At 45.4% G+C, this 72,089-nt stretch overlaps 1 protein-coding gene across 10 annotated transcripts; it reads right to left on the bottom strand.

Moving 5' to 3' along the window:
* Positions 1-14,740: 14,740 nt before the first annotated feature.
* On the bottom strand, positions 14,741-24,868 carry GPR160 (G protein-coupled receptor 160). Of its 10 annotated transcripts, XM_077290566.1 has the most exons (3): positions 24,618-24,867; positions 22,359-22,440; positions 14,741-15,886 (listed from the first exon to the last, which is right to left on the bottom strand). In XM_077290566.1, exon 3 carries the CDS (start codon positions 15,867-15,869, stop codon positions 14,802-14,804), a length of 1,068 nt encoding a protein of 355 aa, XP_077146681.1. In that variant the 5' UTR covers positions 15,870-15,886; positions 22,359-22,440; positions 24,618-24,867; the 3' UTR covers positions 14,741-14,801. The 10 variants fall into 10 exon arrangements, with proteins under 10 accessions (XP_077146681.1, XP_077146688.1, XP_077146689.1 ...); XM_077290573.1 differs by lacking the exon at positions 22,359-22,440 and having other exon boundaries at positions 24,618-24,868; XM_077290574.1 differs by lacking the exon at positions 22,359-22,440 and having other exon boundaries at positions 24,654-24,868.
* Positions 24,869-72,089: the final 47,221 nt, after the last annotated feature.

The raw sequence follows: 72,089 nt of genomic DNA, 5'->3' as shown, positions 1-72,089 counted from the left end.
CTGTATAATGATCCCACATGATGCTCAACACTGTATAATGGCCACACATGATGCTCCATACTGTATAACGGCCACACATGATGCTCCATACTGTATAACAGCCACACATGATGCTCAATAGTGTATAATGGCTACACACAGTTCTCCATACTGTATAATTGTTGAGGATCTAAATTGATCCTTCACGGTTAACTCAGTGATTTCCAAATTAATCTACAGGGCGTTGCCGGCAACTGAAAATGACCAGACGGAGACGTGTGTCTCCGTTTGTGGGGGATCAACCAGATCTCTGGGCCCCCGTTTATTGTGTATGACTTTTCATAGTCATAGAAATTATACTTCAACCAATCAGCATAAGAACACGCTCACTGTTCTTAACCTATAAGAATACAGGAAAAACTTAACCCATGAGGATACAGAAAAACCGGAAACTACATATATGGTCGTGTCTTTTTGGCATTAAAAAAAAAGACATACTAACAGGTGCCTCAGTCTAATGTAGCGATACACCCCCGAATCTATTATCTGGCTCGAGTTAGAACTCTCAAGTCTTTATACCAATTATGAACCATAGCCTAGTTGAATACCAGGCTTGTGAACAACAAGATAAAGTTACTTCATGGCAGCTATAACCTTTTACCTAATTAAATAACAGAATTTATCTTTAAGCAACAAGAAAATGGAGTCGAAAAGCACAAAATGGAGAATCTTTCTTAATTTCTTCCTTCACATTCCCCCCTAGATAAATTTTCTTAATTAATGTCCAGCATCAGAGGTACTATCCCAAGCTCTAAGCTCGAGGGGTACTGGTCTTCACATGACTGGTGCCATGTTACCAGCCATGGCTGTTGCGGCGTACCCGTCCCCCTTGTATACTAGAATTTTCTACGAATAACAATTATTGATAACAGTGGTGGGATCTTTTGAAGATAGCCATGCGCTTGGCTTCAACATCTTCATCAGGTAACTTTGTGAAATCGGTGTAGAGAAGAGCAGGGGTGGCAATGTTTTTGGTTTCATCATTAGTTATCATAGTGCAGAATTTCCTAATACATACAGAAATACACCAAAGAACAAGTTTTAGTATTACATACATAACAAGGATAAAGGCAACAATATATAACAAACTTTGCAAGATTCCAGCTGTCCAGCCCCCAAGTCCCTTAAACCAATTGGCTGGATTAGGAGGAGGTGTCTTCCCACCAACTGTCCCTATTACGGTCATTGTCTTTATTATATTAATCTCTGAGTGACTATGATAAGTTGGTTTTGGACAACAGTAGTATTAAGTATATCCAATATATCCCAAATTTGATCATCTAGATAGTCTGTGGCCCTACCAATTTATCCCACATTTGTGTAATCATAGGGTAAATGAAAATAGAACTGACAATTTTATTGGCTATACCCATCTGTACTACTAATCTTTCATGATATTGGACAAACTTATTATTCAAGGATATTGGGGAATTTAGGCTGTCCCATGCGGTTACCAATATTATTATATGGAAATCCGATAAACCAAAACATTATTTGCCATTAGTCTGTTTGACCAGCTTGCAGTGCGATATGTGGATCCACGTCGACCTTCCTTCCAGCTTTACTGACATAGGAATAATGAGGAGGACTTGGTAGGGACCATCATACAAGGGTTCTAGTCCGTGTTTTCTGACATGGCTTTTCACGGCCACAAAACCACCAGACTTTAAGTTGTGACAAGGTTCGGTTTCTTCTGAATCTGGAAGGGAAGAAAAAAAACTAAAACATAGGTGTTAGCAAGATTTTTACTAAGCTGAATAACATATTGAACAGCACGGTCAGTTTCTTCTGATAACTACCGAGACTGGAAATTTGCAACTGAGGGCCTAGCACCAAACAATATCTCATATGGGGACAGGCCATGTTTTGCCTTAGGGGTAGTGCAAATGTGGTACAGTACAATGGGTAGGAGCCCTGGCCAGGGAGCCGTAGTCTCCTGCATCATTTTGGTCAATTGTCAATGAAGTGTGCCGTTTAGCCTCTCAACTTTCCCACTAGATTGTGGATGGTACGGAGTCTGGAGGGCTACAGTGGATCCAAGCATTGTCAAAACCTCCTGATACACATGAGAAGAAAAGGCCGGGCCTTGGTCACTTTCGACGACTTCTGGAACACCATATCTGCATATGACTTCCATCACCAGTTTCTTTGCTGTGGTCTTTGCAGTCATGTTGGTAACCGGGAATGCTTCTGGCCAACTGGAGAACATGTCGACAACCACCAGACAATATTCATACCTTCCAGACTTAGGCAATGTGATGTGGTCCACCTGGAGCCTTTGGAAAGGATAGTCAGGCTTAGCAAGGTGCTTCGGGGGTACACGTTGAAGTTGACTGGGATTGCAGGTCTGACAGATATTACATGCACAGTTGAGTGCTGTCAGGACAGTAGAAATACTTGGAGCCCAGTAGAATTTTTGTACCAGGGCAAGGGCCTGGTTTTTATTCCTCGATGTGTGGGCCCATGTGCCCACGTGGCAATAGCAGGGTACATCCGCTTAGGGAGAGACACAAGTTGGTCCTTTTTCCAGAAACCATTGTCCATACATGCTCCATCAGCCTTCCACTGCTTCACCTCTTCCTTTGGAGACATTCTCTGCATTGTCATTAAGCGGTCTCGCGGGGTCCAGCAGAAAACCTCAGTCTGTCGTGGATCATCAGGTTCCTATAGAGTCAGTGTTTCTTGTAACTGTTTGCGCTGAGAGCGTGTGGTCACCATAGTTGGTATGGTCTGTTCAACGGGTAGGAGAGCAGCAGCTTTTGCTTGCATATCCGCAAAGGCGTTACCAACAGTCTGTGGACTGTTCCTAGGACCGTGCGCCTTGACCTTGATAATGGCCACCTGGGTAGGTAATTTGATTGAGTCCATGAGGGTTTTAACAGCTTCAGCATTCTTCACTGGAGTCCCGGCGGTAGTCCCATGGCAGCTGTAACCTTTTACCTAATTAAATAACAGAATTTATCTTTAAGCAACAAAATGGAGTCGAAAAGCACAAAATGGAGAATCTTTCTTAATTTCTTCCTTCACATAATGATCCCACATGATGCTCAATACTGTATAATGATCCCACATGATGCTCAATACTGTATAATGGCCACACATGATGCTCCATACTGTATAATGACCCCCATCCTGTATGCATGGCTCATATTCCCCCTCCTGTATGCATGGCTCATATTCCCCCTCCTGTATGCATGGCTCATATTCCCCCTCCTGTATGCATGGCTCATATTCCCCCTCCTGTATGCATGGCTCATATTCCCCCTCCTGTATGCATGGCTCATATTCCCCCTCCTGCATGCATGGCTCATATTCCCCCTCCTGCATGCATGGCTCATATTCCCCCCCTGTATGCATGGCTCATATTCCCCTGTGTGCATGGCTCATATTCCCCCCCCCCCCTGTATGCATGGCTCATCTCTCAACCAACACACCGCCCCGCTCCCGCTCCCATCTTGCATGGCGCCACTTACCGTCCTCCTTCATCCCCCCCGTCCCTTGTCCCCCTTCCCTCATACTCACCTTTCTTTCCCACACCGCGCCGACATCCCTCTGGCTCTGTCCCGACTCCCGGCGGCAACCTCTTCCTGCTTGAGCGGTCATGTGATACCCCGCTCATTAATACCGCTCACTAATTTATCCGAAAAGCCCTTTCCTTTTAGTAGTGACCTCTCAAGTTCCACGCTGTCAAGTGGAGACTCTCCGACTGAGGGTGGAGCAGCGGTCACTGTGATAGGAGGTCCGGAAGATCCTGAAGAACCCAGGGATCGCTGACCGATAGCATCCTCAGCCAGGAAAACCAGGTTCTTTTGGGCCAGAAGGGGGCTATTAGAATGAGTCTCGCCCTGTCCGGTCTGATTTTCCGCAGAACTGCCGGAATAAGTATAGGAGGAGGAAAAGCATATGCGAGACCCTGAGTCCAGGGAATCGTGAATGCATCCAGCGCCTGAGGGCACCCCTGGGGTCTAGAGAACAAAACTCTCTTCCTTTTCTGTTTTTTACATCGGCAAAAAGGTCTATTACAGGGACCCCCCAAAGCTTTGTGATCTGATCGAAGATGCTTTGATTTAGTGTCTATTCCCCCTGTTTTAAATGGGTAGGGCTTAAGAAGTCTGCTTTCTGATTTTCTACTCCTCTTATATGTAGCGCAGAAAGGGATAGGAAGCTGTTCTCTGCTAAACTGAAGATTTCAGAAGTGGCCTTCATAAGGGCGTGAGTGTCAGGACTCTGAACATTTTTTACCTTTTGTGCATTACTGCCCTTTTCCAAGATGGCGTCTTTGGTCTCATGTGCACTGTGTCTTCCTGCTATAAAACTCCACCCCAGCCTTCAGTCTGTGCTAGAGTATTCTGCCTTGCATCCAGCTCCTGACCTCTGGTGACTCCCTGGCTATATACCTGCTCCTGTGCACCTGTGGGGGTTCCTGCTGCATAAACCAGTTCCAGTAATCCTCCTTCATCTGCTGCTCGTGTTTACTTCCATCTGCATTTGCTGGACATGTAAGCTGTTTCTGCTCTGCAAAAACCTGAGACTATTAACCAGGCCTCCCTGGTTGAGCTAAGATATGATTTGAACTGCCCTATAAGCTTATCTATCTGTGTTTGGACTAAGACCAGGATTTATTCGTGTCAAGTATCCTCAAGAATAACTGTGCTTCATAGACTTTCTGCTTGATTGCATTTTCCTCTGAAGTTTCCTATAGACTGCTAAGCTGCGTTTAATATTTACACCAAGTGTTGTGGACTTGAGTTTCTCTCTGCACCTGTTTGAATCACCGTGTGATAATATAGACTTTACCACTTATAAAACTGTGTCCTGTAGTTGTCTTGTTCCATGCAAAGAGTCTCCCGAGTTATCCCCTATAATTATTACAGTGAGATCTGGTCCCCCCCTGGTGACTCAGGTAGGCTACCACTACCTGATTGTCCGAAAACACCCGGACATGATGCCCCTGTAAGTTATGAAGGAAGGATAATAGAGCGCGGCCCACTGCCCAGAGTTCTTTTTGGTTTGAGGAAGCTTTGTATTCCTGACCCCTCCAGATTCCCTGAGTGACACTGTTGCCCAGGTGAGCTCCCCACTCCGTGGGACTCGCATCTGTGGTAACTATTCGAGATACCTCTATTACCCAAGGGTCCCTTTTTGACAGGTTGTTGGGATCCAACCACCAAACTAGGGAATGAATAGTGGTTGAATTTAGAGTGATGTGGTCTTGTAGACGTCCCCTTAGTGTATTCTGATTCCTCAGAATGTCCCACTGGAGGTTTCTCGTGTGGAGTTGTGCCCACTGGACTGCTGGGAGGCAGGCAGAGAGGGACCCCAGTAATGACATCGCCCTTCTTAGGGTCATACGAGGGTTTGAGGGAGCTTTTGAGACAAGATTTAATATTTTTTGTTTTTTCTGGTCTGGAAGACGACATTCCTGTGTTTTTGAGTCCAAGGTTAGGCCCAAAAAAACTCTTGAACTCTGGTTGGTTCTAGTTTTGATTTCTGAAGATTTATAAGCCACCCTAACTCTGTTAGAGTTTGTATCACTCTGTCGCACTGTTGACGGCAGTGTTGGGCTGAATTGCTTACAATCAGAAAGTCGTCCAAGTATGGAATTATCAAAATGTCTTTTTCTCTCAGGTGGGCCATCATTTCCGCAATCAATTCGGTAAATATGCGGGGTGCCACTGATATGCCAAAGGGAAGAGCTTTGTATTGATATTCCCTCACTTCCCCTCCCATGACTACTGCTAGTCTGAGGTATTTCTGGGAGGTTTTGTGGATGGGGACGTGATAATACGCGTCGCTGAGATCCAACATTATCATGAAACAGTCCGGAAACAGTTTTTTTTATTGTTGATTTTATTGACTCCATTTTGAACCTTTGGTTCTTTACATAACTGTTCAGCTTCCTCAAGTTTATTATCGTGCGGAAGGATCCGTCCGGTTTTGGAACTAGGAATAACGGGGAATAAAAACCTGTTCCTTTTTCCCGTGGGAACTTCCTGGATGACGGCTTTGTTTATGAGCTTCATAATCTCCTGTTCTAACGCCTGTTGTTGTTGTGGTGAGCATTTTAGCAGGATACCCACATAATTTTGGGGAGGAAGGGAAGTAAAGTCTATTTGAAGTCCCGATTTTGTCAAATTCAATATTCAGACACTGGTTGAGATTTTTTCCCAGGCCAGGAGGAATTGAGATAATCTCCCTCCCACTCTGGGGGAGGTGTCACTTAGTGGTCTTTTTATCTCTTGAGGAATTGCCGAAAAGGAAGCCCCTATCTCTCCTTTTCCCATCATCCCATCTGTTCTGCTCTCTTGGTGGCCGTCTGCGGAAAAATTTCCTATTCCGAAAGGGCCATCTAGCAAATGGTGTGGCCAGGATGGGGAACCCTTTTTTCTTGTCTCCTGCTTTTTGTAAAATATCATCCAGGGTCTCCCCAAACAAAAAAAATTTTCCTTCACATGGGATTGAGCAAAGTTTCTGTTTGGTTTGTAGGTCGCCTGGTCAGTTTTTTAACCATAAAGTCCTACGGGCTGCATTTGATAGGGCTGCTGATTTAGAAGTGAGTTTAACGGAGTCAGCTGATGAGTCTGCCAGAAAGGCTGCCGCCCCTCTAATCATGGGAATAGATTCTATTACTTTATTTCTCGATATGCCATCCCTTAGTTGTTTATCCAAATTGTCAATCCAAATCATTAGGGATCTAGAGGTGCATGCGGCTGCTATTGCTGGCCTTAAGCATCCACCTGCCGACTCCCATGCCCCTTTAAGGAAGGTATCTGCTCTTTTGTCGAGGGGATCCTTCAGAGTTCCCATGTCCTCAAAGGGCAAAGCAAATTTTTTTGAGGCCTTGGCTACTGCTACGTCAAGTTTAGGGGCCTTATCCCATGAAGTAGAAGCCTCTTCCTCTAAGGCATATTTCCTGTTAAGGGATGGTACCGACGAGTTTTTTCTCTCTGGCTTTTCCCACTCCCTTTTAATTAAGGCTTGGATGTTTTTTATTAATAGGAAATACTCTGCGCTTTTTTTTTACCTAATCCTCCAAACATTATGTCCTGTACTGTCTTGTCAGCCCGGGGATCAAGGACGCCCATGGTCGATCTTACTGCTTTCACAAGTGCATCGACTTCATCTACAGGAAAGCAGTGGCGACCTCCGCTCTCGTTATCCGAGGAAGAGGAGGAGGAATCCCATCTGAGTCTCCACTGTCAAAACTAGAGGAATCGGAGTGGGAATCGGGTATGGGTGTTTTCTCCTTAATCCTTTCTCCTTTAAGGGATTTAAACACTGTCTCTACCTCTGATTTTATTACGGATCGTAATTCAGAGGCGAAGTTTGGGGTTTCCTCACAGAGGACTCACCCTATACAGGAATCACACAACTTCTTATCTCAGGACTGTGGTAAGGGTTTCTCACACAGTGGGCAGGTTCTGTGTTTAGTTTTCCCCGTTCTTTTTCTTGCCTAAAATAAACGGAGAAGAGGGGACCCCATTACACTAGTGAACTATCACGAAGATCACTCACCCATCTTGCACAGCCACAGGCACCGGTTCTGGAGGAGGTGTAAGATCCTGTATCAGATCCGTAGGTGGTGGTGTCGGCTGGTTTACAACACTGGAGCCTTTGCTACGCTGTGTGGAATGGCTGCTGGACCGGGTATTGCGATTGTCGGCAGAGGACCTCTTCCTTTGCACATCCGGCTTGCGCTGTGGTGGCGCTGCTGCTGCGGCTGTAATTACTGTGGCTGCTGTAGCTGCTGATCGCTGTCCTCCATGGTGTTGGATGGCATGCAGCCATGAATTGCGCATCACTCCTTGTTTTTAAAACATGGCGCCAATACCAGCCCCCTCCTCCAAGGCTGCGTCACCAGGAAAGCGCTGCTTTTTTTTTTCTTTTTCCCTTTTTCTTCTGCTCATGCGCACGCTGCCCGGGACTCGAAAAATGAATAGGCACTATATCCGGGGCAGCGGCCATCTTGGTGTACCCTAAGCACACCACGCGCCTGTGCCGCCCCGAACCCGGAAGTGCCCATTCTGGCGCGGTCTTCCTGGCGTCCGGGTCCCTGAAGCCCCTACCTCCTATCCGGAGTGGCGGCATCGGACACCACACCTGGCCGTGACAGGGGCCTCCCCGCTGCCATACCCGACTGACCGGCTCTGGTTCTTCATTCAGGTACCGATCCTAGAAGGTTCCCCGTCAGGGACAGGAAACCAAACTGATGAAGGAGAGAGGTACTGCCCTTTTATCCTATAGGTTTCCTGTCCCTGAAGGGCGGATCCCCTCTCTCTGGTAGTGCTGTCATGGGAGACTGAGAAATATATATTACATACAGTGGGAGAAATAAGTATTTGATCCCCTGCTGATTTTGTAAATTTGCCCACTGGCAAAGACATGAGCAGTCCATAATTTTAATGGTAGGTTAATTTTAACATTGAGAGATAGAATATCAAAAATAAAATCCAGAAAAGCACATCGTATAAATTATATAAAAATATTTGCATTTTGCAGTGAGAAATAAGTACCGTATATACTCGAGTATAAGCCGAGATTTTCAGCCCAAATCTTTGGGCTGAAATTGCCCCCTCGGCTTATACTCGAGTCATGATCGGTGGTGGGGTCGGCGGGTGAGCACTGTCATATACTCACCTGCTTCCGGGGCTCCTGACGCTCCCCCTGCCCGTCCCACGGTCTTCGGTGCCGCAGCCTCTTCCCCTGAGCGGTCACGTGGGACCGCTCATTAGAGAAATGAATAGGCTGCTCCACCTCCCATAGGGGCGGAGCCGCCTATTCATTTCTCTAATGAAGCGGTGCCGGTGACCGCTGACAGAGAAAGAGGCTGCGGCACCGAAGACAGGCAGGGGGAAGGAGCGGGACGCCGGGAGCAGGTAAGTATCGCATATTCACCTGTCCTGGTTCCACACGCCGGGCGCTGTCTCCATCTTCCCGGCGTCTCTCTGCACTGACTGCAGGCAGAGGGCGCGATGACGCATATAGTGTGCGCGCCGCCCTCTGCCTGATCAGTCAGTGCGGAGAGACGCCGGGAAGATGGCGCCGAGGAGCTGCAAGCAAGACAGGTGAGTATGTGTTTTTTTTTTTTTATTGCAGCAGCACAGATTTCTGTGGAGCATCTATGGGGCAATGGTGCAAAGCACTATATGGCAGAGCTATGGGGCAATGGTGCAGAGCACTATATGGCACAGCTATGGGGCAACGGTGCAGAGCACTATATGGCACAGCTATGGGGCAACGGTGCAGAGCACTATATGGCAGAGCTATGGGGCAATGGTGCAGAGCACTATATGGCAGAGCTATGGGGCAATGGTGCAGAGCACTATATGGCAGAGCTATGGGGCAATGGTGCAGAGCACTATATGGCAGAGCTATGGGGCAATGGTGCAGAGCACTATATGGCAGAGCTATGGGGCAACGGTGCAGAGCACTATATGGCACAGCTATGGGGCAACGGTGCAGAGCACTATATGGCACAGCTATGGGGCAACGGTGCAGAGCACTATATGGCACAGCTATGGGGCAATGGTGCAGAGCACTATATGGCACAGCTATGGGGCAACGGTGCAGAGCACTATATGGCACAGCTATGGGGCAACGGTGCAGAGCACTATATGGCACAGCTATGGGGCAATGGTGCAGAGCACTATATGGCACAGCTATGGGGCAATGGTGCAGAGCACTATATGGCAGAGCTATGGGGCAATGGTGCAGAGCACTATATGGCAGAGCTATGGGGCAATGGTGCAGAGCACTATATGGCACAGGTATGGGGCAACAGTGCAGAGCACTATATGGCAGAGCTATGGGGCAATGGTGCAGAGCACTATATGGCACAGCTATGGGGCAATGGTGCAGAGCATTATATGGCACAGCTATGGGGCAATGGTGCAGAGCACTATATGGCACAGCTATGGGGCAACGGTGCAGAGCACTATATGGCAGAGCTATGGAGAAATGGTGCAGAGCACTATATGGCACAGCTATGGGGCAACGGTGCAGAGCATTATATATATGGCACAGCTATCTATGGGGCAATGGTGCAGAGCATTGTATATATGGCACAGCTTTATGTGGAGCATCTATGGGGCCATAATGAACGGTATGGAGCATCTATTTCTAATTTTGAAATTCACCGGTACCTGCTGCATTTTCCACCCTAGGCTTATACTCGAGTCAATAAGTTTTCCTAGTTTTTTGTGGCAAAATTAGGGGGGTCGGCTTATACTCGGGTCGGCTTATACTCGAGTATATACGGTATTTGATCCTTCTAGCAAACAAGACATATTTGGTGGCAAAACCCTTGTTGTTGGCAAGCACAGCAGTCAGACATTTTTTGTAGTTGATTATGAGGTTTGCACACGTCAGGAAGAATTTTGGTCCACTCGTCTTTGCAGATCATCTCTAAATCATTAAGATTTTGAGGCTATCACTTGGAAACTCGGAGCTTCAACTCCCTCCATAGGTTTTCTATGGGATTAAGGTCTAGAGACTGGCTACGCCACTCCATGACCTTAATGTGTTTCTTTTTAATCCACTCCTTTGTTGCCTTGTTTTTTTTGTTTTTTTTTTGGGGGGGGGGTTCATTGTCTTGCTGGAAGACCCAACTACAACCCATTCTTAATGTCCTGTCGAAGAGAAGGAAGTTGTCACTCAGGATTTTAATGGTACATGGCTCCATCCATTCTCCCATTGATGGGGTGAAGTGGTCCTGTGCCCTTAGCAGAGAAACACCCCCAAAACATATTGTTTCCACCTCCATGCTTGACAGTGGGGATGGTGTTCTTTGGGTCATAGGCAGCATTTTTCTTCCTCCAAACACGGCGAGTTAAGTTAATGCCAAAGACCTCAATTTTTGTCTCATCTGACCACAGCACCTTCTCTCAATCACTCACACAATCATCCAGGTGTTCATTGGCAAACTTCAGATGGGCCTACACACGTGCCTGCTTGAGCAGGGAGACCTTGCAGGCACTGCAGGATTTTAAACCTTTATGGCGTAATGTGTTAATAATGGTTTTCTTGGCGACTGTGGTCCCAGCTGCCTTGAGATCATTAACAATCTCTCACCTTCCTCATGATCAATGACAGGATTGCCACTAGGAATTTCAGGGCCCCATACTGGCCAAATTTTCGGGTCCCCTTGGGACTTCTCCCATTCTCCACCTCAGCCCCACCTCCACCCCTTGAACTGTCCACAGTCCCACCACACTCTCTTGGAAAAAACTCCACTTCTCACCAATCACACACTAACAGTTCCCATCACCAGATCACACATATAGCCAGCAGCTCTTGTTTCGGCCAAAAGATTTTTGTAATCTGCCACCTCAACAAGGTAGACTCTTTTGGCTGGGCCCTACTCAAACGTATTAAACATTTGTTAAATATGCAATAAAATTTAGGTATATTGTTATTTATTTTTCAATTTTTAAAATGACCAATAATATCACATACAAGGGACAAATACCACCACACCATGACCAGAAATCATATTACCACCAGTGATCTAGAATACCACACACAAGGAAAAAATACAGCCACACCATGTCCAGACCACATATTGCCACCATGGTGACCGAATAATATCACATACAAGGAACAAATACCACCGCACCATGTCCAGACCACATATTACCACCACATGGCTACCAATAATACCACCAGTCTCCAGACCTTAATCCCATAGAAAACTTAGAGGGAATTGAAGCTCCAAGTTGCCAAGCGATAGCCTCAAAATTTTAATGATTTAGAGATGATCTGCAAAGAAGAGTGGACCAAAATTGCTCCTGACATGTGCGCAAACCTCATCATCAACTACAAAAAAAGTCGGACTGCTGTGCTTGCCAACAAGTATTAAGTCTTGTTTGCCAGAGGGATCAAATACTTATTTCTCACTGCAAAATGCAAATAATTTTATATAATTTATACAATGTGCGTTTCTGGATTTTATTTTTGATATTCTGTCTCTCAATGTTAAAATTAACCTACCCTTAAAATTATAGACTGTTCATGTTTTTGTCAGTGGGCAAACCTACAAAATCAGCAAGGAATCAAATAATTATTTCCTTCACTGTATATGCTAGTAGGGACATGAGGATGGATCCATCGGGCAGCATTATAATGAAGTCATTATATCGTTTTTTTTAAGTTTCTGTATGTAGTAAAGGTCAGGAAATGTATATAACATGTCTGTAGTGAGTATGCAGAAGTGACTGTAAGTTAGTGTGTCTGTTGTCAAAGTGTATACACGTTTGTGCTTTTATTTTTCCCATTTTGCCAAATTGTTTTTGGTTAGGAGAGATTTATTTCAACATTAGAAACTGTAGGCTAGCTAATCAGATCATTAACTGGAACCCGTGTCAACCCCAAACCTGCCACCATGTATGTATAGAAACCTGTTCCTGCATTCTAACATGCCCTTTTAAGCGGCTTATTGATTGCTAAATTAATATAAAATTGAAGAGTTCTCCAAGAATTTATTACAATAGCTCCTGTCACATAATTAAAACAGTAGTCCATCCTAGTCAAATGTCAGCAGGCTACAGTCTAAAGAAACAGATCTGGGACATGTCTCAACTGACAGAAGACCAGTAACATAAGCACACCTACCTTCATAAGCCGAGAAGAAGTGAATATTTGCCTTGGCTGACTGAGAAAAAAAAAAGTGCACTCAGTCAGCAAGAACATTTATTTCTTATCCTGTCACACACTTTTTTGGCAGCCCTGTTTTATGTGCTTACAATATTGGTTTTCTATCAGTTGAGACAAAGGTCTCGGGAGCGGAGTTTATTCAGATTAATTATATGATGGGGCCATTTTATCACAATTTTGGAAAACCCATTTAAAGGGCACCTGTCACCCCGTTTTTTCCGTATGAGATAAAAATACTGTTAAATAGGGCCTGAGCTGTGCATTACAATAGTGTATTTTGTGGACCCCGATTCCCCACCTATGCTGCCAAAATACGTTACCAAAGTAGCCATTTTTGCCTGTCAATCAGGCTGGTCTGGTCAAAAGGGCGTGGTGTCTTCCCCCAGATCTTGCTTAGTTTTCCGTTGGTGGCGTAGTGGTTTGCGCATGCCCAAGGTCCCGAATCCACTGCACAGGGGAGTGAAAACAGCGCGATGTGCGTTATTTCCCTGTTGATCGGTGGGGGCGGCCATCTTCCTTTGGCCGCGCGTGCGCAGATGGAGCGCTCTGCTGCCCGCGGCTTCAGGAAAATGGCCGCGGGATGCCGCGCGTGCGCAGATGGAGATCGCAGCGGCCATTTTCCTGAAGCCGAGATGCGAATTCTGCTTCAGGAAAATGGCCGCCGCGATCTCCATCTGCGCACGCGCGGCATCCCGTGGCCATTTTCCTGAAGCCGCGGGCAGCAGAGCGCTCCATCTGCGCACGCGCGGCCAAAGGAAGATGGCCGCCCCCACCGATCAACAGGGAAATAACGCACATCGCGCTGTTTTCACTCCCCCGTGCAGTGGATTCGGGACCTTGAGCATGCGCAAACCACTACGCCACCAACGGAAAACTAAGCAAGATCTGGGGGAAGACACCACGCCCTTTTGACCAGACCAGCCTGATTGACAGGCGAAAACGGCTACTTTGGTAACGTATTTTGGCAGCATAGGTGGGGAATCGGGGTCCACAAAATACACTGTTGTAATGCACAGCTCAGGCCCTATTTAACAGTATTTTTATCTCATACGGAAAAAACGGGGTGACAGGTGCCCTTTAACTATGAAGTGTGCTGGCACTATGCAAATTAGTGGTCAAATCACCACTTCAGCGTTTTTTTGTATTGCACCACTGGAGTGGTGTTTTCAGGCTTGGACTGGCCCACACAAGAACAGGAGAATCCTCCAGTAGGCCCCTGTGCAAAAGTGGGACACCACCCTCTTGTATGAGCAGTACTTGCCACTATATACTTGAATCACTTTGTAAGACAAAGGCAGCAGCTTATTCATTTAACAATCTACCCAGTTCATTGTTATATACATTTGTGATTGAGGATGATGTCACGTTTGCATGTAGCTGAAAAGTGGGGCCATGAAGTTGGCCCTTGGAATCCCAGTCCGACACTGGGTGCTTTAAATGTATTTCCCCTTCCCCCCCTTGGCTGATACTCATCTGCCACGTTCATTGTTTTCTAGCTTCACTCCCGGCGGTCTCCGGCGAAAAGTGACCTGTCAGCAGATCCAATGTTTCATGGAGCTGAGCGGAGGTCACTTTTAAAGTTCTTGCATTGAGAACTTGTGACGTAGCTTCTGACTTTCGGTAAGTAAGAAACTGCGCTCACAAGATAGCGACTCGGGAACGAAAAACGGTTTACGTGCCTGAGAGTGAGTATATGAGCAGAGACAGAGGGCTTATATTTAAAGCGCCACTCCAGCACTGAAAAAAAATCCCCGCTGGAGAGCTGCTTTAACTAGTAGGGTGCGTGAGAGGTGTGAGTCGAACCTCTGACTAGTCAACCGCTAATTTGCATAGTTTAAGGGCAGCTTCAAAGTGAATTCTATATTAATTCAGCAATTGATAATCCACATAAAGGAGCTTGTTAGAATGCAGTAAAAGGCTGCCATACATATATGGTAGTGATTTAGGGGACTATTACAGCTGTCAGGTTCCCTTTAAACCTTAGTGCATAGGACAGCATGAGGTGTAAATAACGCCCTGTGTAAAGACAAAAGGAAGACCTAGTACACTATTGTACAAATAGAATCTTTATTCTACACAACCTGAGTAATTTATCATAAGAAAAAAAAGCATCAAATTATCATAACTGTGGACGGTAACCCGTTCAGAAGAGACTCCCCTTTGACATATTCAGCATCCATAAAAGGTAGAACACAGTATTTCCAGCCAATAAATGGGTCGCTAGAAAAATCTGTCACTTGCAGGTCAGGATATTTCAGTCCTATGCACACTCCTATCAGGAAACTGTTCATAAAATATAACCAAGGGACATTCATATCCATGTATCCTGGTATATGTGCACACAAGACCAGTATGATTATTTGGAAAACAACAAATGGCGCCCAAATACCCAGAAAGGAAAACAAAAGGGTAGCAATGATATGTTTGCCTCCTTGGACAGGCCAACCATTTCCAGGTGGGAATGAAAATAGGACCACGGTGTTGTTGCTTGAGGACATAACTTTCAATGACTTTAAGAAAGTCAATATTTCCGAATAGCAATGAGCAAATGCTATGAAAATGGTAAAGACTAAATAAACAGATAAATAGAAACCTTGGCTGCTAATGTAGAAATTGCACTGATATGTAGACTGTCCGGTGTCCAACTCTGGAGATACAACAGGAGACAGAAGAACATAGGAAAAGGCTGCGGTCCACAAAAGAAGAACAAAAGCTGTATATAGAAGTCCCGAGCAATATGGGATATGTACACACTTGACAATGGTCAGGTAGTAATCCAGTCCAGATGCCAAGAAAAATGGCAAATGCAGGATACCATAAGTATGAGATACAATCTGTGTAAGCAGACAGATGTGGTAATTGGTGATTCTGAATCCCCAAACAGTAAAATCCTGGAACCAGTGAATGGCAGAGATGGCAAACAGCAGCACAAAGTCAACAACGGCAAGAGAGATGCAACAGTAGCCCATCAAGCTGGCGCTCACATTACCGTGTCTTGCCCAAAATATAAATATGTTCATGATTACTTTTCCGGTTATTAGCAAGATCAAAATACAGCTGGGTTCAAGACTCTGCCAGTCTGTGGGTGGCACCTCCTGTCCCTTCATTGTGTCTTGGCCAGATGTGTTGTCTGCCACAGAAACGCTGATGAAAACTAGGTCATTGTACATGGCAAACATGTGGGATCTTCCTCCTGCTGGAAAAATAAGAAGTTTTCAATAATATCCTCAAGAAAGATTCATAAAGCTTCTCGCATACCCACTCCACCCGCCAACCCCACACATGCAAAAAGGGCAAAAAATGTAAAGGGATGATCCACTGTAAAACTTCAGAAACCCAAAAAATGTAATAATCGTAAAAATATCATCAACCTTACTGACTACCGTGCCTCTCCGCTTCTCCCCTTTTAATGAAAAATGTTAGTGGCCCTTAGAACAAAAGCTGATAATCACAGTGACTACGCTATGTCTCACTGTTCAGAGACAGGTTTGATGGCATTCCTGGCTGTGAGATGTGAACCACGATCAGATGTCAGTAACGTAATGGTGCATCAGGGGAGAAACAAGAGCCTACACAAACCTGGAGCTGGTAAGGTTATTATTACTATTTATGGGTAGCAAAGTATGCCGGGAAGTGTGGTTCTTTTATGAGATCACAGTTTCACTAGCATTTTTTTCCTTTTATAATAATGCTAAATTCACAAATTGTACAATTTCGGTGACTGAAGATCTTGTTCCACAGACGTGGGGCTTCAGTGTGTCACTTCCCATGGTAATTATTTGCAGTAATCACTGGCCCAGCACTTTTCCAGTGACGCTGTAATAAGGATCAGTGAGGCTGGGAAAAAAAAAAAGACGACAACAAGCCATCAATTCTCCAGGGCATGTACACAGTAGTACAGGACTGGAAATAATCGGATGCTGTGAATGCACCTGAACATACAATGGCATGAAATGAGTGACTAATCTTTATGTTCCCCGGCAAGTCGTGGTTCACATCTATAGCCCCCTTAAAATATATCCAGCTATTTAGGGGAGAATACCTCTACATAAAGCGCCCCAAAGGGCAAACTGTGATTTTCTTTTTTAGGCTTGTAAGGAACACAGGAGAGGATGAGAGGTCTGGTATGCGTCTATGGCTGCCCTACTACAGCTCCGTACACCACAGAGTTAGCATAAAGTCATGTGCATGACTTCTTAGATCGAAAATATTATCATCACTTTTGTTATCCAACAAAATAAGCCAGAAATGATGATGATAACAAGGAAATCTATCAGTTTCAGGTTTACAAGCATTGTGTACCAAAATAACCTAAAATCCATCAAGTGGCAACTGAACACCAGTAACAGATCGCTCCAGGGACATAGTTAGGGGGACCTGTCACCATGTAAAAAAAAACAAAACATTTTTGCTCTTGTATCCTGCTGCTCGGGTGAGTATTCAATTATATTTCTTTTTAAATCCACTATATGGTTCAAAGATATTAGCTTTTTATTTAGTGTGGATTTTTATGATCAACACCAAGGGAGCGTGACTCACAGGATTCTCTGGGACGTGTCCTTAGACTGATCTGCATTAGTCTCGCCACCTCAGTAAAAACTATAAAATTAGCATTAAATAAAAAGGCCAAACTTATGGAAATGCATGGTGGATTCAAAACCAAAAAATAATAAACCCAAATACAGAGGAACAGTGTGAATAAAATAAGAACACAAACTGGACACATAACTAGGTGGCAGGTCCTCTGGAAATCTACTCAACAACTGCTAAAGACAAATATGGTCAAAATAAGAACATTTATTGTTGAAGGCAATAAAAATACATTTCACAGGGCAGTCCGGCGTTGTACATATACTTACTTGCATCTAATTATCGGTGTGGCTTAGACCATTGCTTGTTCACAGTAAATGCACATATTAAAAGGAAGTAACCTACTTAAAAGCCTACACAAAAATCCCAAGAGTTTGGAAACACTGTGCAGTCTCACCAAGCCAGTTTTACAGATTTGCGTTCTAGGAAGCTTTATGCAAATATCAGTAAGTAACCTTAAGCTTCACGGTACAAGCATCACACATGATATGGAGGGGTAACCCGAGTCTCCAGCCAAACATTTCACCCCTTCCTAACATCCGTTGGAAGTTGTAGGGGATGAATGTAAAGGGGTCGGGTTCTGACCCTGCTTCACAAAGCGATAGCTCGCCTCCCCAAAACAGGAAGAAAAAAAGAAGAAAAAAAAACAGTGACGAAAAAGGTGTTTGCAACGAAAAATAGTACCAATAAGGCCATGTGCACACGTTGCGGATTCCATTGCGGAATTTTCCACAGCGGTTTTGATAAATCCGCAGTGCAAAACCGCTGCGGTTTTTACTGCGGATTTATCGCGGTTTTTATTGCTGTTTCCACTGCGGGTTTTCACCTGCAGCTTCCTATTGGAGCAGGTGAAAAACCGCTACGGATTCCGCACAAAGAATTGACATGCTGCGGAAAATAAACCGCTGCGTTTCCACGCGTTTTTTCCCGCAGCATGTGCACTGCAGATTTCATTTCCCATAGCTTTACATGGTACTGTAAATGCATGGGAAACCGCTGCGGATCCGCAGCAAAATCCGCAGCGTGTGCACATACCCTAAAAGCTACAGTTGAACTCACCAAAAAAAAAAAAAAAAAGACAAAAAAAGTTATGGGTCTCAGAATGTGTTAACACAAGACAACTTTTAATCTTAGGGTATGTGCACACGTTTTGGAAAGGTGTGCGGATTTTTGCACACTGATTTTGGTAAATCCGCAGGAAATAGGCACTGCAGATTTACTGCGGAATTACCGTGGTTTTTAGGCGGATTCCTATTATGGAGCAGGTGTAAACCGCTGCGGAATCCCCACAAAGAATTGACATGCTGCGGAATAAACAACCCTACGTTTCCACGCATTTTTTTTTCCGCAGCATGTGCACTGCGGATTTAGTTTTCCATAGGTTTACATGGTACTGTACACTCGTGGAAAACTGCTGTGAATCCACAGGGGCCAATCAGCTGCGGATCCCGCAGTAAAATCTGCAACGTGTGCACATAGCCTTACATTGTCTACATGGGCAGCAGAACTCCTAATTTCAGTGATTGCCTGCAGACATCGCCACTGCAGTCTGTACATAATCATTGGAGCAGCGAGCACAGTGCTGGGAACCAGCGGATTGATATTTTCATAATAAAAACAAATTTGTAAAGCCAAAAAAAAAAAAAAAAGTTCACAGGAGCAAGCCGTTTGGCTACGTTCAAACGTTCCTTTATTGCAATTTTTTTTCTGCAGCCAAAACCAGCTTTTCATTTGCATAAAAAATGCAACAAAAACGCAACTTTAGAAAATAGCTTTTTAGTAATTTTTAAATGTAAAACGATAAAAAAAAACTAAAAATGTGGTATCACAATTATTGTACTGACTAACAGAATATAAAGTTTACCATGCAGTGAATTACATAAATCCCCACCACCACCCCAAACAATCCTTCCTTGTAGAATTTTTAGATTCCCATGCTATCCCGCAGTTTTTCCAGCACAAAGTTTTTAATATATTATATGACACAAGAAGGAGGGCCACTGAAACCTAAAACCTTGTATAAAATATATTAGGTAAATTACAAATAAGACAACAGCATTTTAGTCACAGCCCCGGCTTGGGGAGATGCTAGGCAGATGCGTTTCAGACCCCCAGGTCTTTAATCATTGCAAAGATTAAAGGGAACCTGTCACCACGTTTTTGGAAGATGGGATAAAAATAGCGTTAAATAGGGGCAGAGGTGGGCGTTACATTAGTGTTTGTTATGCGTTTATTACCCACCTAAGTTGCCGAAATACCTTTGCAAAGTCTCCGTTTTCGCCTGTCAATCAGGCTGGTCTGGTCAAAAGGGCGTTGTCTTCCCCCAGATTTTGCATAGTTTTCCGTTGGTGGCGTAGTGGTGTGCGCATGCCCAAAGTCCTGAATCCTCTGCCAGGGGATTTAAAAGAGCGCGCTGTTCGTTTTCATTGGTGATCGGTGGGCGCGGCCATCTTCCTTTGGCCGCGCGTGCGCAGAAGCGGCGCTCTGCTGGCCGCGGCTTCAGGAAAATGGCCGCGGGATGCCGCGCGTGCGCAGATGGAGATCGCGGCGGCCATTTTCCTGAAGCCGCGGCCAGCAGAGCGCCGCTTCTGCGCACGCGCGGCCAAAGGAAGATGGCCGCGCCCACCGATCACCAATGAAAACGAACAGCGCGCTCTTTTAAATCCCCTGGCAGAGGATTCGGGACCTTGGGCATGCGCACACCATTACGCCACCAACGGAAAACTACGCAAAATCTGGGGGAAGACAACGCCCTTTTGACCAGACCAGCCTGATTGACAGGCGAAAACGGAGACTTTGCAAAGGTATTTCGGCAACTTAGGTGGGTAATAAACGCATAACAAACACACTAATGTAATGCCCACCTCTGCCCCTATTTAACGCTATTTTTATCCCATCTTCCAAAAACGTGGTGACAGGTTCCCTTTAAAGATCTGAGGGTCTGAACCGCGTCTGCCTATCATCTCCCCAAGCCAGAGCTCTGAATACCATGCTGTTGTCTTAGTTTTACATTTACCTACTAAATTTAATACTTTTACATATGGTACGTCGGATTTTTGAAGCTGGGTTTATCTTTTTTGCCTATTGATCGATCTCCCTGCTGGATTTTCCTTGCTCTAGACTCCACTATAGGTAATCCCCTTTCTTAGCTTTACGGGTATGTGCACACGTCCGGATTTCTTGCAGAAATTTCCTGAAGAAAACCGGAAATTTTCTGCAAGAAATCCGCCTTTTTTTTTTTGCGTTTTTTTTTTAGTATTCTGCAAGCGTAATTAGCTTGCAGAATGCTAAAGTTTTCCAAGCGATCTGTAGCATCGCTTGGAAAACTGACTGACAGGTTGGTCACACATGTCAAACATACTGTTTGACAAGTATGACCAACTTTTTACTATAGATGCAGCTTATGCAGCATCTATAGTAAAAGATAGAATGTTTAAAAATAATAAAAAAAATAAAAAAAATGGTTATACTCACCCAGACATCTCCTCAGCGGCGTCCGTTCCTCTTCCTATAGCTTCTGTGCGCGCAGGACCTTCCATGACGTCGCGGTCATGTGAGCGGTCACATGACCGCTCACGACCAATCACAAGACAGTGACGTCATCACAGGTCCTTCACCGCACACCAGCTACAGGAACCGAAGCGGCAGCATGCAGCGGTGAGGCGGGAAGACATCGAGGGTGAGTATAGGACTATTTTTTATTTTAATTCTTTTATTTTCTACCAATTATATGGTGCCCAGTGCGTGGAGGAGAGTCTCCTCTCCTCCACCCTGGGTACCAACCGCACATAATCTGCTTACTTCCCGCATGGTGTGCACAGCCCCGTGCGGGAAGTAAGCAGATAAATGGACTCCTAGGTGTGCGAAATCCCCGCAATTCCGCATTTTTAATGAACATGTTGCTTTTTTTTCCGCGATGCGATTTTTTTCGCGGAAAAAAATCGCAACATTTGCACAAAAAATGCGGAATACACTGTAAATAATGGGAGGCATATGTTAGCGTTTTTTTCGCGTTTTTATCACGTTTTTATAGCGAAAAAACGCAAAAAAAACGCGAAAAATCCTGAACGTGTGCACATGGCCTACCTGTATAAAATAAGCCCTCATAAACACAAAAATGAAAACACCTATTGGAAGGCACCCATGAAAAACTGGTTGTAGCTGGAAGTGGTGAACCTGACGGCAGGAGACATCCAACATTAGTAACGCTCTTGCTAAGGCAACTGTACCACACCAGAAGCTCTGACTGCATGCTGCCGATCTCTCAGCTGCCATCAGGTGTAAACTTTCCGAGGGAGATCCAGCAAGGAGCAACAGTTTCCAATAAATTGTACCATATCTGTCATGTGTGCACTGAATATCAAAGACTGTCACTTCCAAACAGAGAACAGGTGTGAACAGGTGCATACTAAGAGTAGCCACCTCCATATATAACCAACAAAGTTTCACTCTGTATCGCAATAGCATGCAAACATGAAATTGGAATTGCATTACCGCTCTAGAAAATAGCAAAAAATGAAGACACATAAGTTGCCCAATTCAAGTGTGCCCAGCAGCCAACTACAAGGCGATCTTCTTTGCTGAAGATCTAACCCAACGTGTACCTCTCCTGGGCTGCTCGCCTACAATTATGGGTAGGTAGGATGATTCTGTGATTAAATACGTCATAGGCTGCTGGGTGGAGGGCTCAGTCAGAGCCTATGTATGAATATCAAAAGACTGACCATCACCTCCAAACAGAACAGGTGCACACCAAGAGTAGCCACCTCCATATGTAATTAACAAAGCTGCAGTCTGTAACACTATGGCATGCAAACATGAAATATATGAAATTGCATAAGATACTTTGTGCATAAATTGGCCAATCTATGTTCTGCAGTCCATGCTCAGACATCTGTAGGAACCCCAACCATTAGAACAATTTATGTTGTTTTGACTTCCTTCAGTTCTGGAATTTCCTATGATGAGAACAAGCAGACTCCAATGCATTTCATGCCATGGTCCCATAGCGATTAGCACATCTCTATAGCTACTATGGAAACCAAAGCCCTTCTCTGTATGTTCATCCAACTTCCTACCTGCATCCAAGGGTCTCCAGCATACCCTCCCCCTCCCCGAAAGCTACATCTCCACTCTTGTAGTTGTATACATAGAGCAAACCTATAAGGAAAGATTTGCACATAATTAATAATGGTGAAATCCGCATATGTAGAGGTACTCCGCCTACAGGTACGCAGTAGTCATGATGTCCACTTACACATAGCTCCCTAGCGTTCCATATATAGAGGGACAGCCCTGATTTTGAGACTCCACCCCACAGTCCTGGCCTGGAGCTTCTTTTCCCACACTGTACTAGTGAGACGCAGCCAACACCTCCCCTCTTGTATCAGGACTAGAGATGGGCAAACCCGAACAGTAAAGTTCAGCGTCTGTACCGAACATCTTCTGTTCAGACACGGACTTCACAAGCCGACGCCTGGTGCCGCTAATAACAGTGAGAGCAGGAGCGGCTGATGGGAGTATTCATCAGCCGGCTCCTGCACTGTAAATAAATAATTTAAAAAAAAAGGCGCAAACTCTGTCCCTCTTTCCTTTGCAGAAGTGTTGGGAGGTCTTATTACATACAGTCTCATCCAGCATTACTTCGTACATCTGCAGTAGACTGCGTGGCAGCAGCATCTGTCCCTCAGGAGCAGCCACGGGATGTTTCATTTCTGTTCACTTAGTTGTAATGAAGCGAATCTTGATCACAAGTAAAATACAGGAAAATCAGGATGATGACTGGAATTTGTTTCAAAGTGAAAGCCAGAAAAACACCAGGAATAGGGAGGGAGGCAATAGGGATTTTACAACACATAAACCCTAAAAATGCACCTTCCTTTTTACATGCCAAGACAGGAATGGGATCATTCCAGGGGCCATATTCTCATCTCACAGCGCATCCAATGATAAAGACCATCTCCAGAAATTCACAGGTAACCTGGCCCAGTAGAGAGAACAGACCATTTTCATACCCTATTGGTGAATTCGGAGTTGATAGAAAGGTGTCCTGTTCCTCGTCTCTTGGCCACCGTGGTAATGGGCTACAAACACTATGTCTTGTTGTGGATGACCGCTCTCACATTACAGACTTGTTGATTTGAATGGGCAATGTGTAATGCTCAATCTCCCCTATGGAGGCGCCACAGGGACAGATCACCGCTGACTGCTGACAGAACAGATCATTGGTAATGGATCAACATGTAGAGAAGTTTCCCAAGATTATTCCTGAGAGACTTGCATTTGAAAAGTATTCCATCTGTACATGATGGGGGCTGTATATGTTCACCTGCTCTTGGCTGGCAGCTGAAGTATAAAGTCTGTGCGGATTTTTCCAGACTGATTTTGGTAAATCCGCAGGTAAACCGCACTGCGGATTTCCTGTGGAATTACGGCAGATTTACTGCGATTTTTTTTTTGCGGATTTTGTGCGGATTCCACCTGTGGTTTTACACCTGTGGATTCCTATTGAGGAGCAGGTGTAAACCAATCCGCACAAAGAATTGACATGCTGCGGAATAAACAACACTACGTTTCCGCACGGTATTTTCCGCAGCATGTGCACTGCGGATTTTGTTTTCCATAGGTTTACTTGGTACTGTACAACGCATGGAAAACTGCTGCAGATCCGCAACGTGTGCACATAGCCTTAGGGTTACATCAGTGACGTGGGCGCGTGGCCGGTGCCTGTATAGGATGCCCAAAGGAATCACACAAGCATCTGCTGTATATTGGGTGGCCACACTCCCCTGACACAAGGATCAGACATGTTGACTTCAACAAGCCCAATCTTTTTGTTCTCCCAAGTGCGCCACTGCCAGAAACAGGTATATGAGGGAAAATGGGGGGAGGGTTAAAAGAATAGCTGCCCCTGAGATATAAACGGCCACCAGAGTTGCACCCCTCTCCCCATGGAGAACACATACAATGATGCATTAACATAGGGACTCGGGGCAAACTTGCTGACAACTACCGGGGGTACAGGACCACAGCGACTGCCAACAGCCCCCCCAATGTTTGATCCCAGCAGCATGCCTGAGCGTCTCACTGGGGAGAGGGAGGTGATCTGCACCCAGTCGTGTCTGCACTGACGACAGCTGGTAGTTTGGAGCGATCCCGATGGCACTACCAGCAGCCCAGCAATCAGTGCAGAGCATCCAGCCCCATCATCTGTGCGATACAAGGAGCTGACTGACCACTGCTGCCGGTACACAGCTGCTGAGCCCGGTGCTGGGTCCAGCGGCTGCACCGCTCCGGGATATGGGAGCTCTGTGTCCAAAACGCACACGTATACATACCGGACGGGTGCACGGTGCATCAGCGGTGTCACATACCGGCTGCTGGCCCTGCTCTGCGGGACACGACCCTCTGCCGCTCCCGGAGTCCTCAGCAGCCGGCGGTGGGTGTGCTGTGCTCGGCAGGGCGGGACCTGTGCACTCAGGTGTGGGGCTTCCTCCCTGCACCGCTGCTGCTCAGCCTGTGCACTGCGTGGAAATGAGTCCGGACAAGAAAGGGGCCGTTACCCATAGCAACCGGCCACCTCGCTTCTATACAGTGCAGGTCACAATGAGGGCAGTGATTTATTAGTTACTTCTTGTACAGGAGGCTTATCCGCCCTCATAAAGAAGCTCCACCCGCATCTTCCAGTCATGCTACATACTATGGGTCATCATTATGGGCGCGCTGTTTAATACAATTAGAAGGGACCAGCAGACATAAGACATACCAGCCTACTTTTAGAGTTATGGTTAAGAATTTTTGGCAAGGAGACCTGAGATGCCAACCGCACCCCCATTATAACAGCCCCTCAATTACCAGTATCATCAGAGTACCCCATAGAAGAATGGTGCCAGTTGAGTCGCCCCCAGGGCAGTGGGGTACTCGGTACCGGGTCCGGTTTCAATGGGGGATGTCACAGTGGCTGCGACCCGGTCAGTGGCCCTGGGCCACAACGTTAAAGGGGTAAATGTTGAAAGTTTGTTGTGACGCCACCTGTGGCGTTCGGTCAGTAGTAGTGACCGACGCTGCATTTAAGGGGTCCCCTGGGGGATGTTGCGGCAGCACAAATGTTACACTTCCCACAGGTGACGCAGGGTCCCCAGGGGACCTGTGGTGTAGGGCGTGGATGGTATAGCCGGTAAATAGAGGAGATAAGTCATAAGTCTTTACCTGGTTTACTATGGGTGACAGGCCACAGTCCAGGGCACCGGCAACAGGTACATTAGGAGTCCAGAGACAAGCGGAATCCCCTGGGCTGGTCAGGTAGACGCCTTCCACTCTGCGCTTGCTTATAGGTCCCTGCTGCCACTAAGTGTTCCCAGCAAAATCCTAATTCTTTCCTCCGTCCTGGAACAGGTACCTGTATGGTAGGAAGCTTGAGCCCTGCTTACTGGGGTTTTTTCATGGTGACTCCAGGCTCCAAGGTGCTGCTGTAGCACAGGTGACTATGGGCAAAGTCCATGTAATCCTATGCCCTCCGGTTCTGCTCTGTGTCTTATAGTTCCACAAAAGCCTCGGGCTCCCGGTACCCGGATTCTGTGCACTGACTCCATGGAGGCCTTCTCGTAGCCTCCTGGAGTCCTGTATCTTCACTGTGCTCCGTCCCTGTTTGTCCTCGCACACAGACTTTCTCTCCAGACTGAACTAGCTCCTCCACCAAACCAGGATCTTTATCCAGGGAAGCTGCCCTAAAACAGGGTTTTGAGCTCCCCCTCCTGGCCTGGATTTGGAAGGTGTTGTGTATGTGATAACCTGCCAAAGGGAATCTCACTTGTCTCCAGGCATAGCACTATCCTCCCCGAGAGGAAGGCAGCACTACTGTGGTACCCGAACTCCTGGGGTGCCACACCAGCAGGGTCTGTAACTTCCATAATGGTGTCAGGAAATTGTGGCCTAGATACAGCGCACAGTACATTAGGTATCAGATTGGTGGTGCTCTTTTGGTCTGTGGTTCTGTGTATATTTGTCCATATAGGATAGTTTTGTCCCGCAGAATAATTTGTTGGGTACGTACATATACACACGATGCCAGTTGGCAGTGGGGCGTATGCAGGCTGATGTGAACTTTGAATGAGCTTCTATTAGGGAAGCATACTTGTTCCAGACAGCAGCTGAGTATATACATTGTGACTGTGAGAGGCCTGGGATGAGCTGAGTGAGGAGTTTGCCCCCAACAGGAGTTTATAGTAGGTAGAGAGGGGGGTCTACTTGCATTTAGGTGGGGTGGTAGAAAAAAGTATTTTCACGCTTCAGGGAAATGTAAGGTTATGTTCACATTGCGCTTTAGGCTGTGGACAGTGGCTCCATTGGGGCTTACATCTGAAGACCTCAAAAATGGAATTTGGACATTTGCGCTGATGAGGCCATTGACTGTAATTTTAGGCAGTATCCCTTTATTTGAAGTGGGCACCAAAATGTGGTCGACTGTGCTATGGTGCCCACATCCAATAAGTGTATACTGCCAAAAATGACTATGACTTCCAACAGAAAATAATGTGCCTCTGTCTGTATTATTAAAGGGAACCTGTCACCCCCCCCCCCCCCCCCAGGTGTTTGAAACTAAAAGAGCCACCTTGTGCAGCAGTAATGCTGAATTCTGACAAGGTGGCTCTTTTAGTTATTGGTGCTGTAACTGCAGAAATAATCCATTTTGTAATTTGTCCCTAATACCTTTCTTCAGTCCTGGAGGCAGGCCTTTTCCCCCTGCTGCAGACGCCACACAGCCGTCACTCAAATCCTCTTGGCGCCGGGCGCCGCCTCCTCAGCGCTGTTTTGAAATGAGCCGGCGCCTGCGCTCTTTTCTCCTTCCTTGGGCAGGCGCAGTGAGCGCTGCCCGTCCTCATATGCAGTCTAGATGACTGCGCCTGTGCGGCCGCCCTGCCTGTGAATCCCAGCCCCGCAGTGAGAATAAATCATAAGACACTGAGGGGCGGGGATTCACAGGCAGGGCGGCCGGACAGGCGCAGTCAGCTGGACTGCATATGAGGACAGAGGACGAGCAGCGCTCACTGCGCTTGCCCAAGGCAGGAGAAAAGAGCGCAGGCGCCAGCTCATTTCAAAACAGCGAGGAGGCGGCGCCCGGTGCCAAGAAGATTTGAGTGACGGCTGTGTGGCGTCTGCAGCAGGGGGAAAAGGCCTGCCTCCAGGACTGAAGAAAGGTATTAGGGACAAATTACAAAATGGATTACTTCTGCAGTTACAGCACCAATAACTAAAAGAGCCACCTTGTCAGAATGCAGCATTACTGCTGCACAAGGTGGCTCTTTTAGTTTCAAACGCCTGGGGGGGTGACAGGTTCCCTTTAAAGTCCATGGTCTGCGCAAACATACTCTATTATGGCCTTCAAAGGATACGTCCGGAATACAGGCTGATTTACTTATCATGTGGGGAAGCGTGAGCTGTGCAGGCCCTATGTGGTCTACCCATTGTGGAACTGAATGTAGAACTGGAGTTGGGCGCTTCAGCATTGTAACTATTTTGAAGAGGAAGTCATAACCACAGAATGGTTAATGTTTCACTTTAAAAAGAACCTGTCATGTGAAAACTGATCTTCCGTTAGGGTGTTATAGAGCAGGGGGCAATGATCAGACTGATGTACATTTTTGTGAGAAAAGTTTCAGTAAAACTTGCATTTTATTCTTTTAAATCGCTGGTGCTGGCGTGCATATGAGTCCAGTGGGCAGGGCTACTCAATGATTTACCAGGTAATTGTGCGCCATTACCTTGTTTAGAGGAGTCTGCACTCCTCCGTGGAACGCATAACGCAGTCTTATCACTTTCTTCTGATGTGCAGGGGGCTGACAGACCGTCCTGTGGTGGACCACATCCTGCACACTACCGATGTGCCAGTATGGCGCTCACCTAACTACATCACAGGACACATCAGCCCAATTTTGTACTTACTTAACACCTTCCCGACATGTGCCGTACTAGTACTGCTCTGCGGGAACTGAGTTTCCGCAAACCGCAGTACTAGTACAGCGGCACGATCGCGCGGTCTCATGGTGAGCACCGCAGCGATCGCGTGCGGGTGTCAGCTGTATGTGACAGCTGACACCCCGCAGCAATGCCCAAGATCGGCGCTAGCACCGATCGTGGGCATTTAACCCCTCTGATGCCGCTGTCAGTAGTGACAGCGACATAGAGGGGCATCGCGCAGGGATGGGGGCTCCCTGCGCTCTCCCACCGGAACAACGAGATGCGATCACGTTGTTCCGGTGTTCTCCAAGGAGTCCCCGGATCCAAAATGGCCGCGGGGCTCCTTCTGGGTCCTGAAGTGAGGTGGCTTCCCGGTGCCTGCTGAGAACAGGTGCCGGAAAGCCTTCTGTACTGCCTGTCTGATCGCTGATCTGACACAGTGCACAGCAAAGTGTCTGATCAGCGATCTGATGTAATATACTGATGTCCCACCCTGGGACAATGTTATAAAGTAAAAAAAAAACAAAAAAAAATAGAATGTATAAAAAATTAAAAAAAATCCCCAAATAAAGAAAAAAATAAATAAATATTTTCCAATAAATCCATTTATTTATGTAAATAAAAAAACAATAAAAGTATACATATTTGGTATCCCCGTGTCCATAACGACCCGCTCTATAGAATGATCCCACTAGTTAACCCCTTCAGTGAACACCGCAAAATAAAGAAATAATAAACTAGGCAAAAAACAATGCTTTACCATCATACTGCCGAACAACAAAAAGTGCAATAAAATGTGATCAAAAAGACGGATATAAATAAACATGGTACCGCTGAAAACGTCATCTTGTCCTGCAAAAAAAAAGCCAGATACAGTGTCATCAGCAGAAAAATAAAAAAGTTATAGCTCTCAGAATAAAGCGATGCAAAAACAATTATTTTTTATATAAAATAGTTTTTATTGTGTAAAAGCGTCAAAACATAAAAAAAGATATAAATGAGGTATCACTGTAATTGTACTAACCCGAAGACTAAAGACTAAAATAATTTTTTAGGAATTTCTGGTTTTTGTTTATTCTGCCTCCCAAAAATCGGAATAAAAAGCGATCAAAAAATGTCATTTGCCCGAAAATGGTACCAATAAAAACGTCAACTCATCCTGCAAGAAACAAGACCTCACATAACTCTGTGGGCCAAAATATGGATAAATTATAGCTCTCAAAATGTGGTGATGCAAAAACTATTTTTTGCAATAAAAAGCGTCTCTAGGCGTGTGACAGCTGCCAAACAAAAACCCGCTATAAAAACCTACTATAAATAGTAAATCAAACCCCCTTTATCACCCCCTTAGTTAGGAAAAAATAATACAATTAAAAAAATGTATTTATTTCCATTCTCCCATTAGGGTTGGGGCTAAAGTTAGGGTTAGGGTTGGGGCTAACGTTAGGGTTAGGGTTGGGGGAAAAGTTAGGGTTAGGGTTGAGACTAAAGTTAAGGTTAGGGCTGGGGCTAAAGTTAGGGTTAGAGTTGGGGCTAAAGTTAGGATTAGGGTTTGGACTAAAGTTAGGGTTTTGATTATGTTAACGGTTAGGGTTGGGATTAGGGTTAGGGGTGTATTCAGGGTTATGGTTAGGGTTGAGATTAGGGCTGGCATTAGGGTTAGGGGTGTGTTGGGGTTAGGGGTGTGGTCAGGGTTATGGTTGGGATAAGGGTTAGGGGTGTGTTCGGGTTAGGGGTGTGGTTAGGGTTATGGTTGGGAGTAGGCTTAGGGGTGCATTGGGGTTAGGGTTGGAGTTAGATTTGGGGGGTTTCCACTGTTTAAGCACATCAAGGGCTCTCCAAACGCGTTGAAAAAATACACTGGTGCTCCTTCCCTTCTGAGCTCTGCTGTGCGCCCAAACAGTGGTTTCCCCCCACATATGGGGTATCAGTGTACTCAGGACAAAATGGACAACAAGTTTTGCAGTCCAATTTCTCCTGTTACCCTTGTAAAAATAAAAATTTGGGGGCTAAAATATCACTTTCGTGGAACAAAATATATTTCTTATTTTCACGGCCCTGCGTTATAAACTTTAGCGAAACACTTGGGAGTTCAAAGTTCTCACAACACATCGAGATAAGTTCCTTAGGGGGTCTAGTTTCCAATATGGGGTCACTTGTGGGGGTTTCTACTGTTTAGGTACATCAGGGGCTCTGCAAACGCAATGTGACGCCCGCAGACCATTCCATCAAAGTCTGCATTCCAAAACAGCGCTCCTTCCATTCTGAGCTCTGCCATGCGCCTAAACGGTGGTTCCCCCCACATATGGCATATCAGTGTACTCAGGACAAATTGGACAACTTTTGGGGTTCAATTTCTCCTGTTACCCTTCGGAAAATAAGAAATTGTGGGCTTAATAATCATTTTGTGGAAAAAAAATGATTTTTCAATTTTCACATTCTAAACTTTAGTGAAACAATAGGGGGTTCAAAGTGCTCACCACACATCTAGATAAGTTCCTTAGGGGGTCTACTTTCCAAAATGGGGTCACTTCTGGGGGGTTTCCACTGTTTAGGCACATCAGGGGCTCTCCAAACGCGACATGGTGTCCGATCTCAATTCCAGCCAATTTAGCATTGAAAAGTCAAATGGCGCTCCTTCCTTTCCGAGGTCTGCTATGCGCCCAAGCAGTGGTTTACCCCCACATATGGGGCATCATCGTACTCAGGACAAATTGTACAACAACTTTTGGGGTCCAATTTGTCCTGTTACCCTTGGGAAAATAATAAATTTGGGGCAATAAAATCATTTTTGTGGACAAAAATGATTTTTTTTTTACGGCTCTTCATTATAAACTTCTGTTAAGCATTTGGGGGTTCAAATTGCTCAACCCACATCTAGATTATTTCCTTAGGAGGGTCTACTTTCCAAAATTGTGTCACTTGTGGGGAGTTTCAACGTTTAGGCACATCAGGGGCTCTCCAAACGCAACATGGTGTCTGTTGTGAAATTGGATTTTGGGCTCCCCCGGTGGCCACTGGTGGAATTGAACTTGTGTGCATCATCCCCTCTGTTCACCTGTTCCCATCAGGATGTGGGAGTCGCTATTTAACCTTGCTCCTCTGTCACTTCCATTGTAATCAGAAGCCTTTCTGTGCATGTTCCTGCTACCAGACAACTTCCAGCTAAGTCGGACTTTTGTCCTTGTTTGTTTTTTGCATTTTGTTCCAGTTCACAGCTGCAGTTTCGTTTCTGTGTCTGGAAAGCTCTTGTGATCTGAAATTGCCACTCTGATGTTATGAGTTAATACTAGAGTCTTAAAGTAATTTCAGGATGGTGTATTGATAGGGTTTTCAGCTGACCATGAAAGTACCCTTTCTGTCTTCCTGCTATCTAGTAAGCGGACCTCGATTTTGCTAAACCTATTTTCATACTACGTTTGTCATTTTCATCTTAAATCACCGCCAATATATGTGGGGGCCTCTGTCTGCCTTTCGGGGAAATTTCTCTAGAGGTGAGCCAGGACTATATTTTCCTCTGCCAGGATTAGTTAGTCCTCCGGCCGGCGCTGGGCGTCTAGGGATAAAACGCAGGCTACGCTACCCGGCTACTGTTAGTTGTGCGGCAGGTTTAGTTCATGGTCAGTTTAAGTTTCCATCCTTCCAAGAGCTAGTTCCTATGTATGCTGGGCTATGTTCTCTTGCCATTGAGAACCATAACAGTTTGACCGGCCCACAAAGGGTTAAATTAATTGGCAGAGAAAGGAGAGAAAAAAGAAGTCTGTTGAAAATTTTTTTTTTTTTTTTTTTCCTTCAGTTTTGAGTGTGCTTTCAATTGAATCACTTGCAAGTCTGCCTATATTGCAGCCTTCCTCTCTCTCTCTCCTTCTAATCCTGGAATGGCGCTGTGTTCACCTGTTTAAAATGGATATTCAGAGTTTAGCTGCAGGTTTGAATAATCTCACCACGAAAGTTCAAAATTTACAAGATTTTGTTGTTCATGTTCCTATATCTGAACCTAGAATTCCTTTGCCTGAATTTTTCTCGGGGAATAGATCTTGCTTTCAAAATTTCAAAAATAATTGCAAGTTGTTTTTGTCCCTGAAATCTCGCTCTGCTGGAGATCCTGCTCAGCAGGTCAGGATTGTGATTTCCTTGCTCCGGGGCGACCCTCAAGATTGGGCTTTTGCATTGGCTCCAGGGGATCCTGCGTTGCTCAATGTGGATGCGTTTTTTCTGGCCTTGGGGTTGCTTTATGAGGAACCTCATTTAGAGCTTCAGGCGGAAAAAGCCTTGATGTCCCTATCTCAGGGGCAAGATGAAGTTGAAATATACTGCCAAAAATTCCGTAAATGGTCTGTGCTTACTCAGTGGAATGAGTGCGCCCTGGCGGCGAATTTCAGAGAGGGTCTCTCTGATGCCGTTAAGGATGTTATGGTGGGGTTCCCTGTGCCTGCGGGTCTGAATGAGTCCATGACAATGGCTATCCAGATCGATAGACGTCTGCGGGAGCGCAAACCTGTGCACCATTTGGCGGTGTCTACTGAGAAGACGCCAGAGAATATGCAATGTGATAGAATTCTGTCCAGAAGCGAACGGCAGAATTTTAGACGAAAAAATGGGTTGTGCTTTTATTGTGGTGATTCAACTCATGTTATATCAGTGTTACAACCGCCACTCTCCTGCGGCGCGGTTCTCACCTCTCCAGCGTTGCGCCTGTTACAACCGCCACTCTCCTGCGTTCTCATTCCACCTCTGCTGCGTCCCGGTTTGCACGCTCCTCTGCCTTCCCGGCACTTCCGGTCGCCAAGTCCTCGGCTGGTGTCCTGTCTCAATGCAGGCGCTCTAGCTTCCCTCCTGGACACAGGTACAGCCTCTCGGCCACCGCCCCCTGAGGTCATGGGGTCTCTCTCATCCTATCCTGTTCTTGCTCCTGCTACAAAAGGCTGCTTCACCTGTTCCTCTGTGCCTGATTGTCATTAGCTTTTGCTTGTGCGTCTGGCCCCTTCCGCTACTGTGCTGTGTACCTACTCCGTTTGGTTCCTCGTCTAGTCTCACCATTGCCCTCCTTTCCCTTCCAGTACCCGCTCCTTCCTTCCCTTGTCTTTGTTCCTTTGTTTCTTTCCATCAGTCTCCCTGCTCCGGTTTCCAGCCTTTCAAAACACCTTCAGCCTTGTTCTCCTCCAGCCTCTCCCGTCTTCCTTCCTGGAGCCGTCCCTCTTGGTACTCCACCGTGGGTAAGAGACCTCTGGGCTTGCTCCTAAACGATCCCTGTATAGGGGTTGGTTTCCTATCTAGGTCCGCTCGCCCAGGGGTAGTTCCCCCACGGTCCAGAGGGTCCACTCTTGTTTCGTTCCTGCTCGTAATAATCAGCATGCTCTAAGCGTACTAAGAAGCTTGATAAGTCAGTTTCAATTGGCACTTTTCAGTCTAAGTTTATTCTATCTGTGACCCTGATTTGTTCTTTATCATCTATTACCGCGGATGCCTATGTCGACTCTGGCGCCGCTTTGAGTCTTATGGATTGGTCCTTTGCCAAACGCTGTGGGTATGATTTAGAGCCTCTTGAAACTCCTATACCTCTGAAGGGGATTGACTCCACCCCATTGGCTAGTAATAAACCACAATACTGGACACAAGTAACTATGCGAATTAATCCGGATCATCAGGAGATTATTCGCTTTCTTGTGCTGTATAATCTACATGATGTGTTGGTGCTTGGATTGCCATGGCTGCAATCTCATAACCCAGTCCTCGACTGGAACGCTATGTCTGTGTTAAGCTGGGGATGTAAGGGGATGCATGGGGACGTACCTTTGGTTTCCATTTCGTCATCTATTCCCTCTGAGATTCCTGAATTCTTGTCTGACTATCGTGACGTTTTTGAAGAACCTAAGCTTGGTTCATTACCTCCGCACCGGGAGTGCGATTGTGCCATAGATTTGATTCCGGGTAGTAAATACCCTAAGGGTCGTTTATTTAATCTGTCTGTGCCTGAACATGCTGCTATGCGAGAATATATAAAGGAGTCCTTGGAAAAGGGACATATTCGTCCTTCGTCATCTCCCTTAGGAGCCGGTTTTTTCTTTGTGTCTAAGAAAGATGGCTCTTTGAGGCCGTGTATTGATTATCGGCTTTTGAATAAAATCACGGTTAAATATCAATATTCGTTGCCACTGCTGACTGATTTGTTTGCTCGCATAAAGGGGGCCAAGTGGTTCTCTAAGATAGATCTCCGTGGGGCGTATAATTTGGTGCGAATTAAGCAGGGGGATGAGTGGAAAACCGCATTTAATACGCCCGAGGGCCACTTTGAGTATTTGGTGATGCCTTTTGGCCTTTCAAATGCCCCTTCAGTCTTTCAGTCCTTTATGCATGACATTTTCCGTGATTATTTGGATAAATTTATGATCGTGTATCTGGATGATATTCTGATTTTTTCGGATGACTGGGACTCTCATGTCCAGCAGGTCAGGAGGGTTTTTCAGGTTTTGCGGTCTAATTCCTTGTGTGTGAAGGGTTCTAAGTGCGTTTTTGGGGTTCAAAAGATTTCCTTCTTGGGATACATTTTTTCCCCCTCTTCCATCGAGATGGATCCTGTCAAGGTTCGGGCTATTTGTGATTGGACGCAACCCTCTTCTCTTAAGAGTCTTCAGAAATTTTTGGGCTTTGCTAACTTTTATCGTCGATTTATTGCTGGTTTTTCTGATGTTGTTAAACCATTGACTGATTTGACTAAGAAGGGTGCTGATGTTGCTGATTGGTCCCCTGCTGCTGTGGAGGCCTTTCGGGAGCTTAAGCGCCGCTTTTCTTCCGCCCCTGTGTTGCGTCAGCCTGATGTTGCTCTTCCTTTTCAGGTTGAGGTCGACGCTTCTGAAATCGGAGCTGGGGCGGTTTTGTCGCAAAGAAGTTCCGACTGCTCCGTGATGAAACCTTGTGCTTTTTTTTCTCGTAAATTTTCGCCCGCCGAGCGGAATTATGATATTGGGAATCGGGAGCTTTTGGCCATGAAGTGGGCTTTTGAGGAGTGGCGTCATTGGCTTGAGGGGGCTAGACATCAGGTGGTGGTATTGACCGACCACAAGAATTTGATTTATCTTGAGTCCGCCAGACGCCTGAATCCTAGACAGGCGCGCTGGTCGTTGTTTTTCTCTCGGTTTAATTTTGTGGTGTCATACCTACCGGGTTCTAAGAATGTTAAGGCGGATGCCCTTTCTAGGAGTTTTGAGCCTGACTCCCCTGGTAATTCTGAACCTACAGGTATCCTTAAGGATGGAGTGATATTGTCTGCCATTTCTCCAGACCTGCGGCGGGCCTTGCAGGATTTTCAGGCGGATAGATCTGATCGTTGCCCACCTGGTAGACTGTTTGTTCCTGATGATTGGACCAGTAAAGTCATTTCTGAGGTTCATTCTTCTGCGTTGGCAGGTCATCCTGGAATCTTTGGTACCAGGGATTTGGTGGCAAGGTCCTTCTGGTGGCCTTCCCTGTCACGAGATGTACGAGGCTTTGTGCAGTCTTGTGACGTTTGTGCTCGGGCCAAGCCTTGTTGTTCTCGGGCTAGTGGATTGTTGTTGCCCTTGCCTATCCCGAAGAGGCCTTGGACGCACATCTCGATGGATTTTATTTCGGATCTTCCTGTTTCTCAGAAGATGTCTGTCATCTGGGTGGTGTGTGACCGTTTCTCTAAGATGGTCCATTTGGTTCCCCTGCCTAAGTTGCCTTCTTCTTCCGAGTTGGTTCCTCTGTTTTTTCAAAATGTGGTTCGTTTGCATGGTATTCCGGAGAATATCGTTTCTGACAGAGGAACCCAATTCGTGTCTAGATTTTGGCGGGCATTCTGTGCTAGGATGGGCATAGATTTGTCTTTCTCGTCTGCTTTCCATCCTCAGACTAATGGCCAGACCGAGCGGACGAATCAGACTTTGGAGACATATTTGAGGTGTTTTGTGTCTGCAGATCAGGATGATTGGGTTGCTTTTTTGCCTTTAGCGGAGTTTGCCCTCAATAATCGGGCCAGCTCTGCCACCTTGGTGTCTCCTTTTTTCTGTAATTCGGGGTTTCATCCTCGATTTTCCTCCGGTCAGGTGGAATCTTCGGATTGTCCTGGAGTGGATGCTGTGGTGGAGAGGTTGCATCAGATTTGGGGGCAGGTGGTGGACAATTTGAAGTTGTCCCAGGAGAAGACTCAGCTTTTTGCCAACCGCCGGCGTCGGGTTGGTCCTCGGCTTTGTGTCGGGGACTTGGTGTGGTTGTCTTCTCGTTTTGTCCCTATGAGGGTTTCTTCTCCTAAGTTTAAGCCTCGGTTCATCGGCCCGTACAAGATATTGGAGATTCTTAACCCTGTGTCCTTCCGTTTGGACCTCCCTGCATCTTTTTCTATTCATAATGTTTTTCATCGGTCATTGTTGCGCAGGTATGAGGTACCGGTTGTGCCTTCCGTTGAGCCTCCTGCTCCGGTGTTGGTTGAGGGCGAGTTGGAGTACGTTGTGGAAAAAATCTTGGACTCCCGTGTTTCCAGACGGAAACTCCAGTATCTGGTCAAATGGAAGGGATACGGTCAGGAGGATAATTCTTGGGTGACTGCCTCTGATGTTCATGCCTCCGATCTGGTCCGTGCCTTTCATAGGGCTCATCCTGATCGCCCTGGTGGTTCTGGTGAGGGTTCGGTGCCCCCTCCTTGAGGGGGGGGGTACTGTTGTGAAATTGGATTTTGGGCTCCCCCGGTGGCCACTGGTGGAATTGAACTTGTGTGCATCATCCCCTCTGTTCACCTGTTCCCATCAGGATGTGGGAGTCGCTATTTAACCTTGCTCCTCTGTCACTTCCATGCCGGTCAACATTGTAATCAGAAGCCTTTCTGTGCATGTTCCTGCTACCAGACAACTTCCAGCTAAGTCGGACTTTTGTCCTTGTTTGTTTTTTGCATTTTGTTCCAGTTCACAGCTGCAGTTTCGTTTCTGTGTCTGGAAAGCTCTTGTGATCTGAAATTGCCACTCTGATGTTATGAGTTAATACTAGAGTCTTAAAGTAATTTCAGGATGGTGTATTGATAGGGTTTTCAGCTGACCATGAAAGTACCCTTTCTGTCTTCCTGCTATCTAGTAAGCGGACCTCGATTTTGCTAAACCTATTTTCATACTACGTTTGTCATTTTCATCTTAAATCACCGCCAATATATGTGGGGGCCTCTGTCTGCCTTTCGGGGAAATTTCTCTAGAGGTGAGCCAGGACTATATTTTCCTCTGCCAGGATTAGTTAGTCCTCCGGCCGGCGCTGGGCGTCTAGGGATAAAACGCAGGCTACGCTACCCGGCTACTGTTAGTTGTGCGGCAGGTTTAGTTCATGGTCAGTTTAAGTTTCCATCCTTCCAAGAGCTAGTTCCTATGTATGCTGGGCTATGTTCTCTTGCCATTGAGAACCATAACAGGTGTCCCATATAAATTCCAGTCAATTTTGCATTGAAAAGTCAAATGGTGCTCCTTTCCTTCCGAGCTCTGCCATACGCCCAAACAGTGGTTTACCCCCACATATGGGGTATCAGCGTACTCAGGACAAATTGTACAACGACTTTTGTGGTCCAATTTCTCCTGTTACCCTTGGTAAAATAAAACAAATTGGATCTAAAATAAAAATTTTGTCAAAAAAGTTAAATGTTCAATTTTTTTTAAACATTCCGAAAATTCCTGTGAAGCACCTGAAGGGTTAATAAACTTCTTGAATGTGGTTATGAGTACCTTGAGGGGTGCAGTTTTTAGAATTTTGTGTCATATAGGCCCCTCAAAGTCACTTCAAGTGTGAGGTGGTCCCTAAAGAAAATGGTTTTGCAAATTTTGTTGTAAAAATGAGAAATCGCTGGTCAACTGTTAACCCTTATAACTTCCTAACAAAATAAAATTATGTTTCCAAAATTGTGCTAATGTAAACAGACATGTGGGTAATGTTATTTATTAACTATTTTGTATGATATGACTCTCTAATTTAAGGGCATAAAAACAAAAATTTTAAAAATTGCAACATTTTCCAAATTTTCACCAAATTTCCGTTTTTTTCACAAATGCAAGTCATATCGAAGAAATGCTACCACTAGCATAAAGTACAATATGTCACGAGAAAATGTTCTCAGAATCACCAGGATCCGTTGAAGTGTTTCAGAGTTATGACCTCATAAAGTGACAGTGGTCAGAATTGAAAAAAATGGCCTGGTCAGGAAGTTGAAAATAGGCTTCGGGGTGAAGGGGTTAAGGACCGTGCAACTTTGTTCATTAACGACAGAGCCTCGTTTTTAAAATCTGACACGTGTCACTTTATAAGTACATAACTTTAGAAGTCTGACATGTTGTACTTCATGTTAGTGGTAAATTTTCGTTAATATTATTTGCACTTAATTATGAAAATATCAAAAATTTGACTAATGATAACTTAGCCATTTTCAAACTTTGAATTTTTATGCCCTTAAATCAAAACCACATTCATGAAGTATGCTAACCTTTTAGATGCATCATAGGAATTAAAACAATGTGGAAGGAAAAAAATGAACATTTTATTTTTTTTCCAAAAAATGTAGCTTTAGCCCCAAATTTTTCATTTTCACAAGGATAACAGGAAACCTATAAGAAACAAAATTAGCAAAAACCCGGCTGTAACTAAATAAGTAAAAAGCAAAAGTGCATTTAAAACACAGAGTTCTTAGTAATACTGTTTTTAATTAAAAAAAATAGCATAAAAGCCATCCCACCATCAACAAGGGGACTCTAATCGGGATGGTCCTACACTGTCTAATATTGAAAACCTTACCATGTGTCAAAGTTGACACATGTGAATGTGTGAATAAGGGGAGACAAAGGACCGAGTCCCAACCAGTGGACACCAGTCTAGGGAAGCCTTTAAATGCGATTTCCAGCTCAGGAAAGGGAGGCCACACCCCAGTTTGCACAGAATGCAAAAATACAATGAAAAAACACAAAAAATTGAGCTTGGTTCGAGTTGTGCATGCAGTACATAAACAAGGGTAACAGGGGAAAGGGAACCATACAATTTGTTGTCCAATTTCTCCTGAGTATGCCGATAACCAAGGTCGGTTTGATAAAATGTGGGACCCTAGGCAAAAGATTAAAGTGGGGGCTCAAATGCTCACATATTGCAATATGACACAGAAACATTATGGTTGTATTTACATGCGCTGAGTTCAGGCCATTAAGCATGATCGACAAAATTGAAGTCGTTTGACGCTCGTTTCCTGGCCTCTTTACATCAGCTGAGGAACAATGATGGGGACAGAACAATCACTAGTAGATCAATCTTTCCCCATACAGTATCATGTTAGCAGCCCATCTGCAGTTTCCACCGGGCGATGTGCTGCTGAGAACAATGATATTTGTTCTGATATAAACAATGCAATCACTCAATGAATAGGCAGCATTTTGCTTGTTTAGTATTATGCACCCCGTAGTATAATACACAACCCATAGTGCTCCATACAGTTTAATACACACCCTGTAGTGCTTCATACAGTATAATACACACCCCGTAGTCCTCCATATAGTATAATGCACATCCATTAGTGCTCCAAACAGTATAATACACACCTCATAGTCCTCCATACAGTATAATGTACTAATCATAGTCCGCCATACAGTATAATACACACACCCGATAGTAAAAATACACACCATAGTCCCACACAGGAGTATAATGCATCCCCCACATGAGTATAATGCGTCCCCCAGAGGAGTATAATGCATCCCCCACAGGAGTTTAACCCCTTTGAGACGAAGCCTGATTTCACCTTAATGACCAGGCCAATTTTTACAATTCCGACCACTGTCACTTTATTGGGTAATAACTCTGGAATGCTTCAACAGATCCCGGTGATTCTGAGTTTGTTTTCTGGTGACATACAGTGCCTACAAGTAGTATTCAACCCCCTGCAGATTTAGCAGGTTTACACATTTGGAATTAACTTGGCATTGTGACATTTGGACTGTAGATCAGCCTGGAAGTGTGAAATGCACTGCAGCAAAAAAGAATGTTATTTCTTTGTTTATTTATTTTTTTAAATTGGGAAAAGTTTTTTCAGAGGGTCATTTATTATTCAACCCCTCAACCCACCAGAATTCTGTTTGGTTCCCCTAAAGTATTAAGAAGTAGTTCAGGCACAAAGAACAATGAGCTTCACATGTTTGGATTAATTATCTATTTTTCCAGCCTTTTCTGACTATTTAAGACCCTCCCCAAACTTGTGAACAGCACTCAAACATGGTCAACATGGGAAAGACAAAGGAGCATTCCAAGGCCATCAGAGACAAGATCGTGGAGGGTCATAAGGCTGGCAAGGGGTACAAAACCCTTTCCAAGAAGTTGGGTCTACCTGTCTCCACTGTTGGGAGCATCATCCGGAAGTGGAAGGCTTTTGGAACTACTGTTAGCCTTCCACGGCCTGGACAGCCTTTGAAAGTTTCCTCCCGTGCCGAGGCCAGGCTTGTCTGAAGAGTCAAGGCTAACCCAAGGACAACAAGGAAGGAGCTCCGGGAAGATATCATGGCAGTGGGGACATTGGTTTCAGTCAATACCATAAGTAACGTACTCCACCGCAATGGTCTCCGTTCCAGACGAGCCTGTAAGGTACCTTTACTTTCAAAGCGTCATGTCAAGGCTCGTCTACAGTTTGCTCATGATCACTTGGAGGACTCTGAGACTGACTGGTTCAAGGTTCTCTGGTCTGATGAGACCAAGATCGAGATCTTTGGTGCCAACCACACACGTGACGTTTGGAGACTGGATGGCACTGCATACGACCCCAAGAATACCATCCCTACAGTCAAGCATGGTGGTGGCAGCATCATGCTGTGGGGCTGTTTCTCAGCCAAGGGGCCTGGCCATCTGGTCCGCATCCATGGAAAGATGGATAGAACGGCCTACCTGGAGATTTTGGCCAAGAACCTCCGCTCCTCCATCAAGGATCTTAAGATGGGTCGTCATTTCATCTTCCAACAAGACAACGACCCAAAGCACACAGCCAAGAAAACCAAGGCCTGGTTCAAGAGGCAAAAAAACAAGGTGTTGCAGTGGCCTAGTCAGTCTCCTGACCTTAACCCAATTGAAAACTTGTGGAAGGAGCTCAAGATTAAAGTCCACATGAGACACCCAAAGAACCTAGATAACTTGGAGAAGATCTGCATGGAGGAGTGGGCCAAGATAACTCCAGAGACCTGTGCCGGCCTGATCAGGTCTTATAAAAGACGATTATTAGCTGTAATTGCAAACAAAGGTTATTCCACAAAATATTAAACCTAGGGGTTGAATAATAATTGACCCACACTTTTATGTTTAAAATTTATAAAAATTTAACTGAGCAACAAAACTTTTTGGTTTGTAAGATTTATGCATCTGTTAATAAATCCTGCTCTTGTTTGAAGTTTGAAGGCTCTAACTTATTTGCATCTTATTAAACCTGCTAAATCTGCAGGGGGTTGAATACTACTTGTAGGCACTGTATTATACTTTATGATAGCGTTAAAATTTCTTCAATATGACTTGCATTTATTTGTGGAAAAAAAAATAAAATTTGGTAAACATTTTGCAATTTTCAAACTTTGAATTTTTATGCCCTTAAATCAAAAAGTCATATTGCACAAATTAGTTAATAAATAACATTTTCCACATGTCTACTTTATATCAGCACAATTTTGGAACCAACATTTTTTTTGTTAGGAAGTTATAAGGGTTAAAAGTTGACCAACAATTTTTCTTTTTCTCAACAAATGTAACAAAACCATTTTTTTTAGGGACCACCTCACATGTGAAGTCACTTTGAGGGGTCCATATGAAAGAAAATACTCAAAAGTGACACCATTCTAAAAACTGCACCCCTCGAGGAACTCAAAACTGCATTCATGAAGTTTATTAACCTTTCAGGTGCTTCACAGGAATTTTTGGAATGTGGAAGGAAAAAATAAACATTTACTTTTCATTCACAAAAATTTTCCTTTAGACCAATTTTTTTTTACTTTCACAAGGGTAACAGGAGAAAATGGGCCATACATTTTGTTGCACAATTTCTCCTGAGCATGCTGATACCTCATATGTGGGGTAAATCTACTGCTTGGGCACATAGCAGGGCTCGGAAGGGAAGGAGCGCCATTTGACTTTTGGAATGCAAAATTTGATGGAATAATTAGCGGATGCCATGTCGCGTTTGGAGAGCCTCTGATGTGTCTAAACAGTGGAAACCCCCCACAAGTTACACCATTTTGGAAACTAAACCCCTTTGGGACCTTATCTAGATGTGTATTGAGCACCTTGAAACCCCAGGTGCTTCAGAGAAGTTTATAACATTAAGCCGTGAAAATAAAAAAAATCACAAGCTCAGAAGGGAAGTAGCGCCATATTGCAGTGCAGATTTTGCTGCTTTGCTGCACTTGTTTGAGGGTGCTATGTTACATTGACACAGGCCCTGAGGTGTCAGAACAACAGAACCCCCTATAAATGACCCCATTTTACCAATTAAACCTCTCAATTAATTTATCTAGGGGTGCAGTGATAATATTGACACCACAGGTGTGTCACAAACTTTTATACCATTGGCTAGAGAGGAAAATATAATTTACATTTTTACCACCAAGATTGTGCTAGCTCTGAGTTTTACATTTTCACACTAGAAAATGGGTAAAAATGGCACCAACATTTGTCCCACAATTTATGCTGAATGTAGAAGTACCCCATATGTGGCTGCACAGTACTACTTTGCCATACAGAGAGACTCGGGAGGGACAGAGCGCTATTTGCCTCCTGGAGCGCCGATTTTTCTAGATTAGTTTGTGGATTCCATATAAAGAGCCCCTAAGTGCTAAAAAAGCAGAATCCCCCTCAAGTGACCCCATTTTGGAAATTATAACCCTTTGGGAATTTATGTACAGGTGTAGTGACGATTTTGACTCCATGGGTGTTTTCCAGAAACAAGCAGCAGTGGATGTTGCTGAGTGAAAATTATAGCATAATGCCGCTGCAGTCACCTGTACATTATGCCTAGCTCAATCCTCTGGAGAATTGCACCTGTAAGTTAGGTTGGCTATCATCACTACAGAAATGCCAAACATTTGGGCGCTATATGTGGTTTAGGCACACTGGGGCTCAGAAGGGAGGGGGGCATTTGGATTTGGGAGTGGAGAATTTGCTGAATTTCTTTTGGCGGGTGAGGAGCCATTTCACTTTTCCAGAGCCTTTGTGCTACCAATAACGTGGAAGCCCCATATATTTCCATTAACAGATGACAGATCTGAGTGGGGTTTTGCTTTTTTGTGGATTGAGTGGAAGCTTTTATTGGGAAAATTAACATAACGTTTGGGATCACAGTTATCCGGTGCTCTACATTAACCATTTACTTTGGGGTTTCCATCTAAATCTCTGAGTGACATGATTCAGATGAAACCCCGATGGATCCATTCACTACAGTGAGGCAGCAGAGTTACTCTGGACTCCATCTGACCTCTGTTCTGCGGTGTCCTTTTCAGAAGTGCACAAAGCTGTGGCCTACGGCACTTTTATGCAATCCTAAAAAGACGGACACCGCCGGATGACAGGTCGGATGGCATCCACAGTGCCTCCATCTGCTTCATTATAGGGAATCTTCAGCCAGAGGTTCTGTCTGAATCATGTATTTCAGAGATTTACACGGAAACCCCTGTGTAAGCGCTCAGCATAGTGCGCAGGATAAATGTGCGCCTAGCATTATTGTGTAGCGCCCCCCCACTGCCGCAGGGCCGAGGGGTACCCGGTACCGGGCCTCTGAGTCTCTGCTCTGGGGTTGTCACGGTGGCTAGGCCCGATCCGTGACCCTGCCGAGGGGCGCACAGTGAATGATGTGACGGGTGACGGTGGTGGTGCTGTAGTAGTGCGGTGCAGTAAATAACGAGGACACCAGGTTGCAGTCTCTTTACCTCTTTACTGAAGATCTCTGGGTCCTCAGTCCGGAACACGGTTCACCAGGCTGCGCAAGTCCAGCCGGTCCAATGGCACCTCCAGAGTTCTCTTCACAGGTGGAAATCGGTGCCTTCCTTCTAGCGCTATGTGTTGTGGTCCTTCCCTGCTGTGCTTACAGAAAGTCCCCCACAACTGTTGTGTCTGTTTCTTAAGTTCCCTCACAACTCGATTAGATGATGTTCTGCTAATCCTCCGTCCCTCCCTGATGTTCTAGTTGGAACGGCACCCGTTTGACGGGTAGGCTCGGAGCTCTTCCGGGACCCTAGAGTCGCCCCTCTCCACAAGTTGCCCCCCAAGACTGCATAGGTGATTTAAGGTAGACAGCCCGCCTTAAACTGACTGTCCTGCCGCTGTTTGGAGTATTGCTTGAAGCTGAATGTTATGATACTCCCTCGGCGTTCCGGCCACCGGTAGTGCGCCTCAGTAGGATGTTGCTTCGGTCTTACAGCACGACTCCTACTGGTATTTCTCCTTTTGCGTGATCTCGTTTCTCACTCAGCACAATCTATCTCGCTTCTAATCCTTCCTTGGGCACCGCCGCTATGCTGAGCAGGCACGGTCCCGTTACGTTCATTCAAGTTGCCAAGCCTCTGTCAGGATCCCACCCCTGACAGAGACCCTACTGTATCTTCCCCCACAACACCCTCTGCCACAAGGTGTTGCCTGGTTCCAACCCAGTCAGCTTTCTCATCTAACTTCCTGCCTGACCCCCAGTTTACCCACTATGGTGGGGAGTGGCCTAGTGAATAGAACCCTTAGCTCCCCCCGGAGGCCCGGCTGTGAAATGTATTGGTGTCTGTGATACCTGATCCGATGAACTCCTTCAGTGCCATCAGACGCACCATAGCTCCCCATAGTGGCGGAGCCACAGTACTGCAACGACCAGGACTCTGGGGCGCTGCAATTGCAATCTTTGGGAGGCAGAATGAAAAAATCAACAGCTTGTGAAGAACTGGTTTTCTTCATTTTTTACGCTATTCCTCATGCGGTATAAGTGATTAGGCGACTTTATTCTTCGAGTCGGTGCGATTACAGCAATACCAGATTTATATCGGGTTTTTATGTTTGGCTGCTTTCATATACTAAAAGACTCTTTTTATTGTGAAAACTATTTTTTGTGTCACAATATTTTGAGAGCTATATTTCTTTCATATTTCAGCCAACATAGTGATGTGAGGGCTTGTTTTTAGCGGGACGAGCTGACATTTCTATTGGTACCATTTTCTGGCACATGACATTTTTTGATCGCTTTCTATTCTGATTTTTGGGAGACAGAGTGAACAAAAACAATCTTTTTTTTATTTTTACTGTTCCGCGTGTGGTAAAATTGGTAAGTCAGCTTTGTTCTTCGGGTCAGTACGATTGCAGCGATACCTCATTTATATTTTTTTATGTTTTGGCGCTTTTACACAATAAAAACTATTTTATAGAAAAAATAATTATTTTTGCATTGCTTTAGTCTGAGAGCTATAACTTTTTTATTTTTCTGCTGATGGAGCTGTATGGCAACTTGTTTTTTGCGGGACAAGATGACATTTTCAGTGGTACCATTTTTATTTACATCCGTCTTTTTGATTGCGTTTTATTGCACTTTTTGTTCTGTGGTATGATGATAAAACATTGTTTTTTGCCTCTTTTTTTAAGGTGTTCACTGAAGGGGTTAACTAGTTTACTAGTTTTATAGAGCGGGTCGTTATGGATGCAGCGATACCAAATATGTGTACTTTTATTGTTGTTTTTCATTTACATAAATAAACGTATTTATTGGAAAAATATTTATTTATTTTCTTATTTAGGGATTTAAAAAATATATATTTTTACACTTTATATTATTTAACTTTGTCACATTGTCCCAGTATGGGACATTAGGCCGGGGTCACACTTGCAATTGCAATGCGAGAAACTCGCGCGAGTCTCTCGCCTCAATACCCGGCACTGCCGCTGGCGGTTCGGACCAGAGCGTTCAGCTGCATAAAATTACATGCAGCCGCACACTCCGGTCCCGAGTGACGGCGGCAGTGCCGGGTATTGAGGTGCGAGTTTCTCGCATTGCAGTTTCAAGTGTGACCCCGGCCTTACTATATAACATCAGATCACTGATCTGACACTCTGCACTGCAGAGCATCAGATCAGCGATCTGACAGGCAGGGGAGGAGGCATGCCAGCACCTGCTCTCAGGTGCTCACGAGCCACATCCCTGCAGGACCCCGAAGGACCCCACGGCCATTTAGGTGCCATCTTGATCGCAATGCCCTGATGGAAGCGCGCAGGGAGCCCCCTCCCTGCGTGATGCTGCTCTATGCCGCTGTCACTACTGAGCGGCATCAGAGGAGTTAAATAAAAACGATCAGTGCTAGCTCCTATCTTGGGCGGTGCTGCGGGATGTCAGCTATCACATACAACTGACACCTGCACGTGATCGCTGCGGTGCTCAGCATGAGGCCGCGCGATCACGGCGCTGTACTAGTACTGCTCTGGGCAAGAACGCACCTCCTGCAGAGCAGTACTAGTACGGCGCATGTTACGAAGGAGTTAATGCAGCCACATAAAATAGAATGCACTTTCCTTAGGGGTTTAATGCAACCCCCATAGGAGTATCATGCAGCCCCACAGTCCTGCAGTATTATGGCCACCAGGTACTTAGTGATTTAAGAAATAAATACATACTTACCTTTCTTCATTCCCCACTGAAGTGCATTCGCCACCTCAGTAGCTCCACTGCCTGGCAAAGTGTGGCACGTGATAAAGTGACGTCATTGCATGCCCGCTGCAACAGAGGCAGAGAGGGATGATGGGAGAGCCGGCAATACGTAACGTGACGCTCGCCTCCATCATTGCTTTTAACTTTTACTTTTTAGGCACAGTGCAATCATCAGAAGGTAAGAAGCACCACATCAGAGTGCTGATTTGCCAAGAATGGTTTGAAGGTGCCGATGTAATGTGTATTGTCCTGCAATGTTTACTATATGTGTTCATGTATGTGCTGTGTTTGATTTGTCCTAATGCTCTGTTATTGTACCATATAATGTACGTAGCTTAGGTATAGTAAGGGGTTAAGTGAGAAGGCTGGGCTAGCAGCTTCCAAGCAGACAGGAAGTCCCTGTCTGCAGTTCAGTGCCCAGGCAGGCTTGCCTGTGGCCAGGTGTGCTCCCCTGCTGGGAGCTGGCCATACCCCTGGAGGGGAACAGAGCTGCCAGTGGACTGTCGGGCAGCGGGCACAGTGTGCCCCACAAGAGATTTGCAGCTCCTGGGATCTGCCTGGGAGTTACCCAAGACAGAGACTTGCAGCTCCTGGAATATGTCTGGAGCTACTGCCTCTGCTGCTGCAGCCATTGCTGGAGATAGGGACAGCTTAGGAATTATACCTTCCTTTCTTCATCACCTTTATTAAATACAAGTTGCCACTGTTGGACTCTACAACATGTGACGCGTGGTGCATCCTTTCCAGCATGGAGAAGAGCCAGATGTCTGAGATAACCCACTGTGACCCAGGGCTGGGACTATAACTGTCTTTTCTGCTGGATGTCCTCATATGAACTCGAGCGTGGGAATTTTTCCCAGGTTCGAGTTCATATGAGGACATCCAGCAGAGGGAGCATCACCGCGACTCAAGGTAACTACAGGACATTCCCCTGCATTACATTCATTCACAACATTTTACAGACAAGAGCGACTGCATTAGCACAGCTCCTGGCTGTAAAATTATTTAACCCCTTCAGATGGATTTACATTGTGGGACTGACAGAACGACGGAAGGTATGGGATATTGTTGATTTTTTATTTTACCTTTTTTACAGGACGAGGGTCTTCAGGTGGATTACCAGTATAATAAAATATTACAACACCCTGTGTCTTTATTTCATTAAAATACTTTTAAATAATGTGTGTGTGTTTTATTAACCATTTCGTAATATTGGATTAACAATGGATAGGTGTCATAATTGATGCCTCTCCATTATTAATCTGGCTTAATGTCACCTTACAATAGCAAGGTGACATTAACCCTTCATTACCCCATATCCCACCGCTACACAGGAGTGAGAAGAGAGAGGCTAAGTGCCAGAATAGGCATTTTCCAGATGTGCCTTTTCTGGGGTGGCTGGGGGCAGATGTTTTTAGCCGGGGGGGGGCAATAACCATGGACCCTCTCTAGCCTATAAATATCTTCCCTCAGTCACTGGCTTTACCACTCTGGCGGAGAAAATTGTGCGGGAGCCCACGCCAATTTTTTCTGCGATTTAACCCTTTATTTTACAAGCTACAGCGCCCAAATTTTGCACATACACACTACTAACATTAGTAGTGTGGAATATGCAAAAAAAAAAAGGGATATGAGATGGTTTACTGTATGAAAACCATGTCTCATATCATGTCGGGTTTGTGAAGGAGAAAGAAAAAGCCAGCAATTGAATTACCGGCTTTTCTATAGAACACCGCTGCGTATTTCTCACAAGTCACACTGCTGGTCCGTGTGTAATCCGTATTTTTCTCGCTCCGATAGACTTTCTGCCTATTTTTTTGCGCAATACGGTGACAAACGCAGCATGCTGCGATTTTCTACGGCCGTACAAGACCGTATAATATGGATAAGTAAAATAAGGCAGAAAGGAGCTGGGACATAGAGAATCATTGTACCGTATGCAATCCATATTTTCTGCACCTCTCATACGTCCGTAAAACTCGCTAGTGTGACGCCGGCCTAGAACCGTTAGAGAATGATCTGGGGTCTACGACCGGGGCGGGAGCAGCTGAGATGATGTTCCCAACACCTTTCCCTATTGGAACCGAACGAGTGACTGACAGTGACTTTGAACCTCAGATTTGTGATTTGTTGCCCGCCGTAAAAGAATTGAAAATGTCGGCTGACAGTGATGTGAAGATGTTGACTGCTGTGAAAGAGACAAAGATGATGGTTGCTGAAGATTTAAAGATGGCGTCGACCGCTACCGAGAAGATGGTGGCCGTTGGCACGAAAGTGAGAAATGTTGCCGCCTTTCGTGGGCATCATGGAGAAGATTTGGTGCCAAAAGGCAGGGGGTTGCGCCCCCTGTGAAGAAGCCCCGCCCTAACTGGGTGCGGGGGAAGAAGAAGCTGCCGCCCTTCCAGACTGATCAGAAGAAATGGGTGGAGCAGCCAGAAGTGACCTCGCCCATGAATGATTGGAGCCAAGAAGAGCAAGATGGCGTGACAGGAAGAGATATGCCATTGCCGAGTGAGTTACCTGTCTGTGTGCAGCAGCCGGTGGGGAAGATCATTGGGATCCGTAGCGCCGCGGATGCAGAGGACCCTGAGCCAGAAGGAACAGTTGAGAAAGCGGAAGCGGTGGAAAGAAGGACCACCGCAGCCGTAATCCTGAGTTTGTGCGGCCGCAGTGGAGGACCGTCACAGCCATATGCAGTCACAGTGAATGCGGCACTTACCCTCACCCCAGTCCCCACATCTGTTTTGCCCGAGGACCGGATGCTGTGGCGGCCACAGTGGTCTTTGACATCGAGGAGAGGCAGGCGCAGGAGGCGCAGTTTGTTCAGCGATCGTTTGCAACAACTGCAGCTCCTGCAGTGAGACAGAGGGCAGAGGTGCCCCTAAAGGAAACAGTGATCACAGGCGGGTCACGGGAGCAGGAGGCTTCAAGTTTGTTGAGTTGGCTGTTGCCAAAGGAAAGAAGTCGGAGGAACAGTGGTGTGTCATCCTCCAGTGGATCTTTGGACCATACTTTTATTGTTATCTTAGACCAGATTGCGGCTCTGTATTGAGTAACACGGACCCTTTAAGGACAATGTTTTAGTAGGGCCGGTTGCACCTGTGAAGTAAGAGGGACTGTTCTGCGTCCCTGAGAGGGCAATGAGACTTGCATGGCACCCAAGGACTGAGGTGTCAGGTGTGGCCATCATGGTCACAAAGTAAGGACTGTATTCATTTGCTTTTCCCCTCCTCCAAGTTAATTTGCGCACCCCTTGCTGGATCACAGGACTGAGAACCCTATGAGGGTTGACTGACAGGAATTGTGTGTGCAGCTGTTGCAAAGACTGAATTCTCTGAACACAGAACTTTTTTTTTAACCTTGGACTAGCCCCCTGTTAAAGGGAACCTGTCACCTGGCAATATTGCCTTGCGCAGGAGTGTACTCCGGAGGACAGAGAATGAACTTCAATCCAATATTGCGGCCAGCATGCAGCCAGCAGGTAAGGAAAGGGTGAATCAAACACCCGAAAACCCTGCCCATATGACCCAAAACCGGTCCCGCTAAATTCAGGTGACAGGTTCCCTTTAAGCACAGCACACAAATTTTGCTGCTAAACCCGTGGTCTGGTTAAAGGGGGGAGGGGGAGAACTTGATCAGGAGGATCCGAGGATTGAGCTGGGTTAGGACCGTAGGATAAGTTGGCCATCGGGCCAGTATAACTGTTTTACCAGTCCCAGGAGGAAGGGTACCAGAGTTAGGCGGACCCGCTTTGAGCGAGAGGTTGAGACTTTTTTCTTCACCTTAACTGAAGTTTGTCACCTTGTTATTGATGTTTTCCTATTTACTGTATTTACCCTGCAGCTGTCACGTATATAGCACATCATGATGCGGGAACTGACACCAGCTCATGATGTGCTATACACATCATTGATCATTAAGGGGTTAATATGTTTCATTGTCTGTGATCTACATGTTTACAATTTGATACCCATACCTGAGCATACCTGCTTGTTTGTTCTGTATTTCTTGGATCAGTTAGATTTTCCATTTAATTTTTTTATTTTCTCTCTCCTCTGATGTGATCGCACATCAGGGGAGAGAGAAATAAGGTCCCCTGGTCCCTCGATCACCCCCATACCTCTGGTGTCCAGGCATTCCCCCATGAAGTCCCCCCAGACCGCCAATGCCTTCTTCTGAGAGAAAATGTGGGTACATGGGCAGGGCGCCCACCAAGATCTGCCTGCCGGCACCCAGTAACAATAGGAGATTTTTCCTATTGGTTCATTTTGATCACTGTGATAGACCCTATCACAGTGATCAAAATAAAAAAAATAGTAATAAAACTCCCCTTTATCACCTCCTTAGTTAGGGAAAAATAATAAAATATCAGTATTTTATTAATACTTTGTATTTATTTTTTATTTAACGTTTCTGTCTGGTGGAATCCCCATTAGGAAATGTGCTCCACTATTGTTAATGCCATCCAGTGCACATCTTGCCACATGTATGCAATCCTTGATCAGCCCATCGAGGGTGCATACTGCTGTGCGAGATGTGAGCACGTTGTGCATTTGGAAGCCCAGATTCTGAATCTAAATGGACAACTAACAATAATGAGATCCATTGACAATATGGAAAGGAGTCTTCTGCTCACTGAGCAGACGCTCAATGGGATAGATGAGGGGGGGATGGTAGGACGGAGCTGCAGGACAGTGAAGCAGCAAACTGGGTGACAGAAAGGGTAGCGGGAAGAGTGCCAGGGAGGCTAGTCCTGATCTGGCACACCCCAATAAGTTTGCTAAGTTGGCAGATGAGGGGGGGTGCCAGTACAGGGGTAGCTTTGCTGCAGCCAGGCATGTCCTCTGAAAGCCGGAGGAGTGACTGCTACAGTAAGGAGGGAAAAAGGAGAGCAGTGCAGGCCCAGACAGGTGCTGGCAGTGGGGGATTCAATTATTAGAGGAACAGATAGGGCAATCTGTCACAAAGACCGGGATCGTTGAACGGTGTGCTGCCTACCTGGCGCTCGAGTCCGACACATCGCTGATTGGGTTGACAGATTACTGGGAGGGGCTGGTGAGGACCCAGCGGTCATGGTGCACATTGGCACAAATGACAAAATTAGAGGTAGGTGGAAGGTCCTTAAAGATAATTTCAGGGAATTAGGCTGCAAGCAGAAAGCAAGGACCTCCAACGTGGTATTTTCCGAAATACTGCCTGTACCACATGCCACGCCAGAGAGGCAATGGGAGATTAGGGAGGTTAATAAGTGGCTCAAGAATTGGTGTAGGAAGGAGGGGTTTGGGTTCCTGCAGAACTGAGCCGACTTCTCAGTTGGCTACAGGTTCTACGCTAGGGACGGGCTGCACCTCAATGGGGAAGGTGCAGCTGTGCTGGGGGAGAAAATGGCTAGAAGGTTGGAGGAGTGTTCAAACTAGGGATTGGGGGGAGGCTATTCATTTTATAGGAGGGGAAGATAGTGCAGATAGAGACCTGGGTACAAATAAGGAAGTTGGGGGTGGTGGTGGCATGGGGGGTGGGGTTAGAACAATTAATAATTAAAGAAAGAATAGAGGTACAGAGAGATACATAAAGGGCATGTATACTAATGCCAGAAGCCTCGCCAACAAAATGGACGAACTAGAATTAATGTTGTTGGAGCATAATTATGACATGGTGGGGATATCTGAGACATGGCTGGATGAGAGCCATGACTGGGCTGTTAACTTGCAGGGCTATAGTCTGTTCAGAAATGACCATACAGATAAGCGAGGGGGAGGTGTGTCTATATGTAAAATCATCCTTAAAACCCATCCTGCGTGATAATATAGGTGAATCTAATGAAAATGTAGAGTCCTTGTGGGTGGAGATAAGGGGAGGGGGAAAAAATAATAAATTACTGATAGGGGTTAGTTATAAGTCTCCAAAAGTAATGGAGGCAATGGAGAATATCATTGTAAAGCAAATAGATGAAGCTGCGACTCAAGAAGAAGTCATTATTATGGGGGACTTCAACTACCCTGAAATAGATTGGGGAACAGAAACCTGCAGTTCTAGCAAAGGTAATCGGTTTTTGACAACTATGAGAGACAATTACCTTTCACAACTGGTTCAGGACCCAACAAGAAGAGGGACACTGCTAGACCTAATATTAACCCACAAGCCAGACAGCATAGCAAATATAAGGGTTGGGGGTCACTTGGGGAATAGTGATCACAAAATAATAAGTTTTCATGTAACCTTTAATAAGATGTGTAGTAGAGGGGTTACAAGGACACTAAACTTCAGGAGGGCAAATTTCCAACGGATGAGAGATGATCTTGGTGCAATTAACTGGGACGATATCCTGAGACATAAAAATACACATAGAAAATGGGAGACGTTTATTATCATCCTGGATAGGACCTGTACACAGTATATACCGTATAGGAATAAACATACTAGAAATAGGAGGAAACCACTATGGCTAAATAGAGCTGTAAGGGGCGCAATAAGTGACAAAAAGCATTTAGAGAATTAAAGGAAGTAGGTAGGGATGAGGCATTAAATACATTTCAGAAAATTAAATAAATTCTGTAAAAAGCAAATCAAGGCAGCAAAAATTGAGAAAGAGAGACTCATTGCCAGAGAGAGTAATAATAATCCCAAAATACTCTTTAACTACGTAAATAGTAAGAAACTGAAAAATGATAGTGTCAGCCCCCTTAAAAATAGTCTGGGTGAAATGGTGGATGAGGATGAGGAAAAAGCCAATATGCTAAAAGCCTTTTTTTATCAGTATTTACACAAGAAAATCCCATGGCAGACAATATGATCAGTGATAACAAAAATTCCCCATTAAATGTCACCTGCTTAACCCAGCAGGAAGTATGGCGTCTAAAAATCACTAAAAGTGACAAATCTCTGGGTGGGATACACCCCCGAGTACTACGGGAATTAAGTACAGTCATTGATAGACCATTATTTTTAATCTTTAAAGAGTCCATAATAACAGGGTCTGTACCACAGGACTGGCGTATAGCAAATGTGGTGCCAATATTCAAAAAGGGGCCAAAAACTGAACTCGGAAATTATAGGCCAGTAAGCTTAACCTCTACTGTGGGTAAAATCCTGGAGGGCATTCTAAGAGATGCTATACTGGAGTATCTGAAGAGGAATAACCTCATGACCCAATATCAACATGGGTTTACTAGGGACTGTTCCTGTTAGACTAATCTGTTCAATTTCTATGAAGAGGTAAGTTCCGGACTGGACCAAGGGAACCCAGTAGATGTAGTGTATATGGACTTTTAAAAAGCTTTTGATACGGTGCTACACAAAAGGTTGATACATAAAATGAGAATAATGGGGATAGGGGAAAATATGTGTAAGTGGGTTAAGAGCTGGCTCAGGGATAGGAAATAAAGGGTGGGTATTAATGGAGCACACTCGCCCTGGGTTGCGGTTAGCAGTGGGGTACCACAGGGGTCAGTATTGGGCCCTCTTCTTTTTAACATATTTATTAATGACCTTGTAGGGGGCATACAGAGCAGAATTTCAATATTTGCAGATGACACTAAACCCTGCAGGGTAATCAATACAGAGGAGGACAATTTTATATTACAGTATGATTTATGTAAACTGGAAGCTTGGGCTGATAAATGGCAAATGAGCTTTAATGGGGATAAATGTAAGGTCATGCACTTGGGTAGAAGTAATAAGATGTATAACTATGTAATTAATTCTAAAACTCTGGGCAAAACCATCAATGAAAAAGACCTGGGTGTATGGGTGAATGACAAACTCACATTTAGTGGCCAGTGTCGGGCAGCTGCTACAAAGGCAAATAAAATAATGGGATGCATTAAAAGAGGCATAGATGCTCATGCGGAGAACATAATTTTACCTCTATACGAGTCACTAGTTCGACCACACTTAGAATACTGTGTACAGTTCTGGTCTCCGGTGTATAAGAAAGACATAGCTGAACTAGAGTGGGTGCAGAGAAGAAAGACCAAGGTTATTAGAGGATTGGGGGTCTGCAATACCAAGATAGGTTATTATTACACTTGGGGCTATTTAGCTTGGAAAAACGAAGGCTAAGGAGTGATCTTATTTTAATGTATAAATATATGAGGGGACAGTACAAAGACCTTTCTGATGATCTTTTTAATCATAGACCTGAGACAGGGACAAGGGGGCATCATCTACATCTGGAGGAAAGAAGGTTTAAGCATAATAACAGACGTGGATTCTTTACTGTAAGAGCAGTGAGACTATGGAACTCTCTGCCGTAATGAGTGATTCATTACTTAAATTTAAGAGGGGACTGGATACCTTTGTTGAAAAGTATAATGTTACAGGTTATATATACTAGATTCCTTGATAGGGCGTTGATCCAGGGAACTAGTCTGATTGCCGTATGTGGAGTCGGGAAGGAATTTTTTTACCCAATGTGGAGCTTACTCTTTTCCACATGGTTTTTTTTTGCCTTCCTCTGGATCAATATGTTAGGACATGTTAGGTTAGGCTATGGGTTGGACTAGATGGACTTAAAGTCTTCCTTCAACCTTAATAACTATGTTACTATGATTACGGTTAGGGTTGGGATTAGGGTTAGGGGTGTGTTGGGCTTAGGGTTGTGGTTAGGGTTGGGGTTGGGATTAGGGTTAGGGGTGTGTTGGGGTTAGGGTTGTGGTTAGGGTTATGTTATGGTTGGGATTAGGGTTATGGGTGTGTTGGGGTTAGGTTTGTGGTTAGGGTTATGGTTAGGGTTGGGATTAGGGTTAGGGGTGTGCTGAGGGAACATCCCTGCCTCTAGGAAATTTTTCTCTGGATAATGGGCACAAGATGGATCCTGTGAGGGTACCTTCAGCTCCCATGTGGTTGGTTGATGAAGATATCAAAACGGACGTTTTCTCATCTCTGCTTTCCTCTGACCAGGAGGAAGAGATTCAGATTGTTGTATCTTCCATGATGGGAGCTGATCCTGTTTGGGAGAGAGAGACTTGGCATTCCAGGATTCCTGATATCCTGCCTGCCTCATTCAACCTTAAGAATGTCGTGATGGGCTGGACTGTGTGTGGTCGTACACTCTTTCTGCAGGTCATTCTGGTGGGCTTGAAGAAGAGGGGACGTAAGGGGGAGGTACTGTAAGATTCCTGCCAGCATCAGTGCATGGCTTCCCATCTCCCATCTTACTCACCACTTCGGGCTATGCTGTGAGTTCTGTCCTCTTTCTGCTCCATGCTGTGAACCTCATGTCCTTGCTTGCTGCATACTTCCTGGCTGTATGCTTAGGGTGGCGGCCTCGGCACTTCCTGTGTCTTTTAGAGACAGTGTGCACTCTCCTAATATGTCCCCAGCCTATTGCCAAGAGGTATATTGTACTTAAGGCATCTCCACCCACAGGGAGATGCCAGAGCAACAAACTCTCTCAGTCTGCTTTCTGCTACTGAGTGGCCAGCTCCTGTCCTGTTTCTGCCACCCTGGGGGCTGTATACCCAGACCAGTTCCTGTTTCCTTTGTGTTTTGTTTCCGCCACCCTGGGGGCTGCATACCCAGGCCTGTTCCTGTTTCTTGTGTGTCTTGCTTCTGCCACCCTGGGGGCTGTATAGCCAGGCCTGAATCCTTTGTCCTAAACTTGTTCCTGTGTACGTCCTTGTCTGAACTAAGTCCTATAAATAAACCTGTTTGTATTCTGTAGTCTTCTCTGCTCTGCTCCCGTTCCGCTCCCTGTGGCTCTTTATCCCTCCAGGCTGAATTAGTTCCTAACTGTTCCTGTCCCTCCAGTCTGAACTGGTTCCTATCTGTTCCCTTTTGCTACTCGTGCCTGCCAGAGTGCCAGCCATGCCCACCTGCCTGCAGGAATGCCAGCCATGCCCGCCTGCCTGCCAGAGTGCCAGCCGTGCCTGCCTGCTTGCTAGAGTGCCAGCCGTGCCTGCCAGAGTACCAACTGTGCCCATTTGTACATGCCCGCACCTGTCATAAGTGTTCCGTCCCCCAGTGGGATCAGCTGCTACAGCTAGACACCGCCCTGGAGTAGTACCTGGCAGCTACCTGCCGCACAAGCCTGACCTCACCACTAGAAGCTCCAGTGAACACCAAGGTAGCTATTTAGTCATGCCCCTCCAGGGTAGTCTGGTTTGTGGCACAGTGGGGCCACAATCCTTGCTCCCGCCACCTAGTCAGGGCGCGAGCATTACACGTAACACCTATTTTGTCTGCTCAACATTTCAGCTTCTATTTTCTGTATCTCACCGCAGCACTTGAACAGCAGTGTCCAGGCTTTTCAGTATAGGGTAAGTTATAATGTTCTTTACACTCTATTGTTATAATGTCTGAGGGGAAAGGTGGGTAATTGCCAGTTATTTTCATGTGTCAGAAAACTGGTCTCAGTATTAAAGCTGTGAGAAATGATAAGCTCACCCAAAGCATTAATTTGGTCCCACTGTTACTTCAGCAGGAAAGTAAATGTGGGCCGAAAGACAGGGTGCAGATCTTGTGAGTGTTGGAGAGCATCACAGTAATACATGTCTGCCATTCTAAGGCATTGTCTAGACGTCCAGTTTGTATATCAAGGTTCCATTCATGTTTTTCATGGGTAGGACACATACCTACTATTGTGCTATTCACATGCCTGTGTCTTTTTTTAGGGAGAGAGTCCGCAAAACAAAACAAAAATGGAGACGTCTGTTTTTGATCAGAGTCACTGATTACATTCACCTTGGCAAGTCTATAGTTTGGTGAACAAAAAAATGGGCAGCATACAAATGCCTTCCATGTTTCATCTGAGTGCTGTTCAATTTATACTATTTATTTGATATGAAAAGTTTGAATTTTTGTGAGTTTTATTCACACAAGAAAAACAGACTCTCTAGCTAAAAATAGACGAAAAAGGTGACCAATTACACTGATGAAAAAATGGTCCTTTCCTTCTTGTATACAACAAAAGGTGTAATAAGGTGCAAAATTGAGGTGTACAATTGAGCTCATGAGCATTTAAAAGTGAGAATTCGAAAGGGCTTGTTATTTATAAGAGAAAATACTAAGTAATACAGTAAACTGGTAATATATCTACTTTATACCTGAATTATGCAAACATAGGCAGGTAGATCATCATAAGATCATTTACAATATTATTATTATTTATTATTATTTATTTATATAGCGTCATTCCATGGTGCTCTACATGAGAAATATGAAGCAATCGCTTTATAAAGTTCAAGGCTATTTTTTTTTTAATAAAGCTGAATCTTAGGCTGCATTCACACATCGGTGTGAGTGCTACCATCCAAGAGAAATGTACACATTTTTTTCCTTCGGTGTTATGGTGTTACCCCAGTTGCTTCAGTTTTTTTGCATCTCTTTTTTTCCCTGAAGCAGGCAGTCTTGCTGTACTTGGTTTTCATTCATTGATGCATTGTAAAGTATCAGTTAAATACAGATGACATTAGCAATAAAGTATGTTTCATCAGTGCTAAACTGATCCCTATAGAATTTAATGGCTATGTGTGATCGGCGGAGAATAGGATATTCTCATGGGCCGGTGAAATGGACCTATTTTTAAAACTCTTGTGTGTCTCGCACAATGAAACTCTATGGGTCAGTTTGAGGTCCTAGAAAAAAAAGAACATCACTAAGACGTGTGACACAGATGTGCGACTGTAGCCTTAGACACCGTTCAGTATGTGATTCTTCTGATCCAAATGTAGATCCATACAAAGGTCTAATTGTATTCATTTAAACCTTGGGTAGTCCAACACTTGTTAATACCATAATATGAACATCATTCTGCTTTGCTTGGCTGCTTTGTAACTAAAGAAAGTTACTAATGAGTTATACAGTAGTGTTCAAAATAATAGCAGTGTGTTCAAAAACAGCGGCTAATCACAAAATCTTATTACTAGTTTTTAATTTCAATGCATTGGGAACTTTGCACACTGTTTTCTAATTCAAAACATGAAGAGAAATGTATATCATTTTTAACTACCATATTTTTCAGACTATAAGATGCACCAGACCATAAGACACACCTAGATTTTAGAGGAGGAGATTAGAAAAAAAAATGAAACGAAAAATGTGATTATTCTGTACTAATATCTCCTATTCTGGTATATACACTGTGTTCCAAATTATTATGCAAATTGGATTTAAGTGTCATAAAGATTTAATTGTTTTGTTTTTCAAATAAACTCATGGATGGTATTGTGTCTCAGGGCTCAATATATCACTGAAATCAATCTTAAATACATGTGATAATTAGCTTTCCAGGTGATTCTAATTAAAGGAAAACTACTTAAAAATGATGTTCCGCATTATTAAGCAGGCCACAGGTTTCAAGCAATATCGGAAATAAAAAGGATCTCTTTGCTGCTGAAAAGCGTTAAATAGTACAATGTTGTGAATTCTGTTCTCGAACTCCCTCCTGTGGTTATGAATGGTACTTCGGCGAGTTCTGTCCATGGACTCCCTCTGGTGGCTGTGAGTGGAGCTGCTGGTTCTGAGGTTCCTTCCTCAGCTGACCTCGTTTAGTCCTAGGCTGGCTGCTCTATTTAACTCCACTCAGATCATTACTTGATGCCAGCTGTCAATGTCCTAGTACTGGTTCAGTTCTCTCTTGGATCTTTCAGATGACCTGTCTACTCCAGCAAAAGCTAAGTCCCTGCTAGCTTATTTGTTTACCACTGTTTTCTTGTCTAGCTTGCTATCATGATTTTGTCTTGCTAGCTGGAAGCTCTGGGATGCAGAGTGGCACCTGCTATGGTCCGGTGGTAGGACCTCAAAACTGACCTGACACATATGACCAGAATATAGGACAAGTTCTGGGGATGTGGCAGCTATACTGACCGCAATCCTGATCCTATCCACACACACTAAAGGCAGCCGTGGAGCGTTCCTAAAATCCTAGACGCCACGTTCACAGCCTGAGAAACTGACTACCCCTAGAGAGAAAGCAAAGACCTCACTTGCCTCAGAGAAATAACCCCAAAGTTATAGATAGCCCCCACAAATAATAACGGTGAGTTAAGGGGAAAAGACAAACGTAGAAATGAAACAGGTTAAGCAAATGAGGCCCGCTAATACTAGATAGACAGAAAATAGATAGAAGTCTGTGCGGTCAGTACAAAAACTATCAAAAATAAACCACGCAGAGAATGCAAGAACCCCCACACCGACTCACGATGTGAGGGGCGCACTCTGCACCCCAGAACTAACCAGCCAGCAAAAAATCACATAAAAGCAAGCTGGACTGAACTCATTATATACTGAGAAAAGTTTTCAAGGAAATAATGAGCAAACAAACTTAGCTTCTCCAGCAGGAGACTGGTCACAAGGAATATTCAGGAGAACTCAGAAACAGGACTGAATACACCGACAGCAGGCAACAAATGAAGGGCCAGGTGAATAAAATAGGCCCAGCATAGCAGGAAATGAATCAGCAGAGCCCAGCCAAGACCAGCCATATCGCTAAAGGCCACCAGAGGGAGCCCTAGAACAAACTCACACAGTACCGCTCATGACCACAGGAGGGAGCCCGAGAACGGAATTCACAACAGTACCCCCCCCTTGAGAAGGGGTCACCGAACCCTCACCAGAGCTCCCAGGCCGATCAGGACAAGCCGAATGAAAGGCACGAACCAAATCGGCCGCATGGACATCGGAGGCGACAACACAGGAATTATCCTCCTGACCATAGCCCTTCCATTTAACCAAGTACTGAAGCTTCCGTCTCGAAACACGAGAATCCAAGATCTTCTCCATCACGTTCTCCAACTCCCCCTCAACCAAGACCGGAGCAGGAGGATCAACAGAAGGGACCACAGGCACCACGTATCTCTGCAACAATGACCTATGGAACACATTATGAATGGCAAACGATGTTGGGAGGTCCAAACGAAATGACACAGGGTTGAGGATTTCCAAAATCTTATAAGGACCGATGAAACGAGGCTTGAACTTAGGAGAGGAAACCTTCATCGGAACAAAACGAGAAGACAACCATACCAAATCCCCCACGCGAAGTCGGGGACCCACACAGCGATGGCGGTTAGCAAAGCGCTGAGCCTTCTCTTGTGATAACGTCAAATTGTCCACTACGTGGTTCCAAATCTGCTGCAACCTATCCACCACAGAATCCACCCCAGGACAGTCAGAGGGCTCAACCTGACCCGAGGAAAAACGAGGATGAAAACCAGAATTGCAAAAGAACGGAGAAACCAAAGTAGCAGAACTAGCCCGATTATTGAGGGCGAACTCAGCCAATGGCAAAAAAGTCACCCAATCATCCTGATCAGCAGAAACAAAACATCTCAAATAAGTTTCCAAGGTCTGATTAGTTCGTTCGGTTTGGCCATTCGTCTGAGGATGGAAGGCCGACGAAAAAGACAATTCAATGCCCATCTTAGCACAAAAGGACCGCCAAAATCTGGACACAAACTGGGATCCTCTGTCAGACACAATGTTCTCCAGAATACCATGTAAACGAACCACATTCTGAAAAAACAATGGCACCAAATCGGAAGAGGAAGGCAGCTTAGGCAAGGGTACCAAATGGACCATTTTAGAAAGACGATCACAAACCACCCAGATGACAGACATCCTCTGAGAGACAGGGAGATCCGAAATAAAATCCATGGAAATATGCGTCCAAGGCCTCTTCGGGACAGGCAAGGGCAAAAGCAATCCACTGGCATGAGAACAGCAAAGCTTGGCCCGAGCACAAATCCCACAGGATTGCACAAAGGAACGCACATCCCGTGACAAGGAAGGCCACCAAAAGGACCTCGCCACCAAATCCCTGGTACCAAAAATCCCAGGATGACCTGCCAACAACGAAGAATGAACCTCGGAAATAACTCTACTGGTCCATCTGTCCGGGACAAACAATCTCTCCGGTGGACAACGGTCAGGTCTATTGGCCTGAAACTCCTGCAACACCCGTCGCAGATCAGGAGAGATGGCAGACAAAATCACCCCCTCTTTGAGGACACCAGTAGGTTCAGAAACTTCCGGGGAGTCAGGCACAAAACTCCTAGAAAGGGCATCAGCCTTCACGTTTTTCGAACCCGGAAGATAAGAAACCACGAAATCGAAATGAGAGAAAAACAGCAACCATCGAGCCTGTCTAGGATTCAACCGTTTGGCAGACTCGAGATAAGTCAAATTCTTGTGATCCGTCAAGACCACAACACGATGCTTGGCTCCTTCAAGCCAATGTCGCCACTCCTCAAATGCCCACTTCATTGCCAACAACTCACGATTACCAACATCATAATTCCGCTCGGCAGGCGAAAACTTTCTTGAAAAGAAAGCACATGGTCTCATCACAGAGCCATCAGAACTTCTCTGCGACAAGACAGCCCCTGCTCCAATCTCAGAAGCATCAACCTCGACCTGAAAGGGAAGAGAGACATCGGGCTGGCGCAAGACAGGAGCCGAAGAAAACCGACGTTTCAGCTCCTGAAAGGCCTCCACGGCCGCAGGAGACCAATTCCTCACATCAGAACCCTTCTTGGTCAAATCCGTCAAAGGCTTAACCACGCTAGAAAAATTAGTGATGAAGCGACGGTAAAAATTAGCAAAACCCAAGAACTTCTGAAGACTCTTCACAGATGTAGGTTGAGTCCAGTCATGAATAGCCTGGACCTTGACTGGATCCATCTCAATAGTAGAAGGAGAAAAAATAAAGCCCAAAAAGGAAATCTTCTAGACTCCGAAGAGACATTTAGAGCCCTTCACAAACAAGGCATTGGCACGCAGGACCTGAAATACCATCCTGACCTGCTTCACATGAGACTCCCAATCATCAGAAAAGACCAAAATATCATCCAGGTACACAATCATAAATCTATCCAGATACTTTCGGAAGATGTCGTGCATGAAGGACTGAAACACAGAGGGGGCATTAGAAAGCCCAAAAGGCATCACCAGGTACTCAAAATGGCCTTCAGGCGTATTAAATGCGGTTTTCCATTCATCACCCTGCTTTATGCGCACAAGATTATACGCTCCACGAAGATCTATCTTGGTGAACCAACTGGCCCCCCTAATCCGGGCAAACAGATCGGACAACAGTGGCAAGGGGTACTGAAACTTGACCGTGATGTTATTTAGAAGGCGATAATCTATACAGGGTCTCAGAGAACCATCCTTCTTGGCCACAAAAAAGAACCCCGCACCCAAAGGGGAAGAGGACGGGCGAATGTGCCCCTTCTCCAAGGACTCCTTTATATAACTCCGCATAGCGGCATGTTCAGGTACAGATAAATTAAAAAGTCGTCCCTTAGGGAACTTACTACCAGGAATCAGATTTATGGCACAATCACAATCCCTATGAGGAGGTAGGGCACTGGATTTGGGCTCATCAAATACATCCTGGTAGTCCGACAAAAATTCAGGGACTACAGAAGGAGTAGAAGAAGCAATTGACACCAAAGGGGCATCGCCATAAATTCCCTGGCAACCCCAACTTGACACAGACATTGCTTTCCAATCCAGGACTGGATTATGAGCCTGCAACCATGGCAGACCCAACACGACAACATCATGCAAATTATGTAGCACAAGAAAGCGAATCACCTCCTGATGTGCAGGAGCCATGCACATGGTCACTTGAGTCCAGTACTGAGGTTTATTCTTGGCCAATGGCGTAGCATCAATTCCCTTTAGTGGAATAGGAAATTGTAAAGGCTCCAAGATAAAACCACAGCGCCTGGCAAATGACAAATCCATCAAATTCAGGGCGGCACCTGAATCCACAATAGCCATAACTGAGTAGGATGACAGAGAGCAAATCAAAGTAACAGACAAAATGAATTTAGGTTGTACAGTACCAATGGTGACAGACTTGGTGAACCTTTTTGTGCACTTAGAACACTCTGAGATAACATGAGCAGAATCACCACAGTAAAAGCACAACCCATTCTGATGTCTGTGGTTTTGCCGTTCAACTCTGGTCAGAATCCTGTCGCATTGCATAGGTTCAGGTTTCTGCTCAGAAAATTCCCCCAGATGGTGCACAGGTTTGCGTTCCCGCAAACGCCGATCAATCTGAATGGCCAAAGACATTGACTCATTCAGACCCGCAGGCGTGGGGAACCCCACCATAACATCTTTAAGGGCTTCAGACAGACCCTTTCTGAAAATCGCCGCCAGGGCGCACTCATTCCATTGAGTGAGCACAGACCACTTCCTAAACTTCTGACAGTAAACCTCTGCTTCATCTTGACCCTGAGAGAGAACCAGCAAAACCTTCTCTGCTTGGTCTACCAGATTTGGTTCCTCATAAAGTACTCCAAGCGCCAGAAAAAACGCATCCACATTTAGCAATGCAGGATCTCCTGGCGCCAGACAGAATGCTCAATCTTGAGGGTCGCCACGTAACAAAGAGATAATAATTTTAACTTGCTGAACAGAATCACCAGAGGAGCGAGGTCTCAGAGAAAGGAATAACTTACAATTATTCTTAAAGTTCAAAAACCTAGATCTGTCTCCGGAGAACAGTTCAGGAATTGGTATTTTAGGCTCTGACATAGGACTGCGGACTACATAATCCTGAATGCCCTGCACCCTTGCAGTGAGATGATCCACACTAGAAGACAGACTCTGAATGTCCATATCTGCAAGTAAATTCAGAACCACCCAAAGATTAAGGGGAGGGGAGAGGCTAAACACAGTGCAAAAAAAAAAAAAATGACTTCAGGATTTCTCTTCTCCCTCTTCTGCTGCATTAACACTTTGTGGCCTGCTGTACTGTTATGGTCCAGTGGTAGGACCTCAAAACTGACCTGACACATATGACCAGAATATAGGACAAGTTCTGGGGATGTGGCAGCTATACTGACCGCAATCCTGATCCTATCCACACACACTAAAGGCAGCCGTGGAGCGTTTCTAAAATCCTAGACGCCACGTTCACAGCCTGAGAAACTGACTACCCCTAGAGAGAAAGCAAAGACCTCACTTGCCTCAGAGAAATAACCCCAAAGTTATAGATAGCCCCAGGGCCGGACTGGCCATAGGGCACTTCTGGCAAATGCCAGAAGGGCCGGTGCCAGTGGTGGGCCGCTCAATCCGCCGCCCCCGCCGTCGCATTCAACTATACCGGCGTATAGACGCCGGTACAGTTGAATGCAATGATGGAGGAGAGAGCGTCTACAGACGCTCCTCTCCCATCATTCCCCGCTCTGCCTCTGACACTGCGGGTGCGCGATGACGTCATATCATCGCGCACCTGCTGTGTCCCGGGCAGACTGCAGCTGCTGAGACAGGAGCAGGAACCAGGAAGCAACGCTGGGCACGAGGAGAGGTGAGGAGAGGTTTTGTTTTTTTCTGGACTGTGGGGCCATTCTCGGAGGAGGGGAGGGGAGGAAGAGAAGAGATGTGGGCTGTATATAGTTCTCTGTGGGCTGTGCTCTGTGCTGTATACTGCTGTGGGCTGTATATAGTTCTCTGTGGGCTGTGCTCTGTGCTGTATACTGCTGTGGGCTGTATATAGTACTCTGTGGCTGTGCTCTGTGCTGTATACTACTGTGGGCTGTATATAGTTCTCTGTGGGCTGTGCTCTGTGCTGTATACTACTGTGGGCTGTATATAGTTCTCTGTGGGCTGTGCTCTGTGCTGTATACTGCTGTGGGCTGTATATAGTTCTCTGTGGGCTGTGCTCTGTGCTGTATACTGCTGTGGGCTGTATATAGTACTCTGTGGGCTGTGCTCTGTGCTGTATACTGCTGTGGGCTGTATATAGTTCTCTGTGGGCTGTGCTCTGTGCTGTATACTGCTGTGGGCTGTATATAGTTCTCTGTGGGCTGTGCTCTGTGCTGTATACTGCTGTGGGCTGTATATAGTTCTCTGTGGGCTGTGCTCTGTGCTGTATACTGCTGTGGGCTGTATATAGTACTCTGTGGCTGTGCTCTGTGCTGTATACTACTGTGGGCTGTATATAGTTCTCTGTGGGCTGTGCTCTGTGCTGTATACTACTGTGTGCTCTGTGCTATATATAGTTCTCTGTGGGCTGTGCTCTGTGCTGTATACTACTGTGGGCTGTATATAGTTCTCTGTGGGCTGTGCTCTGTGCTGTATACTACTGTGGGCTGTATATAGTACTCTGTGGGCTGTGCTCTGTGCTGTATACTACTGTGTGCTGTATATAGTTCTCTGTGGGCTGTGCTCTGTGCTGTATACTACTGTGGGCTGTATATAGTACTCTGTGGGCTGTGCTCTGTGCTGTATACTACTGTGTGCTGTATATAGTTCTCTGTGGGCTGTGCTCTGTGCTGTATACTGCTGTGGGCTGTATATAGTTCTCTGTGGGCTGTGCTCTGTGCTGTATACTGCTGTGGGCTGTATATAGTTCTCTGTGGGCTGTGCTCTGTGCTGTATACTACTGTGGGCTGTATATAGTTCTCTGTGGGCTGTGCTCTGTGCTGTATACTGCTGTGGGCTGTATATAGCTCTCTGTGGGCTGTGCTCTGTGCTGTATACTGTTGTGTGCTCTGTGCTATATATAGTACTCTGTGGGCTGTGCTCTGTGCTGTATACTACTGTGGGCTGTATATAGCTCTCTGTGGGCTGTGCTCTGTGCTGTATACTGCTGTGTGCTCTGTGCTATATATAGTACTCTGTGGGCTGTGCTCTGTGCTGTATACTACTGTGCTATATATAGTACTCTGTGGGCTGTGCTCTGTGCTGTATACTACTGTGTGCTATATATAGTTCTCTGGGCTGTGCTCTGTGCTGTATACTACTGTGTGCTCTGTGCTATATATAGTACTCTGTGGGCTGTGCTCTGTGCTGTATACTACTGTGTGCTATATATAGTTTTCTGGGCTGTGCTCTGTGCTGTATACTACTGTGGGCTGTATATAGTACTCTGTGGGCTGTGCTCTGTGCTGTATACTACTGTGGGCTGTATATAGTACTCTGTGGGCTGTGCTCTGTGCTGTATACTACTGTGGGCTGTATATAGTACTCTGTGGGCTGTGCTCTGTGCTGTATACTACTGTGGGCTGTATATAGTACTCTGTGGGCTGTGCTCTGTGCTGTATACTACTGTGGGCTGTATATAGTACTCTGTGGGCTGTGCTCTGTGCTGTATACTGCTGTGGGCTGTATATAGTTCTCTGTGGGCTGTGCTCTGTGCTGTATACTGCTGTGGGCTGTATATAGCTCTCTGTGGGCTGTGCTCTGTGCTGTATACTACTGTGGGCTGTATATAGCTCTCTGGGCTGTGCTCTGTGCTGTATACTACTGTGTGCTCTGTGCTATATATAGTACTCTGTGGGCTGTGCTCTGTGCTGTATACTACTGTGTGCTATATATAGTTCTCTGGGCTGTGCTCTGTGCTGTATACTACTGTGGGCTGTATATAGTACTCTATGGGCTGTGCTCTGTGCTGTATACTACTGTGGGCTGTATATAGTACTCTGTGGGCTGTGCTCTGTGCTGTATACTACTGTGGGCTGTATATAGTACTCTGTGGGCTGTGCTCTGTGCTGTATGCTACTGTGGGCTGTATATAGTTCTCTGTGGGCTGTGCTCTGTGCTGTATACTACTGTGGGCTGTATATAGTTCTCTGTGGGCTGTGCTCTGTGCTGTATACTACTGTGTGCTGTATATAGTACTCTGTGGGCTGTGCTGTATATAGTACTCTGGGCTGTGCTGTATATAGTACTCTGGGCTGTGCTGTATATAGTACTCTGTGGGCTGTGCTGTATATAGTACTCTGTGGGCTGTGCTGTATATAGTACTCTCTGGGCTGTGCTGTATATAGTACTCTCTGGGCTGTGCTGTATATAGTACTCTCTGGGCTGTGCTTTATATAGTACTCTGGGCTGTGCTGTATATAGTACTCTGGGCTGTGCTGTATATAGTACTCTGTGGGCTGTGCTTTATATAGTTCTCTGTGGGCTGTGCTGTATATAGTTCTCTGTGGGCTGTGCTGTATATAGTACTCTGTGGGCTGTGCTTTATATAGTTCTCTGTGGGCTGTGCTGTATATAGTTCTCTGTGGGCTGTGCTGTATATATTACTCTGTGGGCTGTGCTTTATATAGTTCTCTGTGGGCTGTGCTGTATATAGTTCTCTGTGGGCTGTGCTGTATATAGTTCTCTGTGGGCTGTGCTGTATATATTACTTTGTGGGCTGTGCTGTATATATTACTTTGTGGGCTGTGCTGTATATATTACTCTGTGGGCTGTGCTGTATACTACTGTGTGGACTGTGCTGTATACTTCTACGTGGGCTGTGCTGTATACTACTGTGTGGTCTGTGCTGTATACTACTGTGTGGTCTGTGCTGAATACTGCTGTGTGGGCTGTGTTATCTACTACGCGAGCTGTGCTATAGTATGCAGGCTGTGCTGTATACTATGCGGTTTGTGCTATATAATATGCGGGCTTTGCTATATACTATGGGGAGTATATTATATTCTATGGGGGAGGCCATGTTATGTACTATGTGGCTGTGTTATATACTATTGTGGGGGTATATTATATTCTATGGGGGAGGCTGCGTTATATACTATGGGGGGCTGCATTATATTCTATGGGGGGCTACATTATATATTATGGGGAGGTGGGCTGTATTATATTCTATGGGGGTTACATACTCTGGGGTGGCTGCATTATACTCTGTGGGGTGGCTGCATTATACTCTGGGGTGGCTGCATTATACTCTGGGGTGGCTGCAATATACTCTGGGGTGGCTGCATTATACTCTGGGGTGGCTGCATTATACTATATGTGGGCTGCATTATACTGTATCGAGGACTATGGGGAAAACGTTATACTATATGAAGAACTATGGGGTGCATTATACTCTGGGGTGGCTGCATTATACTCTGTGGGGTGGCTGCATTATACTCTGGGGTGGCTGCATTATACTCTGGGGTGGCTGCATTATACTCTGGGGTGGCTGCATTATACTGTATCGAGGACTATGGGGAATACGTTATACTATATGAAGAACTATGGGGTGCATTATACTATGGGAAGTGAATTGTACTACATGGATGACTGTGGCGGTGCATTATACTATATGGAGCACTATGAGGATTGTATTATGCTATATGGAGGACTATGAGGATTGTATTATGCTATATGGAGGACTATGAGGAGTGTATTATACTATGTGGAGGACTGAGCAGTGTATTTTAATATATGGAGGACTATAGGGAGTGTATTATACTATATGGAGGACTATGGAGCACATTATAATATATGGAGGACTATGGGGTGTATTTTACTAAACAAGTAAAATGCTGCATATTCGGATTGTTTTTGCTGGAACAAAAAGCCTTGTTGTCAGCAGCACATTGCCAGTGTAAACTGTAGATGTGCTGCTGAAAACATGATACTGTATGGTGATCTGTTAGTGATCTATTAGTGATCGTTCTGTCTCATCATTATTCCTCAGCTGGTGGAAAGAGGCCGGGAAACAAGCGTTGAACAACTTCAGTATTGTCGATCAAACTCGTTTAGCGGCCTGAACTCAGCGCATGTAAATACAACAGAAAGGCTTCTGTGTGATGTGCAATATGTTAGCATTTGGGGACCCATTTTAAACTTTGCCTAGGGCCCCACTTTGCCTAAAACCGGCCCTGCCTACAAGTGTACAAAGATATTATACAGTCACCATGTGACAAGTGGGCCTGTGTAACTTCAAATGCCAGGGCTGAATTTTAGTCCCAGTCCGGCCCTGGATAGCCCCCACAAATAATAACGGTGAGTTAAGGGGAAAAGACAAACGTAGAAATGAAACAGGTTAAGCAAATGAGACCCGCTAATACTAGATAGACAGAAAATAGATAGGAGTCTGTACGGTCAGTACAAAAACTATCAAAAATAAACCACGCAGAGAATGCAAGAACCCCCACACCGACTCACGATGTGAGGGGCGCACTCTGCACCCCAGAACTAACCAGCCAGCAAAAAATCACATAAAAGCAAGCTGGACTGAACTCATTATATACTGAGAAAAGTTTTCAAGGAAATAATGAGCAAACAAACTTAGCTTCTCCAGCAGGAGACTGGTCACAAGGAATATTCAGGAGAACTCAGAAACAGGACTGAATACACCGACAGCAGGCAACAAATGAAGGGCCAGGTGAATTAAATAGGCCCAGCATAGCAGGAAATGAATCAGCAGAGCCCAGCCAAGACCAGCCATATCGCTAAAGGCCACCAGAGGGAGCCCTAGAACAAACTCACACAGTACCGCTCATGACCACAGGAGGGAGCCCGAGAACGGAATTCACAACAGGCACCTCCGCGCCGTGAGTCGGTGCGGGGGTCTCTTTTGCACACTCTGCGTGGTTTTTTGGTAGTTTTTTATGCTGACCGCAAAGATACCTTTTCTAACCTCAGTCTGTTTAGTTAAGTCTGGCCTCCTTTGCTGAAACCTATTTCATTCCTGTGTTTGTGACGTCCATCTTAACTCACAGTCAATATGTGTGGGGGGCTGCCTTTTTCTTTGGGGAATTTCTCTGAGGCAAGGTAGGCTTTATTTTCTATCTTTAGGGGTAGTTAGCTCTTAGGCTGTGAAGAGGCGTCTAGGCAGAGTCAGGTGCGCTCCACGGCTATTTCTAGTTGTTGTGATAGGATTAGGGGTTGCGGTCAGCAGAGCTCCCACTTCCCAGAGCTTGTCCTGTATTACTAGTTTGCTCATCAGGTCATTCCGAGTGCTCCTAACCACCAGGTCATCATAACAGTACAGCTGGCCCGTAAAGTGTTAATGCATCTCAATAGAGGGATAAGAGAAGTTCTGAGACCATTTTTTTTTTCCTCTGCAGCGTGTTTTGTTTTTCTTTTCCCCTAAATCTCTGGGTGGTTCAGGACACAGGTGTAGATATGGACATTCAAGGTCTGTCCTCTTGTGTGGATCAACTCACTGCAAGGGTACAAGGCATTCAAGATTATGTAGTTCAGAACCCGATGTTAGAACCCAGAATTCCAATTCCTGATTTGTTTTCTGGGGATAGATCTAAGCTCCTGAATTTCAAAAATAATTGTAGACTGTTTTTTGCTTTGAAACCCCGCTCCTCTGGTGACCCCATTCAGCAAGTAAAAATCATTATTTCTTTGCTACGTGGCGACCCTCAAGACCGGGCATTTTCCCTTGCGCCAGGAGATCCTGCATTGCGTAATGTAGATGCGTTTTTTCTGGCGCTTGGATTGCTTTATGATGAACCAGATTCAGTGGATCAGGCAGAGAAAATCTTGCTGGCTTTGTGTCAGGGTCAGGATGAAGCGGAGGTATATTGTCAGAAGTTTAGAAAGTGGTCTGTGCTTACTCAGTGGAATGAGTGTGCCCTGGTGGCAATTTTCAGAAAGGGTCTTTCTGAAGCCCTTAAGGATGTTATGGTGGGATTCCCCACGCCTGCTGGTCTGAATGAGTCTATGTCCTTGGCCATTCAGATCGATCGACGCTTACGTGAGCGCAAAACTGTGCACCATTTGGCGGTATCTTCTGAGCAGAGGCCTGAGCCTATGCAATGTGATAGGACCTTGACCAGAGCTGAACGGCAAGAATACAGATGTCAGAATGGGCTGTGTTTTTACTGTGGTGACTCCACTCATGCTATCTCTGATTATCCTAAGCGCACTAAGCGGTTCGCTAGGTCTGCCACCATTGGTACGGTACAGCCAAAATTTCTTTTGTCCGTTACTCTGATTTGCTCTTTGTCGTCCTATTCTGTTATGGCATTTGTGGATTCAGGCGCTGCCCTGAATTTGATGGACTTGGAGTTTGCCAGGCGCTGTGGTTTTTTCTTGGAGCCCTTACAGTATCCTATTCCATTGAGAGGAATTGATGCTACGCCTTTGGCCAAGAATAAGCCTCAGTACTGGACTCAATTGACCATGTGCATGGCTCCTGCACATCAGGAGGATATTCGCTTTTTGGTGTTGCATAATCTGCATGATGTGGTCGTTTTGGGTTTGCCATGGCTACAGGTCCATAATCCAGTATTGGATTGGAAATCAATGTCTGTATCCAGTTGGGGTTGTCAAGGGGTACATGGGGATGTCTCATTGTTGTCAATTTCGTCTTCCCATCCTTCTGAAGTCCCTGAGTTCTTGTCAGATTACCGGGATGTATTTGATGAGCCCAAATCCAGTGCCCTACCTCCTCATAGGGATTGCGATTGTGCTATTAATTTGATTCCTGGTAGTAAGTTTCCGAAGGGCCGACTGTTCAATTTATCTGTACCAGAACACGCCGCTATGCGGAGTT

The sequence above is a fragment of the Ranitomeya variabilis genome, chromosome 2 (genome assembly GCF_051348905.1).
Source record: "Ranitomeya variabilis isolate aRanVar5 chromosome 2, aRanVar5.hap1, whole genome shotgun sequence".
Classification (NCBI taxonomy): domain Eukaryota; kingdom Metazoa; phylum Chordata; class Amphibia; order Anura; family Dendrobatidae; genus Ranitomeya; species Ranitomeya variabilis.
This window is presented reverse-complemented; position numbering and strand designations above follow the sequence as displayed.

Coding starts and splice junctions, on each gene's coding strand:
- GPR160 (XM_077290573.1), bottom strand. CDS start 15,869: ATGTTTGCCATGTACAATGACCTAGTTTTCATCAGCGTTTCTGTGGCA.